This window comes from Humulus lupulus, chromosome 3, assembly GCF_963169125.1.
Source record: "Humulus lupulus chromosome 3, drHumLupu1.1, whole genome shotgun sequence".
Classification (NCBI taxonomy): Eukaryota; Viridiplantae; Streptophyta; class Magnoliopsida; order Rosales; family Cannabaceae; genus Humulus; species Humulus lupulus.
Window position 1 is genome coordinate 30,885,106 of NC_084795.1, and position 64,449 is coordinate 30,949,554.

At 38.8% G+C, this 64,449-nt stretch overlaps 1 long non-coding RNA gene across 1 annotated transcript; it reads right to left on the minus strand.

Annotated features, from left to right (window-relative positions):
• Positions 1-21,871: 21,871 nt before the first annotated feature.
• Positions 21,872-25,200, minus strand: LOC133821037 (uncharacterized). Its single transcript, XR_009887272.1, has 3 exons — positions 24,883-25,200; positions 24,722-24,800; positions 21,872-22,118 (listed from the first exon to the last, which is right to left on the minus strand). It is a non-coding gene; the product is annotated as an uncharacterized LOC133821037 (long non-coding RNA).
• Between the last annotated feature and the right edge of the window lie 39,249 nt (positions 25,201-64,449).

Genomic DNA, 64,449 nt, shown 5'->3' on the forward strand with positions numbered 1-64,449 from the left:
TTTTTTTTTAAAATACAATTTTGGTAATGGTATGTGTGTTTTAGCTAAAAAAAACACAGGAGAAAATAGTATTTCCATTCATTTATCAAAAATTCATGTAAATTTAATAATACTTAACTAATTGTTACTGTAAGTCACTATGTTATTTGTACATTTTGTTAATACTAAATCCCTTGTAATAATGAATGAAAAAAAAAACTAGTGTGTGTGAGACGACTAGATTCCATCATTATCGTTGTTTTGTTACAAAATTTTCAGTTATTAATCCTATGTCGTTTTAAGAATGAGACGACATTCTTCTAATTTATTTATTTTATTAGTATCATGACTCCTCTTAATCGCACTCTTTTTTTACATTTTAGCATAACTTGTCTGTAAAATTAATTAAAACAAAGTACAATCTTCATTTTTTTTAATGAGAAATAATGGCTTTAATAATTGATACAGGGAGCAGTAAGGAAACGTGGTAAGCAATTTTTGTGTTTGCAATGTTTTTAATGGGAAAATAATTTATTGTGTTTATATATTTTTATTATTTTGATTTTGTATTTTATCTTATTATTTATTTAGATTATGTATTTTCACATATTATTTTTTGGATTTTGTATTTTGTAAAATAGTTCAAATAGATCATAAATCTAACTTTGATGAAGAAAAAATTAAATAAGACAACACAATTATTATGTGGAATTATAATATTTTTGTATTGAATTATTAGTTTGATGAATTATTTGTGATTTTAGTTCAAAAATTTTTGACTAAAATTGAACTTAGGATTCTGTTGAAACTAAATTATTAAAACAGAGCCAAAAAATTATTTGTACACATAGTCCAATTAAATAATGTGATAAAACATAATTCAAAAAATATAAATCCTAATTTATTTTCAAAAGAAAAGAAAAGAATTTGGTCACGGAATTGCTTACTTGATTGAAATCTACGACAGCTACCCTTGAAGTTGCGCTTGAATACCTACAAATATTGGGCCTATGTTTGGTCTCGAGTAAGTTTGGGCTTTTGGGCTTTCCGCTCGGCAGATAGGGTTTTATTCACACGCTTGTACTAATTATTAAGGAAAATTTAGATGTGGTACTGTTTTTTCTATTTTATTTACAATTATCACTTTACTTATTTTATTTACAATTTTACCATTTTTATACCCTATTTTATTATATTATTTTTTATTTATTCACAAATTTATCATCTATTAACACACTATCTCTTCCCTACCGACTTTTCTTTTTATTTTTTTTTTCTATTTTGCATTCTTTTTTTCTTTTAATTTATGGATTTTTGGTAAAGTTTTTTAATATATATATAATATGGATAACTATATATATACAATATTATATTATTTTTTTCTCTATCTATTTTCTATCTTTTCTCCATAACTTTAAACGAAAATTCCGACCACACCATCGATCGTTTGGACTCAAGAGTGATACCATCGCGACCTACTCTTCAAAATAGTCATTTTGATATATGGAAAGCAATAAGTTTTTTCGCTGTTGTTGGAGAAGATGACCACAATTAAAATTAACATTTTAATTTTTTTTATATTTGGTTAACCAAAAAGTTTTTTTTGTACTTTGTTTAAAAAAAATAGAATGATGCATTCAATAATTGTAATAAGTAGTAAATATGTTATATTTAAAAAGTAACTATGTAGTTGATTTTTAATTTGGTTAAACAAAAATTCATAATAAAAAACCAAAATATATATTTTTATTATAATTTGAAAGTAACTTGTAAGTTTCTTTTTTGTTTAATTAATAAAAGAAACAATATTATTTACATGTAAATTACATTGGTAACTAAAAAGTGAATTAAAACTTTTTATTAAAAAAAGTTTTTACATAGTATACTAAAAGTAACTTTTGATGATAAATTATATAGTAACTTCTTATACTTTATTATATAACTCATTAGTTCCTATTGGAGGTAACGTAAAAGTATCTAAATAATAAGATAATATAATACAATCTAAAAAAAGACTAATCAATATTTTAAAATAAAAAAAATCAACAAATAATATGCTCTAAAAATGCTTTTGGTAACTAATTGTAACTTATCTCCATTATAAGTAACCAAAAAGTTACTTTTGAAAACCCAAAAAAAATGGGATATTTGGGATTTCGGGAATGTTTACAATTCATGTATATTATTTTTTAAATCTAGTATTTTTTTGATGATGTAGTAAGGTATTTTTGTAAATAAAATTTTGTAGGTGATTTTTATAATTATTTTATGTTATATGTATATAATTGTAAAGATCGTTTAATAGATAAATATGAGAATAAATCAGATTTTTTTGATATCAAACTTAATATTATATTAAACATATAATATATAATAATTTGTTATCACTGCTAAATTCAAAAACTAGAACAAACATAAACTTAAACAAAAATAAATAAATAAATAAATGAATTAAAATAAGATATTTTTAAGATATTTTATGATAATTTAAATAATTAAATCATATTTATTTAAAAATAATAAAAATGATTGGAGCTTTTTTTCTTCATCAAATTCACCAAAGGACATTGCGAGATATATTAGAATATAAAAATAGTTAATGCATATATACTATCTATGACTTTTTCTATTATTATTTTATTTCTATTATCAATTTATTTTTAAATATTATTATATTTTATATATATGTTATGTAATCATATAAATATATATATGTCAACGTTATCTTTAGATGTCATATATGTAAAAATTATTAATATAAATATTTGTATATAATATAGAACTACAATTCATTCGATTATAAAAATATATATTTTTTAAAAAAGATAGTGAACCAGATTTTATTAAAATTATATACAATGTTTACAACTTTAAAACTAAGCAAGCGTGCATTTGCACGTTACTTTTACCTAGTATTATAATAAATGGTCTAAAAATATAGCACTAGGAAGCCTAGGGTCTGATTGGTTCGCGATTGGAAAACTGTATTTTTGAAAAGTGAGATTCTGAAATGAAAATCTGAATTTAGTGACTAAAAACATGTTTATGAAAATGTGATTGATTCAATATCTGTAAACTGTTTTTGAGTTTTAAAAAATTGAATCTGTGATTGGTATTAAATTTGAATGTGTAATTGATTCAACTGAATCTGAATATTATTTTAATTTTATATATTATATATACAGAGGTTGTATAATATTAAATTTTGATTTATCAATAAATTTAATTAAGTAAAATTTAATAATATTGATAAATTAAAATTTAATAATACTGCATTGATTAAATTCTCCTATAGGGGCTTCACTTTAAGCCCTATCGGTGGGGCTCTCAATGTTCTCGACCCGTTAACAGTTTTCGGCGCGATTTTTTTATGACTGTGTATATTGTAGCTATTTAGGGCATCCTGCAAATTTTCAGAAAATTCCGAATAGTTTATAGTACCGAAAACTAGGTTCAAACATATTGTTGCATGCGTGATTAATTTTTTTTAAGCGCGTGGAAAACAACATGTTTGAACCTAATTTTCGGTACTGTAAACTATTCGGAAATTTCTGAAAATTTGCAGGATGCTCTAAATAGCTACAATATACATGGTCATAAAAAAGAATCGCGCCAAAAACTGTTCAAGGGTCGAGAAACAGTGAGAGCCCTACCGGTAAGGCTTAAAGTAAAGCCCCTATAGAAGAATTGTCCTATATATATATATTTATATATATGGAAGACTTCTCAATGCTTACTACTCATAGATGTGTACTAACAATTATGATGATGTGGCAACATAGTGACTTGGTATAGTAAGTCACTAACAAATAAATATTTTTTTTTCTACAATAATTTCGAATTTAATTTTTTTTTTGTCATAATTAATGTTGTTTCCAACTAATAAGAGACACTAACTATATTTAGAAATTGACATACATTTGAGAAATGAAAAGTTTACAATATTATATTTTTATAATAAATACATGTTTTTCGTTAGGTAACCCTTCTAAAAATTTGAAGAAATCAAAATTTATGTTTAGAAATATTAATTAACAATTATAAATATGAATCATTGATTTTAATCCAATAATATTAAAGTAATCATCCATATATAGTAATCATTAAAAATACACTCATATATATATAAATATATATTATATATACTAAAACACACTAGTAAGTCACAGTGAAAAAAATTGAAAAATAAAGAAAATAATGTTTTGGTGTTTTCAATTATATAGGCAAAAATTTAAAATCACATTCAGATTTTGTTTTAGGAAATAACTAACCAATCATGAATTATTGTAGGTCCACTTATTTTTAGATTTTGGAAACATAAAATTGAATCCTAATCACATACCAATCACACCCTAATGTTCCCATTTTAAAACTTATAGGAAGATGGCCTTTTAAACTTTTCATTACCTAAATTGTCCTTATACATAAAAGTCTCTTATTATTCAATTTCCTCATAATAACGTGATACACAAGCTGAGAAAAAAAAAAACACAATGGCAGAAAGCTGACGTTGATTTCCACCATTTTTTCCGGCAAAAACAAGGCTTAGTTAAGCTTAACTTCTTCCGAATTCCCCCCTTCCTCATCATTGATTTATTTGTTTTTCCTTTTTTGTTTTGAAACAAAAATTCACCCATATTTTTTGTCTTTAGGCCATCCTCCATTTTTTTCAGCCATTCTTTCAATTTTTCGGTCATTCTTCCTTGGGGTTATGTAAAATTCTATTTTATTATTATTTACATTGGTATATCTGTTTAGTGTGGTGTTATATATTGGTTTGCTAAAATTATTCTAATTTTTTTCCCTTTCTATGTTGTATATGGTTTTCTAATTGGGGATGGGTTTAGGTCTATGTATATTAATATATTGTATTACTTTTATAGTTAAGTTGCCTAAAAATGACTCGTGCTTATTTTTCTTGGATGGTTAATGTTTGTATAAAGACCTGAACAAAAAAAATTATGTTTATGCATATTATTTCCTTTATTTTTTTATAAATTTTTTAACACAACTTTTTAGATGAAATCTCAAGCTAGATGAGATGAGTTCTATGTAATTCTTTTTGTGTATTGTTTATTTTAGTTTTGATAATTAACGTGTTTTTTTTTCATGGTTGTTCTTTGGCTGGCCATTATTTCTAGTGCAAATGATGCTTCTTTTATAATTCTAGGTACTTTAGTTAGTGGATAGTTATTGAGACATCATCAGTTTATAATGGTGTTAATTGTTCATTTGGGTTTATATTTGAATTCTCATTTTTAATTGTGTTAAAGCTAATTTTGCATCCTTGTGTCTAGTCTACATTGTAAATTTGTTGCTCTTTTGGTTCATTGGAGGGAGTTTGTCTCCCTTAGTTCTCTTTTTAAAACTCTAGAAAGCCTACAAGTTTTGAGATTTTATTGTCTTCTTGAGGAGCTTCAAAAGGTAGTCAACTTGCAAGAACACCATCTCTGGCGCTGTTGTACCGTGGAAATCCCTAAATGGATAGGAGAGCTCCAAAATCTAGGCAAACTTGTGAATTCTCTAAGCCCTGATTTGATCGTTATCAAAAGCAATGCGTAATCTTATAGAAGAGACACTAGAGATTAAAGAGTGTGACATGTTATTAAGGAGATGTGAAAAAGATATCGGTAAAGATTGTAAGAAGATTCGTTTCATTAAAAATCTGCATTTGGATCAAATTTTATGAGAGATGATTCAATCACTCCCTTGCTCATTAGGAACAAAAAGTTACTTATATATGTGTACGTCCTGAAATTCAGCACGAGCCTTTTTGACAGCTTAGGTACAGTGGGCTAGCCAAGGACTGTAGTGGATGAGCCACAAGTTCATATTTTCTCTGTAAGGGCAGCGCAGTTCCCTAGGTCAATAGGCACGATCTGGAAACACTTATGAAGCAAAGCATCCGAGACGCGAGCTGATACTACGCTCAGCCCAAATACGCTAAAGATCTGCCATGTCCATGGATCTTTATAAACCTGGATACGTTATATAAACGTGCGTGATCAGACACCACATGTCCGTTCATCCCTGAATTCCCAGACACGTAATATAATCGTGCATGATCAGACATCACATGTCCGATATTGCTAGATGACCCATGATCAGTTTTACCTAATGATTAGACCATACATTAATATAAATTGTTATATTCATCATTAGTGTGAGACATGTCACATGAGGAATTTGTATTCACGTGACGACCCCAACGTCTACCCAGGGATTGATTTATCTATAAATACCAAGACCTTGGATAGGGGAGGGGGTTGGTTGTTTTCTGTAATGCAAATACTCTGTAAAAATATAGAGAGATATACAGTAATAATACAGACTTGTGGACTAGGGGGATTTTAACCTCCGAACCACGTAAAAAGGAACGAGTGTTATTGATATTTCGTTTCTAGTATTTTTAAGTATCATTTTCTTATTACGGTTTGTCATTAAGCACTAATCCATCCCATCTATATTTTCATAATTCACTGTTGGCGAAAAACCGCGTCAATAGTTTGGTGCTTATATTGAGAGCTGCAGATTAGTGCTATTGTGAAAGATTCAAATCAAAGTTCATCATGGTGGTTACTCGCTCGAGACATGGTAATGAGACGGATCAACCTGGTGGGCAGGAGGCTCACCATACTGCTGTTTTCGATTAACAAAGCTCTGAAGTCTAGCAGCAGTCGGGAAAGCAACCGATGGGCCACGGAGACACCGGGAGTTCAGCATCATTGCCGCCGAATCCGAACCCGGATTATTTGACTGTGGTAGAGTTGGAAAACATGCAGTTAAGGAGCCATTTAGCCAAAGCTAACAAACAAATCAAGGAGGTTTTTGCTCGACTACCCCCTCTTACAACCAACGTTAACGTCGGAAAGAGGCAAGGTGGGACCCATAAGTCCCGCTGGGATAGTCGACCTTGGCCAAGTCGGTCGGTTAGGACCTCGACCCCGAGTTCTAGGCCCATGGCACAAGATAATCAAGAAATCTCGTTTGATGGCTTTCCCAGGGGTCATCGGCGAATCAATCGGTCGGTTAGAACCTTGACCTCGAGTTCAGTAACACCGTCAAATGCACCTGGAAATGCCCACAGCAACCCACGAAGAAGGTCTAGGGCAACTCGCAAAGACGACATGTTCCAGGCACAGAGAGTCAGAAATGGCGGAGCAGAGCGACCGCGTGCTAATTTGGTCTGACCTGACGGGACAAGAATTGCCTCGCCAATTAGACACCCCCCGTCGCCCATAAGGCATCCAACACCACCTCGTTCCGCTCGAAACTTTCCTACCTATGGGGAAAACAGGAGGTATCCTCCCCCCGCTGCCCCTACCTATGCTCCACGAGCGCGCAAAAATGCCCCAGGTCCTCATCCTCAACCGCAAGCTCTAAGTTTCTCTAATGGGAGTTATTGGACGGAGGGCCGTCGAAGTGGTAGAACCGATGCAGATTTGAGAAATCAGCTGAGTTCGGCTTAGAGCCCTCAAGTTGATCCACATGCCGATCTACGAGATCACCTGAATCCACAAAGGAGAAATTTAGCTCGCGATGGAGTTGGTGGCACTCACCACGAGGGAAGTCCTTGCGAAGTACGCGATAACGAGAACATCCCACTAAACCAAGCTCGAGCTTGGAGTGACAATAACCCGCCAAACGCGTACGACCGAATGGGAGCTGTTGAGCAGCCCCAGGGAACCAAGGACCAAACCCTCGACAGGTTAGCCCAGATGGAGGAGCTGATGAAAAGACTCCTATCAGAGAAGGAAAAAGACGAATATGACTCAGGGGTTGAGCTCGAGCTTTTTGCCCCTAACATCGCAGTAACAACATACCCGCTGGGTTTCAGGATGCCCCATTTGTCAAAGTTCGATGGAGATGGAGATCCGTCTGACCACTTGGGAATGTTCAACACCCTGATGATGGCCCACAATATTGGACCTGAGCTGAGGTGTCTGGTATTCCCCTCGACTCTGGTCAGGCCGGCTAGGCAATGGTTCAAGCAATACAAAAAGCATTCTATCAGCTCATGGATGAGTTTCTCTGCTGACTTCAAGAGGGCATTCCGAGCTGCTCAGGCAGCTCGCATTAAAGCGAACTCCCTTGCGAATGTAAAGCAGCAGCCCGGAGAGCCCTTGAAAGCATACCTGAGTAGATTCGCTAATATTACTGCGTGAGCTAGAGACGTGAACAAAAGTTCTAGGCTCATGGCGATGAGAACATGAATTCTTGTTGGGGGCGACCTATGGAAGGAAATCAAAAAAAGGGGTTCAACACTGTGGATGAGTTCCTGAACAGGGCTCAAAGGTTGATCAACTTGGAAGAGGCACGAGCTTTGGTTGCAGGAACCAGCCAAGTCCCTGCCCAGCCCGTTGGAGCGGTAACAGATGTTGCAGCTAGGGCTCAAACTGTTACCCAGAATAACCAAGGGGGAGGTAGCAAGAGGAAGGGAAATAGTGAGGGCAGCTAGAGCGGTTCGAAGAAAAACAAGCCCGTGGAGAAGTTCAAGCTGATCTATACGACTTATGCCGACCTCACGAATACTAGAGAGCGCATTTTCTTGGCGAATTCTGCCCGCCTCCTGTGGAAAAAGCCGGAGCCTTTAAAAAATAAAAGGGCGAAGATGGATCCTTCAAAATTTTATCGATTCCACAACGACACTGGTCACAACACCGATGATTGCAGACACTTGAAGGATTAGATTGAAACACTCATTAGGGCTAGACCTTTGGCTCAGTATGCCCGGAATCGAATAACTCCCAATAAGCTCGCTGGGCAAAACATTCCATCAGCTCCGGAGGCCCTGGCAAATCAGACCGGAGCTCAGGTGAATCAAGACACCCCTCCTCCGATAACAGGGGGGGAGGGGGGAGATAACAACCATCTTCGGAGGCCTTCATCTGGTAGGTATGAGCAGAGGTGCCCAGAAGAAGTATATCAATGAGTTGAGGTCTCACAACGGAGTTGAGTTTGTCCTGGAGCAGCGTTTATCTAAGCAACAGCGATTGGAGAAACAACCAATCAGTTTTACTGAAGAAGACGCTAGTCATGTCCAATTCGCGCATAACGATCCTCTAGTCATAACTGTCCAGCTCGCCAATCGGAGAGTTAGGAGGACACTAGTGGATAATGGAAGTTCTGTGAACCTACTATTCAGGTCCACATTGGAAAAAAATGGGATTTTCTGTGACCGAACTGAAGGCAACCTCCATGATGCTGTATGGGTTTTCCGGCGAGGGATCAGCATCTATCAAAACAATCGAGTTAATGATAACCCTGGGTGAAGGACCGCAAACTATTTCCAAGCTTCTCGAGTTTGTGGTCGTTTATTGTCCAACTGCGTACAATGCAATCTTGGGTCGACCTATGTTAATGGTGTTCGAAGCCATAACATCTGTCTGCCACCTTGTGATCAAATTCCCCTCATCTACGGGAATATGTACTGTCTGAGGTGATCAACTTGCTGCCAGGGAACGCTACAACATTTCCATGAAGGGAAAATCACAACCCGGGCAGCAAACGATGGCCATACAGGACGAAGGCGAGGAATCCCAGGAAGTAAGGTCTGCTCCTGGAATGGAAGAACCTTTACAAGCTAGTGGCGTGGATACTACCCCGACTGATGATATCAATTCGCGAGTAGGCGAAGATAGATCTGACCTCTGAGCTATCGAAGAGCTCGAAGAAGTAAACATCAATCCCAAAGATGCTTCAAGAATAGTTAAACTCGGGAAAAATATGGACGATGAGAGGAAGGCAGTGCTGACAACATTTTTACAAGAAAATCTTGATATATTCGCCTGGTCTCATGAAGACATGGTAGGGATAAGTCCGAGTGTGATCATGCATACCCTGAACTTGGATAAAAGTGTGCTTGCAAAGTCCTAGAAGCAGAGACGTCTGGGTACAACCCGAGCTGAGGCCCTAGAGGAAGAAGTAGCTCAGCTATTAAAATGCGGGTTTATTCGTGGGCTAAATATCTGATCTGGGTCGCGAATCCTGTCCTAGTCCCAAAGCCAAATGGAAAGTGGCAGACCTACATCGACTTCTCCGACTTAAACAAATCTTGTCCTAAGGACTTCTTCCCATTGCCAAGGATTGATCAGTTGGTGGATGCCACTGCGGGGCACGAGCTCATGTCCTTCATGGATGCATATTCTGGATATAACCAGATCGCAATGAACCCCACGGACCAGGAGCATACTAGCTTTATGACTCCAACATATGTTTACTGTTATAAAGTTATGCCCTTCGGGCTGAAAAACGCAGGGGCTACCTACTAGCGATTAGTCAACAGAATGTTCGCTGATCAGATCAGGAAAAACATGGAAGTGTATGTTGATGATATGCTGGTTAAATCTAAGACTGTCGATAACCATGTTCCCGATAAAGGGAATGTTTTGAGATCTTAAGGAGATATAACATGAGGTTGAACCCCCAAAAGTTTACTTTCAAAGTGGCATCAGGAAAGTTTATGGGATTCATAGTCATCACGAGGGGGATAGGGGAGAACCCAGACAAAATCAGGTCGCTATTAGAAATGCCTTCGCCCAGGTCGTGTAAAGATGTCCAGAGTCTGACTGGAAGAGTAGCAGCCCTTAATCGGTTTATTTCTAAATCCACTGACAAGTGCCTGCTATTCTATAACCTACTTCGAGGAAATAAAAAGTTTGAATGGACCGAGGAGTGCGAACAGGCATTTCTTGATCTAAAAACACATTTGGCTCAGCCGCCAGTGTTGTCTAAACCAGCGGCGGGGGAGCCTCTTTTTCTTTATTTGGCTGTTACGGAAAATGCAGCCAGTGCTATACTGGTCCGGGAAGAGGACCGGGTTCAAAAACCGGTATATTATATAAGCAAAAGACTTATTGGAGCTGAATTAAGGCAAGTATTGTAGAAACCTGAAGCATCAGGACGTTTCTTAAAATGGGCAATCGAACTCAGCCAGTTCGAAATACTATACGTACCACGGACTACAATGAAGAGTCAAGCCCTAGCTGATTTCATGGCTGAATGCACTGGGTTTCAGGAGGATCTTTTGAGAGAACTAGTACAGGCATTGTGGAGGATATTCGTGGACGATTCGTCTAACGAGAACGGGTCCGAAGCTGGGATCATAATGATCTCTCTAGAAGGGCATCGATTCCACTCTGCGCTACGATTCGGGTTCGAGGCATCCAACAACGAAGCCAAGTACGAAGCTTTATTGGCCAGGCTCAGAATGGAAAATGAGTTGAAGGCCAGGGCTGTCTAGTGCTATAGAGATTCCAAGCTTATGGTAAACCAAGTGACAGGGGAATACCAAGCACGGGGGGCCAAGATGGCGACTTATCTAGCCAAAGTGAAGAAAGAGCTATCAGAATTTGAATATGGCCTAGCCGAGCAGATCCCTCGCGAGCAGAACGCTAACGCTGATGCTTTGGCGAGACTCGCTACCTCCAAGGAAGTTAAGACTCTGAGCATAGTACCAGTGGAGTTCTTGGAGAGCCCAAGCGTGGCTGGAAGCACGATCGAGGTTGAGATGATCGACATTAGGCCGACCTGGATGACTCCCATAATAGAGTATCTTACAACAGGGAAGTTTCATGATGAACGAAAAGACACGAGAAGGATACTCTATCAGGCTCCAAGATATGTGATCGTGGATGGAGCGTTATACCGACGTGGCCATTCCTTGCCTCTTCTATGATGTGTTCTACCAGAGGAGGCCAGAGCTATTTCACAGGAGGTGCATGAAGGTTTCTGTGGGGATTATGCTGGGGGGCAAAACTTAGCCTTAAAAATATTAAGGCAGGGATATTATTGGCCCGCTTTATCAAAGGATTCCATCTCCTACGTCCGAAAGTGTGACAAATGCCAGCGGTTTGCCACAGTTGCCCGAGCTCCGCCAGTCGAGTTGAGAATGATCTCATCCGTATGGCCATTCGCGATATGGGGGATCGATTTAATAGGAGCCATGCCCACGGGAAAAGGAGGGGTTCGCTATGCGCTGGTAGCCATTGATTATTTCACGAAGTGGGCAGAAGCCGAGCCCCTGGCAACAATCATCTCAAAAAGAGTCCTCGACTTTGTAGTCAAGAATATTGTTTGCCGATTCGGGCTGCCCAAGAAGATTGTATCGGATAATGGAACTCAGTTCGATAGTGATCTCTTCATCGAGTTCTGTGAGAGGCACCTCATAATTAAAAGTTTCTCTTCGGTTGCCTACCCGCAAGCCAATGGGCAGGTCAAGGCCGTGAATAAGACCCTCAAAGAAAGCCTTAAGAAAAGGCTAGACGAGGCCAAGGGAGTCTGCCTTGAGCAGCTCCCGCAGGTACTATGGGAGTACCGGACCTCCCACCGAACTTCTACGGGGCACACCCCTTTCTCCCTGACTTTCGGAAGTGAGGCCGTCCTTCCCGTTGAAATGAAAATAGTCATGCATAGACTCCAGACCTTCAGCCAGGAGCGGAATGATGATTTTCTCAGCGCGTCTCTCGACCTAATTGAAGAAAAACGAGAGGATTCACAGCTACAGCTCGCACATTACCAGCAAGAAATCACTTGTTATTTTAATTCGAAGGTTAGGAGGCGTATCTTTGGTTTGGGCGACCTAGTGCTCCGAAGGGTATTTTTGGCAAGCAATGACCCCAAAGACGGTGCATTGGGTCCAAGATGGGAAGAGCCCTATCAAATAGTGGAGGTCGTACATGAGGGAACCTTCAAATTAGCTCGACTTAATGGAGAAACAGTCCCACGGACCTGGAATGCTATGCACTTAAAGAAGTACTTTCAATGATGATACCACTTGACTATGTAAGGATTAGTTATAAAAGCCGTTTCATTTGAGAAATAAAAGAATCACCCATGTGTACTTCTTGTCTTTCATATAGTTTCATCAATGTATTAGTTCGTGTGATAACCTTTACCTAAGCAACCAAGGAAGTTCACTTTTTGATTGATTGGGGGGCATATAACCCGAGAAGGATTAAAACTTGGAAGTTAGTAAAATTGATTAACAAGTGTTTTTTCTAAAAAACACGAGGTGTCAATAAATCTAACGCGAACTAAGTTTTAATTAAAAATACTGGATATGACCAGGTCCAAAACTTGGGAGTTAGTAAAATTGATTTACCAGTGTTTTTTCTAAAAAACACAAGGTGTCAATAAGCATAACGTGAACTAAGTTTTAATTAAAAATACTGGATACAACCAGGTTTGGAACTTAGAAGTTAACAAAATTGAAGATCCAATGGCTTCCTCAGAAGCTCGAGATAACAATAAAACCTAACAAGAACTAAGTTTGGAACATTCCAAATCCTGGATATAACCGGGTCCAAGGCCCAATACTTAACAGGTAGGATATAAATCAACATAAAGTTTGGTTATAACCAAAATTAAAATATCTATCCTGATCTAAAAATCATTCCCTAAGATTTTTAATGTACAAGTTATAAGCATAAAAAAAAATCAAGGAATGGATAAAAAAAAAGGATAGATATTGCAATTATAAATAAATTGTCTTGAGGAGAATAACCTCGTACCGAGCCAAAACGACAAATGTTTACAGAAAAAAAAAATATATATAGGGTAAACAAAGGCAAAAGAAAATTAAGCCCCTCCAGGGATGTTGTTGCAAGAGCCCTCTTGAGATGTTGCAAAAGCAGCCTTGGCATCCAGCTCACCTTGTTGAGCAGTTGTTAGGGCAGTTTGGGTGGCAGTCAAGGCCGTCTGAGCAGCCTGGAGCTCGACCTGAAGCTCGTCATTCCTGGCTCTGGCTCGAGCTATGCTTCGGTGCTGAGCCAAGACCGCCTGCAAAAAGTAAAGAAGCAAGTTAGACACGCGCTGGGATAAAATCAAAATAGTATATTTAGCTAAGGAAAGTTGGCTTACTGTAAGGTTCATCCCTAGCGCAGGCTCCATAACGTTCTCCAGGCTCTTCTCCTTAATCACCCTCAGGTCCTTTGGATTGGCCTTATAAAAGTGCTCCACCGTATGGTTGGCCGTCTCATAGAGAGTCTCCCGAAAGGTGTCCGAGATCTTCTCCAGGTCCTGGGCGTTGACTGGAATGCATACGGAGGTGGTGGGGACGAGGGGCGCAGGGGGATCAGCTTGTGCTGCCTGATCCCAAGCAGAGGTGGATGGAAATTGGGGAGGAGGTGGAGGCGGACCTCTTTTCTCCTGAGCAGCCGCGACTGGAGCTGTCTTCCCCTTAGCCGGGGATTTGGAGGTCGTCTCTGCTACAGGTGGCATTTTCTTAGCTGTAAACTGGGGCTTCTTTACTAGTGGCCCCGAGCTGGACTTTCCCTCCTGGAAAATCGCACGGATGTCAGGAACCCCTTGTTGTGCCATCTCCTCACCTGAAAAAAAGTGAGAAAGGATGTTAATATACAGACAAGGTCATCAGTTTACATAAAATGTATATACGATGTAACAAAAAGTCCTACTCTCCGAGCTAGAGGAGGAGTCTATTGCCACGACTTCCGGCCTCAGAACTGCTATAGGAGAGGGAGAGCCTAAGTCTATAACTTCTTAGATTAGGGGAGGTTCCGAATCAGGTTCTATCTCTGGACTGGACTCCTCTACGTATTGCCTAAGTCCAGGGGCAAGGATACCCTGGAGCAGGGAGAGCCACGACCTAAGGTTGGTTCCATACTCTTCAAAGAAGGCCGACCTAAAGGATAGGGTGTTGTCTACTACTATGGTGCCTCTAGGATGGCCCATGTCATGACGTAACACTAAATGATCCACACACTAAAGCATGGTTATGTTACAGTCAGGTTCATTAGGGTGATGGTGTACGAGTTGGTTTGGGTTAAACCTAACTAGCCTAAGGTCAGCAACAACCCTATCTAAGTCCCTAAAGGGGTACGGGTTACCTTGGCCGGAGGGGCTGACTGCTGCCCCCGATGAAGCTCGCTCTACATCAAGGTCCTGAGTAGCCTTGGGAGCTCGCCTTTTCCGAACGAGGGGCACCTCGTCTTCTTCTTCCTCTTCGCCTTCGCCAGCTTCAGCACCCCCTTCGGGGATAGGCGCTATCTCACGGACAACCGGGAGGTTAGCTTGAATTCTTCTCAAGGCCAGAGTCTGGCCTTCTGTAATTAGCTTACACGCCAAGATCGTGTCATCAGACACGAGCTGGCGGTAATCCTTCTTGATAGGCGGGAGCCTCGAGAGAGTATCGTATTGACCCTCGAGGGTCACAGACTTGGCCGTCCTCGCAAAGATGGCTGCACGAAGATACTACTCAGTTAATATACACGCGGAAAGACTCTAGGTAAGAAGAAAATAATTTCATGAGCTAAGAAAGAAAAGAAGACTTACGAGGATGGTTGAAGTAGTGATGTTCGTATTTGCGAAAACCATTCGACATAAAGAATTGATCTTTATAGTTGTTGGGATGGATGGGCAGCTCGATGACTGTGGGCGAGTTTGGGAATCGGGTCAAGTAGTAAAACCCGTCACCTCGCCCTCGTTGATCCGGGCTAGCCTTAAGGCAGAAGAAATAGAGAATTTCTGCGAGGGTGGGGACCTCCCACTCATGCTTCAAGAAAAGGTACTTCAACCCCGCCAGCAGCCGATACGAGTTCGGGGGGAGCTGAAACGGTGCCAACTTCACGTAGGGGGGAGTTTGAGGAAGTCAGCAAGTATTGATTGAGGGTAAGGAAGGCCCCTGCCTTTAGATGCTCATCACTCCAGGCCACAAAGTCGTCCTGGAGTGGTGCACAGCTCTGTTCCCCTTCAAATGGAGGTCGAGCAATTAGAACGCCAGTCCCGACCTCGATGTTGTGGGATAGCATAATCTTGTTGACCCTTCCTTGGGTCGTGATCTTGGAGGCTATCCTCTCTGCCTCGAAGAAGGCATCAGGTCCAACCACGACCTCCTCCTCCACCACAGGGCCGAATTGAGGGATAAGGGATTCGGAGGCGACCTCTTTTCCCTTATTGGCTTGTTGAGACGATGAGCCAGCTACGTTCTTCTTGGATGCGCCTTTCTTGGGTGCCATTAGATCGCCTATCGAACAAGAACAATGGAAGTCTTAGTAGGCGACCTAGAATTTTTGTAAAGGCAAAAAATAACAAAGAAAGGCTGAGGGTTCTAACGCGCGAGTTGAGGCAATCTCAGCCCGTGGTGTGAGGCCACGTGCTACCTATGCTACGCACCTAGGTTTCCCAATAAACCCCTGATGTTTAGGGATCCGTGTGTCAGAAAATCAGGCCACTACCCTCCTTGGGGGGCGGTTTAGAGAAAAACCACCCAAGAAGCGTAACCCTTATGCAACCTAGTTTCGAACCCTAAAAACTATTCATCTTCTATATCCTGAATGGGTATTTCCTAAAATCTGTCGTAAATTACCTAGAAATTACCTAGAAATTACCCAGTTTTATGGATACCACAGTTCTAGAGGTATTTTTAAGACCTACTCAGTAAAAACTAAGCCGAAGCCTGTGTGCCAAAAACATTTGGGGAATAATCTAATATGGACTACGGAGAAGTGCGGATAGGCATTGTATATATATACAAAAAAACAGAAACCAGTAAAAGAAGATTTTCTAAAAAACCAAAAGACTTACAGTATGTTCTTCAGTTAAGGGAAGTAGACTTTGCAAGGGAGAGTTCCTAGAAGACTCCTGAGCGATTGGGTTTCTAAGGTTTTTTGCAACAGACGATTTTTGGATTCTTCTGAGAAAGAAGAAGGTTTGGAAACATAGAAGAGAGAAAATGTGGAAAGATTTCGAATGATAGGTGGTGAATCCTTGAATTTTCCAACCTTATTTATACGTAAAAGGCCTAAAGCAATGTGGACCGTTCGATCAAACTAGTGCAAGATCCGAGGATAGTGTTTAATGGGGTGAGTCAAGGGGTATTTTGGGTCACTAGTACATTACTGGGTTATCAGGTAATGGGAATAGATATTTGAGGATATACTTGGAGTCAGTGAGAATAGAAGGGGATACCAGGGATTTTGACCATTTTACCCTCGGGGACTTTTTTGGTACCCCGAGCCTCGGGATTAGTTTAAGTTGCTTGTGGGGTTCAACTCACTTAAAACTCACCCATGTTTTATTTTTGGCAGTTAAAATAGTTACACTCAAGTTGGTCCTAGTCAGCTTCGCTTGGTTATAAAAGGAAGGCTTCAATCTCATTTTGATGATGATCAAAATTTCAGTGAGAGGGATTAGAAGAGAAGAGAGTTAAGAGGAGAGAACTTACGTTTTAAACCTTTCTTCAACATTGTTTCTGTTTTATGTAATCGGTGCAAGACACCATTGTTGTTCTAAGGCTGAATTTGTAATCATTTGTTGTAATATGTACTTGAGCTTCATCAATAAAGATCAAAGTCTAGTGGTTGTTCACTCTCATGGATGTAGGCACATACATTGTGCTGAACCACGTAATTGTGTTGTTGTTACTTTGTTCTTTGTTTTGGCTACTGATTTTATTGTTGTTCTTGTTAAGTTTCTGGTTTCTTGTTTTGTGTTTTCAGGCACCACATTACTTGAACCTTAAGGAAATGAAACAAAACACTCAAACACTTTTATCAGCTCACATACTCTCCCAACCGACTCTCTCCCTCTCCCTCATTCTCTCTCAATTCTAAGGGGATAACTTGAGAACTAAGGGGATTATTGACTGAAAAGCTCGGGAATTGAAGGCCTGAACTTGGGATTAGATTAGCTACAACTAGGAGGACTTGAAACATAATTTAGGTAAGCTTTAGACTCTGTCTTCACTTGAATTTCTGTTAAGGTTTCTAATATTCTTGAGGTATTCTTGAGCTTAGTGGCTCAAGTGTTGAATAGTTAGTTTTTGTAATGCCCCAAAATCCCTAATGCGGTTTAATGGTTGGATTAGTAGGCCGGGAGGGCCATAACTGTTTTATTATGCCATTAAACTATTATATGCTTGTTTATGTGAATTATATTATAATATGATGTTAAATGCATGCATGTGGGTCCACATTTCATCGCAGGGGTATTTTGGTAATTTGGCCCGTTGAGGGCATGATTGTGTATTTTGGTGCATGTTTGTAGCGACCCAAAATCACTAATATGGCTTAAGGGCCTTGATTAGTGTGCTGGGAGGGTATAATTGGTTTATGTGTGAATTTATTGATTTAATGCATGGTTGTATGATAAGCATGCTAGTATGTTTATATGAATATAAATGTGAATATATGCTATAATTGTGAGAACCACATTATTATGTGGGTAAATCTGCAGCATGCGACTTAAGGCGATCCTAGGGAGCTAGCTAGCAGGAAAGTCACAACGGGGCTTAGTACTTGACTTCGGGCAAGTCAAGTGGTATTTTAAGTATTGGATGGTTATTTAGGTATCGGGTTATGGAAATAAATAATTGGAGATATATTTGAGGTTAGGAAGTCTAGGTGGGAATACTGGGGGATTTTACCATTTTTCCCTCGGGGATGTTTCCGGCACCCCGAGCCTTGGGATTAACCTAATTACCTAAGGATAGACTAAGTAAAAAGACTTAGAATACAATAGAACATAAGGAACCGACCCTCCCTCTTTCTCTCTCAAAGAAAAACTACTAGAACTTGAGGATTTTAGCTGGGAAATTCAATGGATTGGGCTGGAGATTGGAAGGATTAGTCCAGTCTTCAGCTAGGGACTTAATCAAGAACTAAGGTAAGATATAAGCTTGAAGCATGGTGATTAAAATTCTATGTTATAGCTGAGTTTTGAAGTGCTTATGAATTTTGGTGTTGAAGGGCAGAATTGAGGCTTGAAAGCTTGGGTTTTAGCTCAGAAATTGTTAAGGAAGTTGGTTCATCAAAGAAGGTAAGCTTCAATTCGTAATTTACATTTTAAATTCTGAGTTTGCATGACTGGTTTTGATGTTTTTGAGTATGTGAGTTTTAGAGATTGGAGTGAGTTTTTTTAATGAGTTTCTAGACTAGGTTTCAACTGGGTTGTGTTGCTGGAATCAAGTGAGAAGTTTTGGGATAATTGAGTTGTGGAATTGGGGTGGTTTTGGATGGTTTTGAGTTAGGTTTAGGAGTAAAAAATGGTGGTTTTTTTGGGTTCGAAGGGGTTGGGCCGCGTCATAGTTTTTGGTGAGCCGTGACCCTCTGAAGCTGAAGTGTGCTGAGGAAGGAGGGCGGGCCGCGACATGGGGCTTGTAGGGGCGCGACCCGTGTCTGGTTTTGAGCCTAGATGGGCTTTGTTTGGGGGCTATGCCGCGGCATGGGTGGCTTGAGTCGCGACCGTTAAAGGAATTTGGGATTTTGAGATTTTGGGCATGGGAATTTAACCTAGGGTGCTCGGGATCAAATCTTCTACCATGCTTAGTGGAATTCGATGTTCTGGAGATTAGAACTTCGTCTAGAAACCCTTCCTTACAATTATTGATGGTATTCCTTATCTTGGTTGTGACTAGGTACTAAGCTAGGGCTCGGGAATCGGATCGTGCTCAAGAGGCATCACTCGTGACCAGTTTATTTGGAAATTAAAGGTAAGAAAACTGCACCCGGTTGTGGATTTATAATGGGACTAAGGGTTCCCTATTTTGTATGCTTTGTAAAGGATGGTATTATGCAATGTGAACAGTAAACCAACGGCCTAAGAGTGCTGAAGTTTACGCTAGCGCACAGGGCGCGACTTGGCCACTGGTAGCTGAGGATAGCTGAGCTCGGTTTAAGCGGGCCGGAGTCAGTGGGGGTAAACAGAGGGTGCGACCTAAGGTGTCGACCCTGATTATTATGTGATTTTTTTGTTATTATTGATTGGTGGATTGTTATGCTGTATAGCTGGGTGATGATTAGCTAATTCTTTGGTTGAATCTTCATGCTTTGTGATATCTATGGTATGTTAAGTGTATGAACATGCTTAAAGGGTTATCCAAATGTTATTATTGCTTGTTATGTAGTATGATATGTTTTCTTGCTAGGCCTTGGCTCACAGGTGCTTTGTGGTGCAGGTAAAGGCAAGGGCAAGCTTGATCAGCCCTGATTCGGAGAGCTATGAGAACATAATGTACATGATCAACTGCTCAACCGCCACGGTTGAGAGGGAGACAAGAACAGGAGAACCAGAAATGTTTATTTTGCCTTAGAGTGGCTAATGGTTGTTTAAACTTTGGAAATTTTGTAAACTGACTTTTGAACGCTGTTTCTTTTTGGGATCCCATGTGTAAAAATGTTTAGTTATATGAAATGTACCTTTTTGAGACCAAAACCCCTTTTAACCCTAGTTCATTAGTGGTTTCTGTATCACGTTTTTCACTAAATGACTTGATTAGCAAGTCCTGCACCTTTATAAGTACACAGTGTAGCGGTCTTGGCTATCCAGGGCGTTACAATGTTTGTGATTAATTGTTAAGGCCACTTCATAATGTGGATTTGTTTGAGTCATTCGGCATGAGATGATCTTGAGTGCAAATTAGCGGTTTAGTCGTAACGGGATTAAGTTCGGGGCTCGGGGTGAGTCTCGAGGTGATTTTAATGATTAGAACGTTGCCGAAAATTAAAGGGTAACAGGATATGAATTATTGGTGTTTGAGAATTTTGAGAATAGCGGGAATTGGAGGGTGTTAGTTATGATTAACAAAATAGGTGGAAAATGACGGTTTTACCCTTGGGAGCCTTTAGAAAACTTTATTCGACCTAGGGGCATTTTAGTCTTTTCACCCTTAAGATTGATTTAAACCATTGAAGGCTGTGGAAGCTTGAAGAAAACAGAGCATAGAAAATACCTTTCCCGTACACCATTTCTCTTCATTTTTTCTTTGGATTTTTTAGCTTAATTTGAGGAACCAAGCAAGGGAAGTAAGTCTTGAGGGCTTAGGGTTGTGTTCCACCATTGAAGAGGGTTCGAATATGAGCTTGAGGTAAGATTCTAGCCATTAAATCTCTGGTTTGCTCTGTTTTTGCTTTGAATTTAAGCTTGGTTTTCTAGGTTAGTTGAATGGAATTGTTGGGAGTTTTTGGCTAGGGTTCTTGGGGTTGTGATGCCTAAGACATGTGGGGATGGTTTTTGGGTTCATTTGGGACTTAAAATGAGGTTTGGAAGCATTTGAATCAAGTTGGAAATGGAGGAGTCAAAGGAGAAAGGTTCAGGGGCATTTCAGGCTGGGTGTAGTGCTATAGCGCCCACAAGGGGGTGCTACAGCGCTACCTAGGGAGGTTTTGGGCAGTTTTGGGTCTGAGTAGAGCGCTGGGGCACTAGTGGGGTAGCGCCCTAGCGCTACCCTATTCCATCAGATTCCCGTTTTAGGCATTTTTAAGGGTTTTTGGCTCGGGGTTTCAATCCTTAAGGCTTGGGATCGAATCTACTCACCATTTGGGTACAATTCGGGGTCCCGAGAGTGAGGTTTAGGTTAAGATCCTATTATTGTTTATTTTCATTAATGATGGTTATAATTGGTTATGGCTAGGCAACTGCTAAGGAATCAAAAGGTCAATCGTTCTCAAGGGTCGTTCTGTTACTATCTCTTGCTCGAACCAGAGGTAAGAAAACTGCACCCCATATGTGACTTGCATGGTTGTTCATGAGGCATGTTGAATGTTTAAATTTGGACATTGATTTCATATCAAATGCTTAGCAATTCTTGCTCACTTGTGCATGGCACTGACTAAATAGTCAAAATTGGCAATGGTGTCAATATTAACTGTGAAGCTGTGACCTACTTGTCAAGTTCGGCAGTAATATTGAGCACTAGTCACATGATATTGACTAAAAAGTTAATAATGGTCTTAGCTTGTTTAACGCAAGCCAATAAAGATTAGATCTAATCGACATTTGCATTGAATGACTCAAATGAGCATTAATCCCGGATCGACCTCAAGTTCAATGAATATTAAAAGTGCTTATCTAGCCTAAGGCTAGTCACTTAGAGCCAGGGCCAGAGATCCCCAGTGACAGTTTTGTAACGACCCGGATTTTCAAGACTCGATAATGCGGAAATATAAATGTTTTCATTTAACAAAATGTCTCAAAAACCCATAGAAAAAAAAACTTTTTAAAAAGTCGTATGGCCATACTTAACATTTAGTTACAAACATGTTTTACAAAGATTAGAGTGAGCCTAGTTTAGGAAAATTACACAACATTTCCAAAAATAAAAAGGCTTCCCAAAAGGTCGGTCCACATGTACATTTGCAAGGAAGACTCCAGCGCTCACTGCTCTGCCTTGCCCTTGCTCTTACCTACAACATGAAACAACTAGGTAAGCGAAAACGCTTAGTAAGATCAACTTTCAAACAAAGCATGTAGAGAATTAGGGTTCCGGACCCATCCGGACCCTAAACAATCAATTTCAAGAACGCTAAAGCGTCCTGGCAAACTTATGGTCATGCCTGATAACCAATGATAAATTAATTCGTAACTAGATAAAAATCCTGCACTCAGAAAAATCCCAGAACAAGCAGATATATTATATCACAACTATATCTTATCAACAATTATATCCCTGCACTCAGAAAATCCCAGAGCAAGCAGATATATTATATCACCAAATAATTCGAGACCAACGCTCGACAATTTCCAACAATTCATGCGTAATGCGCCCTCCAACATAATTGCTAATCTGTAAAAGAGAACTGAGTCCCCACACTAAGATCTAGCCAATAAATATTCTCATCAAGGGTAACTATCGTGTTACCTAGGGCATCGCTACATATTCAAGAGTGTAATCCAATTTACACGATTTTATGGAGACTTCTATGTTAATCAGTGGTGCTGGTGAGCAGCTGCCCCTAGGGTGTTCAACCTCACTCTATCTTGGCAACCCCTAGTATCTCTAGGCACTCTCACGGAATGGCCAATATTCATGGCTGCTATCCGGGAATAACTTATCAGAGCACTTGCTCGGATTCTAACCGTCCAATGATTAAGTAAGCATGAGGGCCCCTAGGTCCCATTTATCTTGGCGCCCCTAGGTTTAACCAGCTTATCCTCATCTCATGGCCACTCGTCTCGGTAATGAACCGGACATAAATAAAATCAAGCAGTGTGACGGGGATCAACCGTCTAGGATATGACGGACTTCTACCGTTCATATTTTCTAAATCAGCACTCACTAGACTAACGTCTCTAAGCAACTTTCTATGACAGCCTATGTATATGCATGTATCCCTATACTAACATACAAGACAATAATCATTTCATGTTGCAGCCATACAATATAAGTTGACTTACTTGGAGTCCTTAGCGCTCAGCAAGTTTTCACCCTCCAACGTTCAGTCCAGTTACGCTTAGCCAATACTGTAGTTATCCATACAGTATACTCGGATTAATTATGGCACTAATAATTCATTATTATTATTTTGGCAGTTTGGTCATTTTAATAAAAGTCATTTGTAAGGATTTACAATCCTTATTTGGTTTTAAACCTATTAAGGGAAGTTATACAAAATATTCGAGACTAAACCCTAAGTCTCGGGGAGACCTATCCTAAGGTCTCGATACCTAGGCTCGGGTATCACAATGGTATTTCCCACATTCCGCTAAAAATCTTATTCTTTCCAGGTATCGCTATTAACCCGCACTTTCGACTAGTCGGTTAAAATATGTAAGATTTTAGCCGGTATTATATCCAGAAAATACAAATAAATTCCTTAATTATTTTTAAAGAAAATAAACTCTTTAAATTTTCCTTTTATTTTTCTTAAGGTTTTAATATCTAAAAACCGTTTTAAGAAAATTGCCTAATTTGTCTTAATTAGGAAAACCGTTATAAATTTCTCATCTTGACTAATTAATTTTCCAAAAGCAATTAATCAATTTTACTTACTAGGAAAATAATTTATTTAATTATTTTTCTCAAAATATAGGGTTTTAAACCCTCTTTTAATTTATTAACTATTTATAAATTAAATCTCTTATTTTTAAAAAGAATAAAAACTCTTTAATAAAAATAATTCATTTAAACTCAAAGGGATAATTTTAGTGAAAATATGATTTCAAGACTTACCAATTTATATCTTGAAATAAGCAAAATTTTACTTTTTACCTTATGTTCCAAAATCTCATTTTTACACTAAGTGTGAAAAACCTAATTTTCACATTTTTAACTACATACTTCGTTAGTTCATAACTTGAAATTTACTTACCCAATTGTTACCAAAATTTCCCAATTCCATTTTTGTTATGCCATTTAGCCCTTTGTAAAATCTTAGGTCAAAATGAGCATTTTTGATTGGTGAAATCATTTTCCAACAATGAGGTAAAAATGACCTTATTTTCAAGTCCTTATTTTTTCCAAACTTTGACAGTTAATAACTTTCAAACCGTTGAATATTTTCTTACCAAATTTTACAGTGGAATAATAGGTTATGCCAGTAATATGTCCACAAAATTTTAGAAAAAACTGGGTTCATTTTCCCTATACAGTGGCTGTCCAAACTTGGTTCCGAAAATAAGAATACGAAAAAACAGTTTTTTACCTAATCTTTGAAATAGCATAACTTACTCATTTCTAAACATTTTTTTGTGTTTCAAAAGCTCAATTTTATGTACTCAATCTCAACAACATCACAGTACAATTTAATTTGACAAAAAAAATATACAGTGGCTGCTTGACCCCTTGGAAGTCACAGCTCAAAACATGTTTTGTTTTAGGGTATCCTACAAAACCCTTGGGGGTTTTGGTTCCCATTTTCAAAAATCAATACACATGCATCATAAAAATTATTAAACAACTACCATAACATTATTACATCATCAACAAGAAACTCTAAGCATTAGATATACAAAATAATGCTTAAAACTAAAAACCCTACAACAAAATCATCAAAAGTAAACTTTTTACCTCTTTGGTGTTCTTGCTTAAGGTTTGGACCTTCCTATAAGCTTTGACTCCTTCAAAACCTTTCAAAAACCCTAACAAACTTCCCCCAACAACATAGTCAATTAGCTATTTGAAACTCTATGCTTAAAACTTTACAAAAGCCTAGATTAGTGAAAGTTTACCTTAGGGAAAATACTTCCTAGACCAAGACTTAGCCTCAAAGTTTCCTTGGTGTTCTTGGGCTTGAAAAATGGAGAGAACACTTTGAGAGGTCTCCAAAAATCAGATGAGTGAATGAGAGAGGGAGAGTGATCGGTTCTTAGTGTGGGAATTGCTCACAAAACTCATCAAAATATCACAAAGCACTTAAGTGCTTTTCTACCCACTTGCCCACTTGACTTCTTCATTAAATGGGAGTTAAACTTTATAACATTTGGGTTCACACCACTCTAAAGTAGCACATGGCCGGCCAACCCTTGCTATATATATGATCATTTCAATTTTTTTTTTTAATTTTTTTTTTATATAAAGGTTATTAATGTTTCATAAGAAGAAAAGTCCAAATTGGCTTTTGACACCTTTTTCACTCTTATTAAGTTTTAATCACCAAACTTAACATTAATTAATTAAATTAAATGTCTCTCACATTTAATTTAATTAATCACATAATAAAATTTAACCTAAGGTCCATTCATGGAATAAAATTCCCCATTTCGGTAAAAGTAGGCATTTAACACAAAATGCCCTAAAATTTCCATTTTCTTTTAGGTTTATTATTTTTGACCAAACTTTAACTTTTATGAATGTATTTTATGCCCAAAATATAATTGCCATGATTTTTCGTTTTATTTTCCGAGATTTTTACCCGATCAGGGTTTTTGTGTCGGTCCAGGAGCGAAAGTCTTATCTTGACTTTTAAAATCACAAAATTCATATTTTGGCTAGCAATAACTCATGGAATACTTACAAACAAAATATAATATTATTTAAAATAATATTCTTAACCCGGGGGAAAAATCCCGACCCGAGTCGTTTAAAGGTACCCGAAAATGCAGGACGTTACAAGTTTAGTCACATGGCTATGGATGCTGAGCCCTATAATGACTTACTCTGTAACGCCCTGGATAGCCAAGACCGTTACACTGTGTGTTTACAAAAGTGCAAGACTTGCTAATCAAGTCATTTAGTTAGAAACGTGTTACTGAAACTATAGTTGAACTAGGGTTAAAAGATTTTGTTCACAAAAGTTTCATTTCTTATAATCAAGCATTTTTACATGGGATCCCAAAAGTAATAACGTTAAAAGACAATTTACAAAATTTCAGGATAAAAGTACAGCTACTAGCCACTCTAAGGGCAAAACAAACAATTTGCTTTTCTCGTCTTGTACCACTCCTCAGCCGTGGTGGCCGATCAGCTGACTATGTACATTCAGCCCCAAAGATCTCCATCTTAGGACTGGTCCACTTTGCCCTTGCCTTTACCTGCACCACGTAGCACCCGTGAGCCAAGGTCCAGCAAGAAAACACAATAACAGAGCATAATCATCAAACAAACAATCAGATAACTCATACAATATAATCATATACTCAACAATCCAAATATTCACTATAATCAAGTATTTAGCATACCAAGTTCATCATTTCACATTAATAACCAATTCACATACGATAACCAGGGTCAACGCCCTTAGGTCGCACCGTTTATTTATCCTACTGACTCCGGCCCGCTTAAACTGAGCTCAGTGAATATCAAGCTGTCCTCAGCTACCAGTGGTCGAGTCGCACCCTGTGCGCAAATATTGGTTCCGGCACACTTAAGCCGTTTATCACATGTTCCATGGCATAATAACATCTATGACATTATACAAATATAGGGAGCTCTTAGTCCCAACATAGTCACATAACCGGGTGCAGTTTTCTTACCTTTGAATTCCGTTAGCTTTGATCAATGGTGACACCCCTCAAGCACGATCCCTTCCGAGCCCTAGCGTACACCTAGCCATGGTCATAAGCTAGAGCCATTACCAAACTTCAATTCCAAAACCTAGCCTCGGGACCAATCCCGAGCCCTCGGGAAGCCCTAATTCCACCAAACAGGGTGGTGGAATCGAACCCCGAGCCTCCAGGCAAAAACCCTAAGAAATATCCCAAAAACCCTCTCCTGGAAACAGGGTAGCGCTACAACGCCATAAATGGGGTGCTATAGCGCTACAAACAGAGACAAAAATGCCCCAAGCACCCAAGCCTAGCGCTGTAGCATCCTAAGGCTAGCGCTACAACGCTAGTCACAGCCAGACAACCCCCTGATTTTTCCCCTTCGAACTTCCTCGAGCCAAAACCCTCTAAAATCCTTCCAAACCTCAACCAAACACCAAAGCAATCCTACCATCATCTATAACTCACCCCATATGACCAACCCATATGAAACTTAAGCACATGCACCCCAAAATGAAGGAACCACCATGATTGAGCTTGAAGCTCAAAAACTCAACAGAAAACTATAGAAACTTCATAATTCAAGTGACCAAGTTCAGAGTTTCTTACCTTGAATAAAGAAAATAGACCTTAGGCTATCCTCCACACTTCCCTAGATTTCCCTCCTCAAAACCTCAGCCTTAATTCCCTAGAATTCCCATCAAAACTCAGTTCAGAAATCCAGTTCAACACCAAAACCAAAACTGAAGAAAACCTTGAGAACTTACCTTAATTGGATGAGTAACCTCTGCTATTCCTCAAGCTTAATCAAGGACCCAATTGCTAAGCTTTGACCTAGCCCTCCTCTGAACCACAGCTCAAACAGGTCCCAAGAAATGGAGAAGAAATCCCAAACCGAGAGAGAGAAGAGACTTCTACTTTTCCTTCTTTCCTTTTCCTTCTTCTTTTCTTTTCTTCAGACTTCTAAAGCTTTCTACATATTCCACTAAGGCATAAAGCAGTATAACTTATCTCTGATTTTAAACACCAAAAGACCAAACTGCCCTCCCAATTAAAGCTAAGCTTTTAAACATCCTAAGGGCATTTTAGTCATTACTCCCAATTCCTGCTAATTCCTCGAGTGTTCCTAACAATTACCGCTTAAATCCCGACACCTAACTAATCACCAATTATATTCCTCAATATCAAATAATCTCCAATATACTTCTCAAATTCCCATAAATACCCCCGGACTCCCACGAGCCGGGTATAGATCCCCGCCATGACTTTTCCGCTAAACCACTCACTAGGATCGCCTCGAGTCACAAGTTATAAATATATCCATATAATAATGTGGTCTAAAAAATTTATCACAAATATTTACATTTATGCCCTCAACGGGCCAAAATTACGAATATGCCCTTATAACCTAATCAAGGCCTACATGCATACTAATACACATAGTCATGCATCACATATATCTAAATAATCGCATAAGCATGCTTATCACATAATCATGCATTTAATCATTTAAATCACACATAATCCAATTTTGCCCTCCCGACACACTAATCAAGGCCCTTAAGCCTTATCAGTAATTTTGGGTCGTTACATACTCATCAGTCACTCATCTTTTTAAGCTAGTGACTTACTCATCAGTCACTCATCTGTTAAAGCTAGTGACTACCCATCAGTCACTCATATGGTTTACGTTAGTGACTTACTTATTAGTCACTCATTTGATTAGGGCTATAAGCCTCATTATGGTTAAATAGAACCTCAAAGTGATATTCACTCATCTGTTTAGGGTTATAAGCTCTGTATGATTATAATGATCATCATTTGATAATATTTACATGCAGCAATGAGTTTTCTTGTTGAGATTTGGCTCATGGGTGCTATGTGGTGCAGGTAAAGGGAAAGAAAAACTCACCCAGCCTTGAGTGGAGAGCTTAGGTGGCGATGTGTACATATGTGGCCGCTTGACCACCACGGCCAAGGAGTTTCTCAGAGGAACTAGCGGGTTTACCCTATTTTTGCCGCTTAGGTCGGTGGGTTGTAAATTTTAACTGTAATGACCATTTTGGATTGTAAATAACTTGTAAACGTTTAATGGGCCCATCAGCAGTTTTATGTTTTAAATAAAATATATCATTTCCTTTTCATTGGTTTTACACCTTAACCTATTAATGGCACCTAGATGCACGTTTATAACCAAAGAACTCGACTAGGGAGTTAAGCACGATTCAAAGATCACAGTAATGGTCTTGGAGTAACCAGGGTGTTACAGTTTTGGTGGGTTTTAATCAAGTTTTAGGTTGGGTTTGGCTGCTGGGAAAATGTTGAATCTGTTCTGGGGATTGAATTATGGTTCTAGGATTGATTTGGGGTGGTTTTTGGTTAAGTTTGGCTGAAGAAAAAACAGGGAATTTTGGGTTAGTAGGGTCGGGTTGCGACCTTGTTCTTGGGGTGTCCCGACCCTCTTGAACCCAGAGGTCAGGGGCAGTTCTTGACGCGAGGTCGCGTTGCAGTGCCTGTTAGGCTGCACCGCGGCACGTGTTCATTGAGAAGAGATGCTGGGGCCTCTGACTTGGGCTGGACGCTGCTCAGATGCTTGGGGTCACAGTGCTTAAGGGGTTTTGAGCCCTGAGAGGATTTTTGAGTGCGGGAACTCAACCCTAAGGGGTAGAGATTGATCTTACTACTCAGTTTAGTAGAATTCGATGTCTCAGAGGCTAGGACTTTGTTCAGGAGCCTTTATTTGCTCGTTATTGACGAGATCCTATATTATGGTTGTGACTAGGTTATCACTAGGGGCTCGGAACCGGGTTCATGCTCGAGGGTCGTTCTTATTATTACACTATACTCATACTTGAGGTAAGAAAACTGCACCCAATACATGATATATGTGATTAGGGCTTGGCCAGTTGTTGATTATAACTATGAATAGGGCTCGAGCCCCTTTGAATGAACGTGATTGAGTTATGTTTGTGCTTGTTGATTAAACATACTTGAATATTCCGTTTATGGCAAAGTGTTATATGATTGTTCGCATGGTTTGCGTAGCTAGGGCTTGACAGGGTTAAGGAGCATGGTTGTTACTATGTTTAAATTTAATTGATGGTATTATATGACTAATATGTATGAATACTTGTATTGTATGAAGTATGCTTATCTGTATATGACTCTGTATTTGAATGTTTGGCTCAGGGCTTGACTTATTAGTCAAGGGCGGCAATATCGCGCTGGTCGAAAGGCTTAGGCCCAATCAGAAACATACTATTACGTTGGCCGACCCTTTGGTCGTTGAAAAATTAAAGCTAGGTACGCTGGACTAGCTCTATGGATAGTTACTCAGAGTTAATGGCAAAGGCCCCAGATGACTCTATGGTCACATAGCTAGGGCAAGGGCCCGGAGTTTGACTCTATGGTCAACTATTCAGGGTAGTGGGCCCTAGAATGATCCAATGATCATTTATTTGTAATTGTATGGATGCATAAGTAGGTTTTAACTGCTGGGCATGCTAGATATGTATTTAGAACCTGTATTTACTGTTCATGCACATGTTTAAGTTTCCTTGTTGAGCCTTGGCTCATGGGTGCTATGTTGTGCAGGTAAAAGGAAAGGAAAGCTTGACCAGCCATGAGTTGGAGAGCTTCAGTGGAGGCGTGCTCATATGTGGTTGCTCGTCCACCACAGTCGAGGGTATCTCAGAGGAGCTAGGGTTGTATCCCTTATTTTGCCGCTTAGGTCGGTCGGTTGTAACTTTTGATGTATATACACCCTTTTAACGGTTGTTTGTAATATTTTCAGATCCCATGTATGTATGAAACTTTTAAATGAAAAATCGACAGTTCCTTTGACCAAAAATTATAACCCTAATCCTTGACGTTAACCTTAGTTACATGTTTATAACCAAATGACTTGATTAGCAAGTCTGACACTATTTAAAGTACACAGTGTAACGGTCCCTAATTAGGAGGTTACAACTTGGTATCATAGCTGCCAAGGTTTAAGGGATCTTGAAGACTGGCTTGGCATGAACACTTGCCACTAAAGACAAGCTCGACTCAGGGTTCGGTAACTATTTATATGGTTAGGTGTTTAAATGCTTAAATAGGATATAAATGCCTTATCTACATGCCTGTTTAGGGAGCATGAGATAATGACCAGGGCCTTATCTATATTGTAACATCCTCCTAATCTAGGACCGTTACACTATGTACTTTAAATAGTGTCAAACTTGCTAATCAAGTCATTTGGTTATAAATGTGTAACTAAGGTTAATGTCAAGGGTTAGGGTTAAAATTTTTTGGTCAAAGGGAACATTGAATTTTCATTTGAAAGTTTCATACATACATGGGATCCCAAAATATTACAAACAAACATTTAAAAGGGTGTATACACATCAAAAGTTACAACCAGCCAGCCTAAGTGGAAAAATAAGGGATACAACCCTAGTTCCATTGAAATACCCTCGACTGTGGTGAACGTGCAACCGCATATGTACATGCCGCCACTGAAGCTCTCCAACTCATGACTGGTCTAGCTTTCCTTTCCCTTTACCTACACCACATAGCACCCGTGAGTCAAGGCTCAGCAAGAAAACGTAAACATGTGCATGAATAGTAAATACAGATTCCAAATACATATCTAGCATGCCCAGCAGTAATAACCTGTTCATGCATGTATAAAATTACACATAAATTATCATTGGATCATTATGTGGGCCACTGCCCTGAATAGTTGACCATAGAGTCAACCCGAGGACCTATGCCCTAGTTATGTGACCATAGAGTCACCTAGGGCCCTTGTCCTTAACTCTGATTACCTAGCCATAGAGCTAGCCAAGCACTTTGTTTTTCCAACGACCATAGGGTCGACCAACGTAATAGTACGTCTTTGATTGGGCTTGAGCCTCTCGACCAGCACGCAGCGCATTATTGCCGCCCTTGACTAATAAGCAAGGCTTTAATCAGACATTCAGAAGACCAGAAAATCAGATACAGATATAGATAAGCATACTTCCGAAAAGACAAGCATGCATACATATAAATCATGGTATCTTAACCAATAAAACACAAACACAATAATAACCATGTGCCTTAATGGGGCCGAGCCCTACCTATGCACACAAGGCAAGTATTCATTAAGTAATTATCTATACATGAAGCATTTGATCATAACCTAAAACACGTTCATTCTCAGGGTCAAGCCCTTATCATAGTTATATTCAATAACCGGGTCAAGCCCAAATCACGTATTGGGTGCAGTTTTCGTACCTTAGGTCTGACAAATTGTATGAAGAATGACCCTCGAGCACGATCCTGGTTCCGAGCCCCTAGCAATAACCTAGTCACAACCAATAGAGAATCTCATCAAAACAAGCGATTAAAGGCTTCCGGACCAAGTCCTAGCCTCCAGGACATCAAATTCTACTAAATCAGGTAGTAGGATCAATCCCGAGCCCTTAGGTTTAAGTTCCCGCACTCAAAAACCCTCCCGGGTTTCAAAACCCTTTAAGCGTTGCAGCTCAAAACAAAGGAGCCGCGACCCACTCATGTCAGAGAATCGAAGCTCTCCTCTGCTTCAACCCGCACTGAGGCGCTCCCTAGCAGGCGCCGCGACTCAAATGGCCCGAAGGCACTTCCTTCTCCCAACATTCAAGAGAGCTGCGGCGCCCCAAGAACAAGGTCGCGGCTCGACATGAAAGCCCTATTTTTTCTTTGTTTTCATAAAGACAAATCCCTCCAAAAACCTATCCCAACATAGCTAAAACTTAAAAGTCAATCCCCCAATCAATTCAATAGCTCAAACACAACAAAACCCAAGCAAAAGCTTGGCCGAAACCCCTTCAATTCCCAAAATCAGAGTTGAGTTTTCTAAACTCCAAAAACTCAATTGAAAATCAGAAAATAGAAAGATTTAGGACTGGAAATAATTACCTCTGTTGCCCCAATCAATGATGAGTCTTTCCCCAAGCAATCCCGAGCCTAAACTAGCCTCGATTCTCCTTAAACCGCAATAATTCTCAAGAAAATTGAGAGAGGAAGTATGTAGCCGAGAGAGAAAGAAAAGGGAATGTATTTTTCATCTGTTTTTGGTGCTCTATGTAATTGTGAGGTTACTTAGGCTTTAAGTAACTCTAAGGGAATCCCGAGGCTCAGGGTACCAAAAACGTCCTCAAGGAAAAAATGGTCAAAACTCCTGGAATTCCCTCATAATCTCGCTAATACCAAATATATCATCGAATATTCATTCCTGTTACCTGATAACCCATTAATGAATTAGATACCCAAAATACCCCGAGTCAGGTATTAGGTCTCGTTGTGACTTTCCTGCTAACTTGCTCCCTAGGATCATCTCATGCCGAGTAACCCAAATATATCCACATAATAATGTGGTCTCACATATATATCATATATATGCCAAATATACTGATAACGAGCCAAATTACAAAAATTGCCCTTCTAATAAGAAACGAGCCCACATGCATATTTAATACACCTAAACATGCATATCTAGTCATATTATCATATAACTCACATAATTACATGCATACACATCACATACACATATAATTCTCATAAATTTCCATCTTGGCCCCCTAATCAACGCCCTAAGCCTTATTAGGTAATTTGGGGCATTACATATATATTCTGCCTCAGCAATGGACAAGGAAATAGAATTTTGTTTCTTACTTAATTAGGAGACAAGATTGTTCCCAAGATAAAAACACCCACCAAAAGTGCTTTTCCTATCATCTAAACTCCAGCCTAATCAGAATCACTATAACCTACCAAATACATGTTAGTAGCACACGTATAACACAAACCAAACTCTAATGTACCAGCAACATATTTCATGATTCGTTTGACAGCAGTAAGATGGGACTCAGTGGGATTAGACTGATATCGAGCACATAGACCAACACTAAAGCATATTTCTAGTATGATAGCAGTAAGATAGAGAAGAATACCTATCATACTATGGAATAAAGTTGCATCAAAAGGTTTCCCAAATACATCTCGTGTGAGAGAGTGCTCTGTGCCACATACATATTTTGGGAGGATGCCCAAATCTGGTGGGAGGTGGTGTCCCAGACTAGGGTTGTATATACAATGAATTGGGAAGAGTTTAGAACCCTCTTTAATGAGAAGTATTATAATGAGACCATTAAAGCTGCAAAGGTCGAGGAATTTAGTAGATTGTTACAAGGGAATATGTCGGTGACCGAATACGCCCTGAAATTCGATAGATTAGCCAAGTTCGTTGCAGATTTGGTGCCCATTGATGGGACAAGGAAGGAAAGATTCCTTCAGGGGCTACAACCTATGATAGCTCGGGATGTCAAAATTACAGCAGTACCTGGAGTGATGACATATGCTCAAATAGTAGAGAAAGCCTTTACTACAAAGAGCGCAGAGAACAAAATCTGGCGTGAGAACGCAGCCAGAAGGGATATGATGAGGACAGGACCTCCCTTTACAGGATCAGGTAGTGGCGGAGGCCCCGATGACCAGAAAATGAAGACCCCGGATAATGTTTTGGCTCCTGAACCTAATAGGAGGTCACAGGGTGTACAGATTGGCCGCCAAGGTGGCAATGAGAACTGGAAGACATATCCAGAGTGTGCCAGATGTAGAAGATGTCATCTGGGGGAGTGTCGGGTGAAGGCCTGCTTTTTAGGTGGGATTGTGGGGCATCTCAAGAAGGACTTCCCAAGAATGAAGAAAGAGGAACCGAAGAAGGCAGACAACTCGACTCCAGCTCAAGTGTTTGCATTGACGCATGCTGAGGCTGAGGCTGAGGCTGAGGCTGAGGCTAGGCCCTCAGTGGTCACAGGTCAACTTTCTAGTGATGGCATTTCTTATACTGTGCTGATTGATTCTGGTGCTACAAATCTTATGTTTCTAGTAGGATTATTGATAAACTGTGTAGGCCATGTGATAATTATGCTATGGGTATTGGGACGTTATTACTCACTGGGGAGTTAGTGGTTTCCAGAAGATGGGTCATATCATTGCCAGTGATGGTGGACGACATGGACTTAATAGAATTGGTTATGACTGACTTTGATATGATTTTAGGGATGGACTGGTTGACTAGATATGGGGCACCCATTGATTGTAAGAAGAAAATGGTAACCTTTAAACCTGAGGGTGAGGAACCCTTCGTATTTATTGGCACTGTGCATGAGGGCTAGAGATCTATTGCAAGGAGGTTACATAGGATTCCTAGCCAGTGTGGTGGATACCACTCAGGTCGTCCCAGTGGGACCAAAAGAGACTATGTTGGTCTGTGAGTTCCTAGACGTGTTTCCAGAGGAGTTTCCAGGGTTTCCGCCACATAGGGAGATATAGTTTGTTATTGAGCTGGCACTAGGGACAGAGCCAGTGTCTAAGGCACCTTACAGAATGGCCCCAACAGAGTTGAGGGAACTCAAAATACAGTTACAGGAGTTGTTGGATCTGGGTTTTATCAGACCCAGTTTCTCGCCGTGGGGTGCGCCAGTTTTATTTGGGAAGAAGAAGGACAGTTCTTTGAGGATGTGTATAGACTACAAGGAACTGAATAAGCTGACCATTAAGAACAGGTATCCTCTGCCAAGGAAAGGTGACTTATTTGACCAATTGCAAGGTAAAATGGTGTTCTCAAAGATAGATCTTTGGTCTAGTTATCACCAGTTGAGGATTAAGGAGGAAGACATAAAGACAGCCTTCTGTACTAGATATGGGCACTACGAATTCCTCGTTATTTCGGTTGGTTTGACTAATGCCCCGATAGCTTTCATGGACTTAATGAATAGAGTTTTCAAGGACAATCTGGACTGATTCGTGATCGTCTTCATCAACGATATCTTGGCATATTCACAGTCAGATGAAGAGCACAAGCAACACCTCAGGTTGGTAATGCAGAGACTAAGAGAGCACAAATTCTTTGCGAAGTTCAAGAAGTGTGAGTTTTGGTTACCTTAGACAACTTTCTTGGGTCATATTGTTAGTAGAGACGGGATTAAGGTAGACCTAGTTAAGATTAAGGCTGTCAGGAATTGGCCAAGGCCAAGGAATTCCTTTGAGATTAGAAGCTTCCTTGGATTGACAGGCTATTATAAGAAGTTTGTGGAAGGATTCTCAAGAATAGCTACCCCACTGACAGAACTAACACGTAAGAATCATAAGTTTACGTGGTTGGACAGATGCAAGAACAACTTTTAAGAGTTAAAGCGGCATCTGATTGCCACCCCAATCCTGAGTCTTTCGACAAATCATGAGAAGTTCATGGTTTATTGTGATGCTTTGAGACAAGGGTTAGGTTGTATCCTTATGTAGGCAGAGAAGGTAATTTCTTATGCATCACGCTAGTTGAAAGATTATGAGCAAGGTATCCTACCGATGATCTGGAGTTAGCAGCGGTGATATTTGCATTAAAGGTATGGAGGCATTTCCTTTATGGAGAGAAGTGTGAGATATATACAGACCACAAGAGCCTCAAGTACTTCTTTACACAGAAGGATTTGAATATGAGGCAGAGGCGTTGGTTGGAACTGGTGAAAGATTATGATTGTGATATCTTTTATCATCCAGGGAAAGCCATCGTGGTGGTAGATGACCTAAGTCGGAGAGGTCCGGGGCAATTGTATAGTTCGAGGCAGATATCCAAGGAATTGGCAGAGGACCAGAGCAAGGATTGAGTTAATAGTGGGCTAGTTAGCCAACATTACCCTACAATCTACTCTTCTAGAAAGGATAAAGGAGAGTCAGTTACAAGAGCCACAGTTGGTGAAGATTAGAGGGGTCTTGGAGTAAGTATTTACCTCTAATATAGTTTTCCTACAACAACAGCTACCAGGCGACCATAGGAGTGGATCCTTATGAAATGTTGTATGGTAGAAAATGCAAATCAACTATTCACTGGGATGAGATGGGTGAACACAGATACTTGGGTTCTGAAGCAGTTCAGAGGACCAATGAAGCTATTGCAAAGATTAGAGCTCGGATGCTCACATCACAGAGTAGACAGAGAAGTTATGCAAATCCGATGCGCAGGAATGTGGAGTTCCAGGAGGGAGACTATGTCTTCCTTAAAGTCTTGCCACTTAAGGGGGTGAGGAGGTTTTGGAAAAGGGGCAAGCTGAGCCTTAGGTTCGTAGAACCTTTTGAGATCCTAGAAATGATCGATCAGGTGGCCTATAGGTTGGCGTTACCTCCGGCACTGTCGGCTGTGCAAAATGTGTTCCATATTTTGATGCTGTGGAAGTATGTATCTGATGAGACTCAAGTACTGAGCTATGAAGATCTGGAACTGCAGACAGACTTATCCTTTAAGGAGCAGCCAGTCCAGATATTAGACAGAAAGGACAAGGTCCTGAGGAAAAAAATCATACCTTTAGTTAAAGTATTATGGAGGAACAACAAGGTCAAGAAGGTTACCTGGGAGTTGGAATCAACCATCTAGGACTAGTATCCCGAACTGTTCAGGTAAAATTTTGAGAACGAAATTCCTGTAAGGAGGGGATAGTTGTGACATCCCAAATTCCCTAATATGGTTTAGTGCCTGGATTAGGGGGCCGGGAGGCAATAATTGTTTTAATTGTGTGCTAATGTATTATGAGCATGTCATTATGTGAATTATATTATAATATAATTATGCTTGCATGATTAGAAATATTAAATATGTCTGGGCCCGTTTCTTATAAGAAGGGAATTTTAGTAATTTTGACTCATTGAGGGTATAATTATAAATATGTGTGTGTATGATTGAGACCACATTATTATGTGGATATATTTGGGTTACTCGACGCAAGGCGATCCTGGTGAGCAAGTTAGCAGAAAAGTCACAACGGGGTTAAATACTCGGCTCGGGGTGAGCCTAGGGTTATTTTGGTACCTTAGCTCATTAACGGGGTTTATCGGGTAATGAGAGATTAGACGCTTATTATTTGGAGATAATTGGAGAATTTAGAGGAACACTCGAGGATTTGACGGGAAGTGGCTATTGGCGGAATTGCCCTTGATGTCACTAGAGGATTTAAGTTAGTCATAAGGGCATTTTGGACTTTTTGGCAAAAAAGTTGAGTTGGATCTTAGGCAGCTAGAACCTTAGAAACATTCAAAAAGAAAGAAAGAAGAAAAGCTCTCTCTCTCCCGTAGCTGTCTCTCTCTCCTTGGTGACTTGGGAACTTTGAGAAATTGAAGGAACAAAGCTTAGGAAATTGAAGGTTAGGTGTCTAGGATTAAGCTAGGGGCAGCTTGGGATTATAAGACAGCCATTGGAGGTAAGAAGTCACTCTATTTTTTTAAGTTTAAATTCATTTGGTTGAAGCTTTCTAGGCCTTAGGTTTGGATTGAATTTTGGGTTTTTGATGAGTTTTTCATCAAGTTTTGAGTTGGGTATTGTTGCTGGAAAAGTGTTGTATCTTCTACGATAATTGAATTGAGGTTTTAGGTTTGTTTTGGAGTGTTTTGGGTTGGGTTTGGCTAAAGAAAAACCCAAGAATTCTGGGTTTGAAGGGGTCGGGTCGCGACCTTCTTGAACCCAGGGAGCCAGGTGAGGGCTCTGTCGTGAGGGTGCGCCGCGGCGCCTGTTAGGCAGCACCGCGACACATGTTTAGTTAAAAGGGAGACTGAGCCTCTGTCTAGGGGAGGGCCGCGACACAGGGGGTAGGGCCGCAGCGCTTAAGGGGTTTTGAACCCCGAGAAGGATTTTGATTGTGGGAACTCAACCCTAAAGGCTCGGGATCGATCCTACTACCCGGTTTAGTGGAATTTGATGTCCCAGAGGCTAGGACTCGGTCGGAAAGCCTTTATTCACTCGTTATTGAAGAGATCCTTTATCGTGGTTATGACTAGGTCATCATTAGGGGCTCGGAACAGGGATCGTACTCAAGGGACGTTAATTGGTAGCTTGTACTTGGACCAAAGATCAGAATACTGCACCCAGAATATGATATACATGATTAGGGCTTGGACTAAATGCTAGACATAGTCTTGATTTGGGTGTTGGCCCTGTAAATGCGCATGATTATGATTATGCATGTGTATATCTATTTTAATGTATTGTAATGCATTGTATCTATATGTATGATAAATGTATTATGTGATTCTATCTGGTTAAAGATCAACTTACTAGTCGAGGGCATACTAGATTTAAGGGGCTCGACTTATAAGTCGAGGATCTTCAAGGCTTGACTTATAAGTCGAGGGTCTTTAAGGATCGACTTATAATTTGGGGGTCTATGAGGCTCGACTTATAAGTCGAGGATCTGTAAGATTCGACTTATGAGCCGAGACCGACATCATGCGCGTTGAGCGCAGACCGCTATGGTTGGGCCACCTCGGGAGTGCACCAAGCACTTGACTGGATCGGATGCCATATGAATAAAAAGGAATGCAACACACACTTGTGCAACCCTATGGTTGCAGATCTGTATAGTGTTCATGCTTAGTTCCAGTTATTACTGCTACGCCTACTGTATTATTCCGTGAATTGTTTGAATATGTTTTATTGCTTAGTCTTTTGGCTCACGGGATCTTTGTGGTGCAGGTAAGGGTAAGGACCAGCCATGAGTTGGAGAGCGATAGTAGTGACATGTACATATGCAATCCGCTCAAGCGATAGTAGTTACAAACCTAGTTCTAAATATTTCACAAGGTTTGCATAGTTTTTCTATCATTCCTAATGAGATATACGAATGAGTGGCTCCCGAATCAAATAATACAAAACATATATTATTGAGGATAGAAACCTGACCTGTAACCACCTTATTGCTAGCATCAGCCTCTCCTTGGGTTAAGGCAAAAACCCTGGCCGGAACCATCTTATACTCCTTCTTCCCTTATGACTTGAGCTGATGACATTCTTTCTTTCGGTGTCCCTCTTGACCACAGTTATAACATCCTTTGGTGTTTTCTCGACATTCCCCAGGATGTTTCCTTTGGCACTTAGCACATGGTGGGTACTCTACATAACCTGACCTACTTCCTCCATTATATGTCCGTGCCCTTTTATCGCTGTTGGATTGCTTGTTGTCAGGATGCCTTCTTTTCTGACCGTTGTTGTTGTTGTTGTTGTTGCTAGACTGATTGTGGTTGTTGTGGCTGGACTGATTGTTGCTTTTGTGGTTGTTGTTCCGACTTGTCTGAGATTGACCCTGCTGTCTAGGCTCAGGCTTACTGGCTTCTTCCTTACTAACGTTAGCCTGCAACCTTTCTACTTCTATTGCCGTCTCTAGAACGTTGGCATAAATAGTGTTCCCTGGGTTTGCTAGCTTAACCATTAGCTCGATCTTCGGTTGAAGTCCTCTAACGAACTTAGACACCCTCAGATAGTCGGTTGGAATCATTTCCGTTGCGAACTTAGCCAAACGGTCAAACTGCCGAGCATACTCTGCCACTGATAAACTTCCTTGCTTCAGGCCAGCGAACTCCTCAACTCCTGAAGCGAGTACAGCCGAATTATAGTACTTTTTATGGAATAGCTCCACAAATCAAGTCCAAGTCATTGTGGCAACATCATGCGTTTGCTGGACTAAGTCCCACCATATCCTGGCATCTTTCTTAAGCAAGGACGAAACGTAGGATATGCGGTCCGCGTTGCTGAGGTTCATGTGCGTCAGGATTGGCTCCACATTTCTTAGCCACTATTCTGCCTCGAAGGGTTCTGTAGTCCCTTCTTCAAATTTCAGAGCGTGTTGTTTTCGGAACCGCTCATAAACTGGCTCCATGTGCTGAACTGGATACGGCGCATAATTTTCCACTGGCCATCCCCCATATGGACCAACTTGTTGGGGGTATTGAGGCCATTTGCGGTAGCTGAAGCTGCGGCGGAGGTGGAGGCTGAGTCTGGGGCTGAGCCTGTTGTCGTTGTTGCTGCAATAGTTCCTCGACTTGTTGTCGCAGTTTGGCAATCTCCGTAGTGTTGTCAGCTGGTGGCGGCGGCGCGTTGCGACTAGCAGTAGCATGCACTCCCCTTCTGCGAACTAGAGGGGCTTCATTGTTCACCGGAGCAGCGTTGGAGGTGTTTCTGTTGGTGCGAGCAGATCTTCGGAGCGACATCACAGCAGAGTTCTAACAGTTGAGAGAAACATGTCAGAACTTTACCTAATAGGCTCAAAGGCAAAAACTTAATCTAATCAAACATAACTCGGACCTATTTTTTATAACTTCTTATGAAAATTATATAAGTCTTCTTTATTATTAGAGTGGGTTTCTATACTTAGAAAAACAAGCCAACTTTATTATTTCTAAGTTTATTTCTAATCATCATATATGACTTAATTCTCAGGCTTGAAACTCATCTTTGTTCCAAAGTTAACCATATTGAGGGAGGTCTGGGATCAGTAAAATCGTTCCCACTACTATGGCCCCCTAACTCTCAATATAGAAACTTGGTTCATTGATTTGTATCCACCATCACCGAACTTAGTTATTATTTATTTTATTTATTATTTATTATGATTGCAAAAGAAAATCAAAGTCATACATGATAACAAAATAACCATGATATTAATTTGAAAAAGAAAGTTTTCACTATTTACAACCATAAAAGAAAACAAATAATAAATTAAAACAAACAATGAAACTAATCTTATTCTAAAAATCGGGATCTTCTATATCTGATCCTTCATCTAGCATATCATCATTTAACTCCTCATAGTCCTCATTATCATGTGCCTCAAAATGCCCTCCAGGAAGGTTCGTAAAAATTCTATGCTTTTGCTCATTTGTAAACTGAAATTCTATTTTTTAAGTGAACCTAATCAAGAGAAAATAATATCTCATTGCTACCGGCAATTCATCTTCATCATCCATTGTTTCCCATATTTCTTCTAAGGCTGTTGTTACAGTATGATAATCTCTAAATAATCTAATTACTAAAACATATTGCTCCGTTGCTCTCATCATGATCTGCTTAGATTCTTGGAGGTGACCTATTTCTCTGTGGAGCAAAACCAGCCTCCGAGTGATTCTTTCTAGCACTCCTACGGTGTTTCTCGGTTCTCTAATTCTCTTTAAAGCCTTAATGGCTCGGATATCCTCATATGTTAATGCTTCGTTCATTCTTAACTGAAACATAAAGGCTAAAATCATTAGCTATACATATAAACATAATAACTATAACTTAAATACTTACTTGGTGTTCAGGTTCGGAGCTTTGAGTGTGTGTATCGAGGAGAACTTCATGCGAATGAACTGTTGCTCTGATACCAATTGTAACGACCCAACTATTCTAGACCTTGGACCATTAAAAACTACTAAACTAATCTTAAGAAAGCATCATACGAAATAACTATAACTTTATTATAAACGGTAAGCAAAGGTTTGAAATACATAAAAATTCATAAGTAGGATATGGGATCCCATTGTTTTGAAAATAAAATAGATCATGACTTAAATCATAAAATTTGTTACAACTCAGATGCGGAAAAATACATATAAAGCAAAATTTTAAAAGACTAGAAAACACTTCATCCTCGAATGGTTTGCGCAGTCCACCGATTACATTCTGCCTCAATACACATTCCCAAGCTGCCAAGAACCTTTCCGCCGCCATACTATTTTCCTGCACATATAAAACATAAATGAATGAGCCTAATGCCCAGCAAGGAAAATCTACTACAAACATGAACATAATCATACACATTATGAACATATATCATATACTATAACACATATCATAATTCTAACCCATGTACATGGTGACTATTGGGGTTTGCTAACTAAGCAACTATAAGCCTCGTACTATAATGAGGTTTGCTAGTTAAGCAACTATAAGCCCCAAAAACATATAACTATTGGGGTTTGCTATATAGCAACTATAAGCCCCAAAACATAAATGTGATAGGGTTTGCTATATAACAACTATAAGCCCCAAGCACACATATATCATAACACATAGAAACATACTATAGCATAATCATAACACTTTTTATATAAACATGTATCACATAAGAACTACCCTATTTTCCTTACCAAATATACCGGGATGAAGAGAACAAGGTCGGGATTTTGGAACATTCCTAAAACCATAATTGAGAAAGGTGAGTATTCTAAAAGAAAAAAATGAAAAGAATGAACTACACCATCGAAAAGATACTTACCAACAAGAAATCTCAGGTTCGAAGAACTTAGATGCCTAACCAAGAATAGAGAAGATGAGTTAGGAATTGAGTAGAGAAAAACTATAAGAACTTAAGGAAACAATACAGAAAGGAACTAAGAATAGAAATACCTTTAATGCTTCTATGACCGAACTATACCTCGAAACCGAAATATACTATAAACCTTACTTCCCAAGTGTTTAGTAAGCTTATAATGATAAAGCTTATAACCCCAACCCAAGTGTTTAACACTATAAAGTAATCCTATCATCTTGTAGGCTCTGAACTCAGCTTGATGAATGAATAATTTGCTGGGTACTAGGTCCTATTTATAGAGTTCAAGAATGAAAATATTTTCATTTAGCTTGAATAAAATAATGGCTTTTTAATTGAATAACATTTAAATAATCATTCAGCAGAGGCTGAAGACTCGGCCAAAAAGATTATGGACTTATCAAGAGGTTAAGGATTAAAATGAGCTCGGTTTCAAAATCATTCAAAAACCATGCACCACAGCCGATATATTGCCCATGCTAGGTGATATATCGCCTGGACTGATGCTCCCGAGGCTCGTCGAGGTTGTCGTGCGAAGCTACGTGTTTTTCGTATCCTTGTATGGCAATATATCGCCCCCTAGAGCTGCGATATATCGGCATACGCTGAAATATTATACACGTAATTACACTTTTTCAGCCTAATTTGAATTGAGTAAACAGCCTTGACTAAGTCCTTTAACGATTTCAAAGCTGCTGGCAGACCCTAGGATTTTCAAATATTGCTCTCAATAATCTTATTCCTAAAAAATACTTAATTTCTCATTAAACATACACAAGACAAGTGTTAATATCTTATTGGGTCTATCTAAACCTTATAGTATAATAATTATCATCTTCATACTCAGTCATATTAATCAAACCTTAGGTTATAATTAATATTCTTAAACTATAGGTTAAACTTATAAAATCTACAAGTGTTGCTACGAGTGTCCAACTAAGTCCCGGCTTGAACCAAAATCCACAGTGATAAACCTACTATAACTACTACTAGCTATTACTATTACTACTACTACTACTACTATTTAACTAGCTAACTAAAGTTCTTGGACTCTACAATTCTCCCCTACTAAAAAGAATTTCGTCCTCGAAATTTACTTAATAAATAATTCTGGATACCGGCCTTGCATGTCTTCCTCCATCTCCCACATTGCCTCTCGTTTAGAACTATTACTCCATAGGACTTTGACTATTGGAATACTCTTGGACCGTAACTACTTCATCCCTCTATCTAGGATGCTAACCGGTCGTTCCTCGTAACTTAAGTCTTTCTGGAGTGCTATCGTATCGTACTTGAGGACGTGAGATGGGTCTGATACATACTTGCGGAGCATTGAGATGTGGAACACGTTGTGACTATCTGCTAGGGCTGGTGGTAGGGCTAATCTATACGCAACTGCTCCCACTTTGTCCAATATCTCAAAAGGACCTATAAAACAGGGACTAAGCTTGCCTTTCTTCCCAAACCGCTTCACACCTTTCATAGGAGATATCTTCAGGAAGACTTGATCTCCGACCTTGAATTCCACATCGCGTCGCTTGGCATCCGCATAGCTTTTCTGACGGCTTTTAGCAGCAAGCATACGCTGTCTAATTAGCGCTACTGCTTCTTGAGCTTTTCTAATAGCTTCGGGACCGAGAAGCTGCCTTTCTCCCACAGCCATGTGACTAAATAGTCACTGTGGCTCTAAGTAACTAGCCTTTGGCTAGACAAGCACTTATAGTATTCATCAAACTTGAGGTCGGTCCGGCATTAACGCTATTCTGAGTCATTTAATGCAGATGTCAATTAGATCTAATATTTGTTGGCTTACGATGAATACGCTGAAGCTGTTTCTAACTTATGAGTCAGCACTGTGTGACCAGTGCCCAGTACCACTGCCGAACTTGACTAATGAGTCACAACTTCACAGGTTATACTGACACCTTTGCCAATTCTGACTATTCAGTCAGTACCATGCACAAGTGAGCAAGAATTGCTAAGCATTCAATAGTCAATCCATGTCAACATTTAAACATTCAACATGCCTCATGAATAACCATGCATGTCACATATGGGGTGCAGTTTTCTTACCTCTGATGCGAGCGAGAATTAATATAAGAACGACCCTTGAGAACGATCACCCTTTAAGTTCCTTAGCGATCACCTAGTCATAACCAAATATGGAATACCATAAATAAAATGAATGACAAAGGTTCCCGAACCAAGATCTAGTCTCTGGGACATCGAATCCCACTAATCCGGGTAGTAGAAACGATCCCGAGGCCTAAAATTGAGTTCCCCATGATCAAAACACCCAATTGGCCTCAAAACCCTTAATGAGCCAAAGCCCTAGAATCTTGAGCCGCAGCCCCCAGCCACACCAGGATCAAGCACCGCAGTGCCCAATACCTAGTGCAACGGCCCCTAGTACACACAAACTTCACCACCTGCTTCTTCGAGCTTGGGCTGCGGTGCCCAAGAACAGGGCCGCGGCCCCACCTGGGAAACCTACCATAACTCCGATTTTCTCCACTTCAAACCTGCCAAAAACATACCTAACATCTCCAAATCCAAAAATCAAAGTTCTCAAACATCCCATTGATCCAAAATCATCAAATCTCAAGGCTCAAGCAGATCAAAAACTCATCGATACACAAAATCCAATTCAGAGCTTAGAAACTCTAAATACTCAAAACTTAAAACTTAGATTACCTTTTATTGGGTTGTTTCTCATTAAATCCTTCGGTCAAGAAGCTTCTAATCTTTCCTAGGATCGCTATGCCTCGATCCTCGCTTGATTCCGGCTCCTAGAACTCAAGATTTCTTCGAAATTGCCACGAACGTCACAAAGGATTACGGGAGTGAGAGAAAGTGTTTTTTTAACGTACGGTTCTATCTGTGAGACTACTTTAGGCTTAAGTAACCTCAAATAAAACCTAATGCTTGGGGTCCCAAAAACACCCCCGGGGACAAAATAGTCAAAACTCTGAGAATTTCCTCCTGGTCTCAATAACTCCTAATTTATCATCAAATAAACATTCTCATTACCCAATATCCCAATAATTGACCCCGTTATGAAAAAATCGCTAATTTGCAATATAGGACCATCTCATGTCGAGTAGCTCGAATATATCCCCATAATAATGGGATCTCATCCATAAATCACAACATGCACCAAAATACACAAATATGCCCTCGATGGGCCAAATTACCAAAATGTCCTAATAATCAAATGTGGACCCACATGCATGCATTTAACATCATATTATTATATAATTCACATAAACATGCATATAATCATTTAATGGCATAATTAAACAATTATGGCCCTCCCGGCCTACTAATCCAACCATTAAACCGCATTATGGATTTTAGGGCATTACAACTATCCCTTCCTAACAGAAATTTCATCCTCGAAATTTACCTGAACAACTCGGGATACTGACTCTGCATATCTGACTCCAGCTCCCAGGTCGCTTCCTCGACCTTACTATTCCTCCACAATACCTTAACCAAAGGTATCGTCTTATTCCTGAGGACCTTGTCCTTTCTGTCAACTATCTGTACTAGCTGCTTCTCAAAGGAGAGATATGCCTCGAGCTCCAGATCTTCATAACTCAAAATATGATTCACATTAGATACATACCTCCGAAGAGCTAAAACATGAAACACGTTATGCACGGCTGACAATGTCGATGGCAAGGCCAACCTGTAATCCACCTGACCAATCCTCTTAAGGATCTCAAATGGACCTACAAATCTAGGGCTCAGATTGCCCTTCTTCCCAAACCTTCTCACCCATTTCCATGGCGAGACTCTATGGAAGACATAGTCTCCCACTTGGAACTCCATGTTCCTGCGCTTGGGATCTGCATAACTTTTCTGTCTACTCTGAGAAGCGAGCATCTGAGCGCTAATCTTCTCAATGGCCTCACTAGTCTTCTGAACTGCCTCAGGACCTAAGTATCTCCTTTCACCTGTCTCATCCCAATGAATGGGAGATCTGCACTTCCTACCATATAGCATCTCATAAGGTGCAACTCCAATGGTAGACTGATAACTGTTGTTGTAGGAAAACTCTATCAAAGGTAGATACTTACTCCAAGATCCACCAAAGTCCAGCACACATGCTCCCAGCATGTGTTCCAATATCTGGATCATCCTCTCAGATTGCCCATCTATCTGAGGATGATAAGTGGTACTGAACTTTAACTGTGTTCCCATAGCCTTCTATATACTCCCCAAGAACTTGGAGGAAAAATTAAGGTCATGATTTGACACGATTGACCTCGGCGCTCCATGAAGGCGCACGATCTCTCTCACATAGAGATATGCATACTGCACAACTGTATATGTAGTCCTCACTGGCAAGAAATGAGCTGGCTTGGTATAGCGATCCACTATAACCCAAATAGAATCATGCTGGCCAATAGTCCTGGGTAAGCCCACCACGAAATCCATCGTGATGTGGGATATCTAGAGGCTGCAATAACCCTGCCGGCCTCTGATGCTCAGCCTTGACCTGTTGACATGTCAAGCACTTAGCCATATATTCCACTACATCCCTCTTCATCCCCGGCCACCAATACAACGATCTCACATCCTGATACATCTTCGTGGTGCCTAGATGCAAATAGTAAGGTGTAGTATGAGATTAATCCAGAATCTCTCATCTCAAAGCAGTGTCTAACGGAACACATATCCGACCCTTGTATCTCAATAAGCCTAACTCAGACACTGTATAATCTCTGGATGCTCTAGCCAAAACATCCTCTTTGATCTTGATAAGCTGTGGATCACCCAACTGACCCTCCTTGATTCTCTCCAATAGTGTAGACTGTAGCGTAATATTGGACAACTGGCCCACTAGCAACTCGATACTAGCTTTGGTCATGTCATCAGCTAACTCTCTGGCTATCAGCCTCGCACTATGAATTTACCCCGGACCCTTCTGGCTTAAAGCATCAGCTACCACGTAGGCTTTTCCAGGATGATACAAAATCTCACAGTCATAATCTTTTACTAACTCCAGCCAACGCCTCTAGCTCATGTTCAAGTCTTTTTGGGTGAAGAAGTATTTCAGGCTCTTGTGGTCTGTATAGATCTCACACTTCTCCCCATAAAAATAATGCCTCCATATCTTTAAAGCAAAGACCACAGCCGCTAATTCCAAATCATGAGTGGAATATCTCTTTTCATACTCCTTCAACTGATGTGAGGCATAAGCAATTACTTTCTCTGATTGCATCAGAACACAACCCAAACCCTGATGAGAAGGATCGCAATAAATCACAAACTCCTCCTGATCTGAACTGTAATCAATTTCTGCTTCAATTCATGGAAGTTGTTCTCAAATTTATCTGACCACACAAATTTCTTACTCTTGCGTGTCAGCTCAGTCAATGCAGTAGCAATCTTTGAGAACCCTTCCACGAAAGGCCTATAATAATCCGCCAATCCAAGGAAACTTCTAACCTCAGAAGCATTCTTTGGCCTTGGCCAATCTTTGACTGCTTCAATCTTCGCTGGATCTACCTTAATACCCTCCTTACTGACAATGTGCCCAAGAAATGATACCTAAGATAACCAGAACTCACATTTCTTGAATTTTGAAAACAACCCTCAGTCTGTGTAGAACCAACCTCAGATGCTACTCATGCTCTAACTCAGACTGATAATATACCAGGATATCATCAATGAAGATGATCACAAACTGGTCCATATAATCCTTGAACACTCTGTTCATCAGATCAATAAAAGCAGCAGGGGCATTAGTCAATCCAAATGACATAACTAAGAACTCACAATGCCCATACCTGGTACGAAAAGCAGTCTTTCGTATGTCTCCCTCCTTGAACCTCAACTGATGATAACCAGAATGAAGATCGATCTTTGAGAATACCTTCTTACCTTGCAACTGATCAAACAGATCATCTATCCTTGACAAAGGATACTTGTTCTTGATTGTTAGCTTATTCAGTTCTCTGTAATCAATTCACATTCTCAGAGAACCATCATTCTTCTTTACAAACAGAACTGGTGCTCCCCAAGGTGAGAAACTAGGTCTGATAAAACCCAAATCCAACAGTACTTGCAACTGTACTTTCAATTCTTTCAACTCAGCTGGGGCCATTCTGTAAGGTGCTCTAGACATTGGCTCTGTCTCTGGTGCCAGTTTTATCACAAAATCTATTTCTCTATGCGATGGCAACCCTGGCAAATCTTCTGGAAACACATCCAGGAATTCATAAACAAGTGTGATCTCTTCTGATCTCACTGGCATGACCTGAGTGGTGTCAACCGCACTAGCTAAGAATCCAATACAACCTCCTTGCAATATATCCCTAGCCCTCAATACAAAAATCAATGGTATGTGAGGTCCACGCACAGTACGAACAAACACAAAAGGATCCTCACCTTCAGGCTCAAAGGTGACCATCTTCCTTCTGCAGTCAATGGTTGCCCCATACTTTACAAACCAATCCATACCCAATATCATGTCGAAGTCAGTCATAACCAACTCTATCAAATCCACTTACAACTCTCTCCCCTCCACTGTCACTGGCAAAGATCTGACCCATCTCCTAGATACCACTATTTCCCCAGTGGGTAATAAGGTTCCAAACCCCACAGCATAAAAATCATAGGGTCTACACAGTCTATCAATAATACTACTAGCAACAAAAGAATGTGTAGCACCAGAATCAATCAAAACATTATAAGGGGTTCCAGCGCTAAGAATCTGACCTGTAACAACTGAGGGAGAAGCCTCAGCTTCTGCTTGTGTCAATAAGAACACTCGAGCTAGGGTCGAGCTGTCCGCTTTCTTAGGTTCTTCTTTTCTTGCCTTAGGGCAATCCTTCTTAAAATGACATACTACTCCACACAGGTAGCATGCCTTTGCCCCTACACTCTCCCAAGTGTCGCCTCTTACATCTAGGGCATTCAGGACGAGTCTTCCAGGCTTCACTACCACCTTGACGACCCATTGAAATACCATGGGGCCGCCTATCAGGACCTAGAACTGGGAAGGTATCAGGAACCTTCCTCTTCTGCTCACTGGGGCCTCCACCTCTACTTGAACCCACAAAAGGAGAAGTTGTCCTCCTAAATTCCTTTCTGGCTACATTATCTCGCCATATTTTATTTTCTGCACACTCAGTTGTGAGTGCCTTCTCAACCACCTGTGCATAGGTAGTAACCCCAGCCACTGTGGTAATACGAACATCATGGGCTAATCTGGGCTGTAGCCCCTGGAGAAATCTCTCCCTCCTGGTCCCATCGGTGGGCACCAGCTCCATGGCAAACTTTGCCAAACGATCAAACTTCAGGGCATATTCAGTCACTGACAAACCTCCCTGAAGCAATTTGATAAATTCCTTAGCTTTTGCCGCCCTGATGGCATCATTGTAATATTTCTCATTGAATAGAGTCTGAAACTCCTACCAACTGAGGGCATTAATGTTTCTGGTCTGGGTAATATCCTCCCACCAAATTCGGGCATCCTCCCAAAACATATAAGTGGAACAAGCCACCCTCTCATTACTAGTCACCCTCATGAAGTCTAGGATGGTGGTAATCATACTCATCCACTGCTCTGCCTTGGTAGGATCTGCACTGCCTTCAAAAATTGGAGGTTGCTGCTTCCTGAACCTTTCATAGAGAGGCTCCCATTTATTACCAACCTCAGGCAGCTGCTCAGCTCCTGGCACCGACACAGGAGGTGCCTCTGATACACTGGCCACTGCAGGAGCTTGCTATTATCTCAGGAGGCAGAGTTCTTCTCCCCGTCTCAACACTGTAGCGTGTATGTCGCTAATTAACTGGTGCCAGTTTGCAGGAACTGGTTGTGGAATCTGTCCCTGGTCATTCTCTTGACTCTGATTATTATTATTATTCTAGCCTTAATCACTCTGGCCAGCGGAAGTATCTGTCTGTCCTGGATTCATTCTTATTAGCTTATACCTTGTTGAAACAATAGTCAATATGGTCAGTCAAGCAGTGATAACTAAACCTCTTGCCGCCTTACAGTCCAAGAATAAGCAGACAACTATCATATTCCATAGTCATACAAATATACAAATAGACACATGTTTATAGCATTTAGCACTTAGCATGTATCACATAATAATTCACAATCAACAATACTAATGAGTATGTTCCAACAATTTCAGTACTATTTAGCACATGGTTGCTGAAGATGTAATATTTAGGGTACAGGTTTAACATGGTGTCTCATGTATACATGTAAAGTATTTATACTATATTTAAGCAGTTACACATATAACTACATAAATAGTTACCGAACCATGAGTCGAGCTTGTCTTCGGTGGTGAGTGTACATGCCCAGCCAGTCTACAGGAACCCTAACCTTGGCATGCTCTGATACCAAGTTGTAATGCCCTGGATACCACAAGACCGTTACGGTGAATGTTGAATCTTGAATTTAACTCGCTACCCGAGTTTCTTGGTTAAAAACGTGCTTCTAGGTGTTATTAATAGGTTATAGTGGAAAACCAATCAAAAGGAAATGATATATTTTATTTAAAACATAAAACTATTCATAGACCCATCAAAACATTTACAAGTTATTTACAACTCAAAATGGTTATTACAGTTTAAATTTACAACCCGCCGACCTAAGCGGCAAAAGTAGGGTAAACCCCCTAGTTCCTCTAAGAACTCCTTGGCCGTGGTGGTCAAGCGACTGCATATGTACACAGCACCACCTAAGCTCTCCATTCAAGGTTGGGTGAGCTTTTCTTTCCCTTTACCTGCACTACATAGCATCCATGAGCCAAAGTCCAGCAAGAAAACACAATAATGCAAGCATATAATATCAAATGATGATCATGATAATCATACAGAACTTATAGCTCTGAGCAGATGAGTGAATATCACTTTGTGTTTACAATAACCATGAAGGAGCTTATAGCTCTTAATCAAATGAGTGGTTTAACACTTGAGGTTCTGGTAAACCATAATGAGTGACTGACAAGCAAGTCACTAGCTTAAACAGATGAGTGACTGCTAGGTAAGTTACTAGCTTAAACAAATCAGTGACTGTTGGGTAAGTCACTAGCTTAAACAGATCAGTGACTGTTGGGTAAATCACTAGCTTAAACAGATGAGTGACTGATGGGTAAGTCACTAGCTTAAACAGATGAGTGACTGCTGGGTAAGTCACTAGCTTAAACAGATGAGTGACTGCTAGGTAAGTCACTAGCTTAAACAGATGAGTGATTACTGGGTAAGTCACACGGGGCTCGGCACCCACAGCCATGTGACTAAATAGTCACTGTGGCTCTAAATAACTAGCCTTTGGCTAGACAAGCGCTTATAGTATTCATTGAAGTTTACGTCGGTCCGACATTAACGCTATTCTGAGTCATTTAATGCAGATGTCGACTAGATCTAATCTTTGTTGGCATGCATTGAACACGTTGAAGCCGTTTCTGACTTATGAGTCAGCACTGTGTGACCAGTGCCCAGTACCACTGCCAAACTTGACTAATGAGTCACAGCTTCACAGTTGATACTGACACCTTTGCCAATTCTGACTATTCAGTCAGTACCATGCACAAGTGAGAAAGATTTTCTAAGCATTCAATAGTCAATCCATGTCCCCATTTAAACATTCAACATGCCTCATGAATAACCATGCATGTCACATATAGGGTGCAGTTTTCTTACCTCTGATTCGAGCGAGAATTAATATAAGAACAACCCTTGAGAACGATCAACCTTTAAGTTCCTTAGCGGTCACCTAGTCATAACCAAATATGGGATACCATCAATAAAATGAATAACAAAGGTTCCCAAACCAAGATCTAGTCTCCGGGACATCGAATCCCACTAATCCGGGTAGTAGGAACGATCCCGAGGCCTAAAACTGAGTTCCCCATGATCAAAACACCCAATTAGCCTCAAAACCCTTCATGAGCTACGGCCCTAGAATCTTGAGCCGTGGCCCCCAGCCACACCAGGAGCAAGCGTCGCGGCCCCCAGCACACACAAACTTCACCACCTGCTTCTATCAGCTTGGGCCGCGGCGCCCAAGAATAGGGCCGTGGCCCCACCTGGGAAACCTGCTATAACTCCGACTTTGTCCATTTCAAACCTTCCAAAAACTAACCTTAACATCTCCAAATCCAAGAATCAAAGTTCCCAAACATCCCATTGATCAAAAATCATCAAATCCCGAGGCTCAAACAGATCAAAATCTCATCGATACACAAAATCCAATTCAGAGCTTAGAAACTCTAAATACTCAAAACTTAAAACTTAGATTACCTTTTATTGGGTTGTTTCTCATTAAATCCTTCGGTCAAGAAGCTTCTAATCTTTCCTAGGATCGCTATGCCTCGATCCTCGCTTGATTCCGGCTCCTAGAACTCAAGATTTCTTCGAAATTGCCACGAACGTCACAAAGGATTACGGGAGTGAGAGAAAGTGTTTTTTTAACGTACGGTTCTATCTGTGAGACTACTTTAGGCTTAAGTAACCTCAAATAAAACCTAATGCTTGGGGTCCCAAAAACACCCCCGGGGACAAAATAGTCAAAACTCTGAGAATTTCCTCCTGGTCTCAATAACTCCCAATTTATCATCAAATAAACATTCTCATTACCCAATATCCCAATAATTGACCCCGTTATGAAAAAATCGCTAATTTGCAATATAGGACCATCTCATGCCGAGTAGCTCGAATATATCCCCATAATAATGGGATCTCATCCATAAATCACAACATGCACCAAAATACACAAATATGCCCTCAACGGGCCAAATTACCAAAATGTCCTAATAATCAAATGTGGACCGACATGCATGCATTTAACATCATATTATAATATAATTCACATAAACATGCATATAATCATTTAATGGCATAATTAAACAATTATGGCCCTCCCAACCTACTAATCCAGCCATTAAACCACATTAGGAATTTCGGGGCATTACAATAAGCATCTTAATGGGTGGATGAGCATATCTTACTTGTTTACCTTGCTGACAGGGACCACAATCTCTTTCTCTACTAACTTTCAAATCAGGTACTCCTTTTACAACCTTGAGCTTAATCAACCTTTGTAAATATATGTAATTCAAATGACCCAGTCTATAATGCCACAAATCAGACTAGTCTAATGAAACTCTCGTGCACACTTCATTATTGTTTAGCATATAGCAGTTTTCACTAGACCTTATTCCGGACAAAATAGAACACCCATTAGCTGAATTAACCAGGCACTTTGACTTAGAGAAACTTACATTATAGTGATCATCACATAATTGACTTATGCTTAAGATATTTGCTTTTAGTCCCTTAACATAGAGAACTTCTTTGACCATAGGAAGATACTTAAACACAAGATCTCCTCTCCCAAGAATAGCTCCCTTGTTTCCATCTCCAAACGTGACCATCCCTTCAGTACTTTCTTTGTAGTTGTTCAATAATTGTTTGTTACCTGTCATATGTTTGGAACAGTCGTTGTTTAAGTACCGTTGATCATCCTTAAAGTCAGAGAGAGATGTATGAGCCACCAGAACAAAAAAACATTTTTCTTCTTGAGAGCTTCTAGTTAACTTCGGTCTCCAAACCTCCTTAGAGTCCTTACCTTCAAAGTGAGGTGGCCTAGATACATGTAGCACACCAAAATTTATTTATTTAATTTTGTGCTTTGCTTTATTTAATTGTTAAGTGTTGTGAATTACTTTATTTATTTGTTTAAATTGATTGTTAAAATTGTTTGAATTTAATTGTTAATTGTTTTGTTTATTTATTAATTTAATTTGTGAATAATTAAGTTTTGATTGAATGAACCAAGGTGCATGGTAGGTAGTGATGCACCCTAGTAATTAAGTGTGTACAGGTGCATGGTTGCATGATGCACTTGCATAGAATTTTCTACACACTTTTAATTTCTTTTATTAGGATAATTTTAGTTAATTAAAATGAAGAAAAAAAAATATAAAAGTTAAGAAAGGGGAAAGAGTGGACAACAAGGGTGAGAAAGGGGAAAGGATTTGTCTCATTTATTTTTCTTCAATCAAATAAAATCAAAATAAAAGAAAATAAGCAAGAATAGGAAACTTACCTTTTTTTTTCATTAGGCTAGTAATTGCCTTAGGTTAGATAAAGAGGGAAGGAAAGAAGAGAAGAGCCATTTTGGCTCCTTGGGACCGACGGCTAGAGAGAGAGAGAGAGGCTGCGTGAAAGAGAGAGAAGGAGAAGGAGAAGGAGGAGAAGAAGAGAGAAGGGATTCGAAATCCATAGGTATGGCCCTTTGTGTTTTGTTTTGATTCTTAAGATTAGGTTATCTCCTCAATACTAAGTGTCAATCTTCTTCTTCTCTTGTTCTTTTGGGATTTTGGCTTGTTTGGTCTAATGATTCAGTGATGATGATAAGATTTTGTAGGCTAGCAAACAAGAGGGTGACCATAGTTATTTTGAGTTCTTTGATTTCTATCAAAGGAGGTAATGGAACCTCTATCCTTGAAATGATTCTTATTGTTGTTGTAATCTTTTGATATATGTACTCATGGTATGCGTGTATTGGATTGATATTTGATGTATGGTGTTATGTCAATCTCTTGTTATGAATATTTGTTTTGATCTTAAAATCATGAGCATGGTGGTATTGATGTTATGATACCTAGGGTTTTCCCTATGATTTGATGCTATGTTTGGTTTGGCTTAAAAGTTCCATGTATAAGCATGCAAGGGTTTTGTTTGTTTTGGTTAGGAGAGTTTCGACCTAGGGGTGATTGCTCAAGCATGTTAGTTTCATGTTTATGTGTTCATATCAAATGTAATCTTAGAAACATAAAAGGTTGTTTGTAAGATTTTAAATGGTTTCCCTTAAAAGATGTTGATAGATACATGCTAGGTTTCATGTGAAAATAAATGAGGATTTTTGGATTTTATGTTTATGTTCAATAGGGTTTCGGCCTAGGGGAGATTATTGATGCATGTTGGTCGATTTTTTTGATGTCACCTCACTCATTAGAAACATGTTAGGTTAATTTGGAAAAATGAAAGGAATTGTCTTAAATCTTTTATAAATTGATGTATTGGTAATACATGAAAATTCATATTTGAGTTTTGAAAGCATGAGTTTGAAATGAATTTTATGATGAATATTGCTAGCTGATTTTGTGTATAAATTGTATGAAATATGATGAAAATAATGATTTGCATGCATAAATATTTTTGCAAGTGCTATGATGACTTTATGAAATTATAAGGGTATTTTAATTTACATTAAAATGATATTTTTACTCAAATAAATACCTATAGTTTTTTTTTATTATTTTATAAAGAAAATATGAGTTTTAATTCCAAGATGGTGATTTTTGAGGGTTTATTTTGTTGCTGGAAGTTTTTGTAAAAATTATGAATTGCCTTTTAAATGAAAGGAAGTTTGTGTGTTGTTAAAATAATATAATACCCTAAACTATGTATACATTAAAAATGATACTTTAAATGTAACCTTGAATGCTCACATTTTAATAAGTATGGTTTTCTTTATTTTAATTAAGAAAAATGTTGAGTTTAGATTCACTTGTAATTTTAAAACAAAATAAATGGTGGCTGAAAGTTTAGTTTAATAAATTAAAAATAATTATTTTGGTTATCACATATGAGTTACACTAAGCTTTGAATAATACAAGCAAAAATATATTTTTCTCACACTTAAAATTATATTTTCTCACATCAAATCTTGTAATTATATTAATTTAAATATAAGTATTATTTTTTAAAGGAAACATGATATTATAAGAACTTTAGATAATTTCAAGCTTTTGTTATTTTCTATGCAGTTTAAAAATAATAAATGGAATTATTATATTTTTGAAAAATGGAAAAATAAATTATTTTTATGAAATAAAAATAATGTCTTAAGAAGTTTAATCAACTTAGGGATTTAAAGGAAATGAATAATGGTGAGAAATTTTGACTTCTAAATCTTTATTATGGAAATGATAGAAATAAGCACGTAAAATTTATCATTTTTAACGTCACTTTTTAACAACGTTCCCACGTAGACATGTCGCATGCAAATGCATTTTTTCGTTAAAAAATATGTCTAATATTCAACCATATGATTTTTACTTGAGGACCATGCATGTATAATAGGTAGAAGTTGCATTATTCTTTTGTGATTTTATGTGAAGAATATGCATGTTTGGAAATTATGTGTAAAACATGCACACATGGGGTATATGAGTTGGGCGCAAGAAAGTCTTATGTGATGCTAAAGAATGCTATTTGATTATGGTTATAGGCTCATTGTGAAGTTTGTTCAATTTTTGCTTTGCTCGGACCTGAGGTAAGTAAGTTAGATAGAATTCTATTTATTTATGCTATGAACGGTAAGATGGGTTTGTTTGAGGTTAAATGTTATGTATGATGATGTACCATGTGATATGAAGTATGAAATGCTATTTTGAAATGATATGATAAATTTGATGAATCATGTATTTCCTTTGTGTTGATATGACTGGAATGCACGTATTTTGTCTGTTGTGTGAAAAGAAAATGGTTGTTAGCGTGTTGAATACGAACGACAAAGGAGTTACTAAGGATATATAGATGTAACCTGAGTAACCAAGGATATAAAGAGGAGGGCAGACGCGCCGATGTTATTCAAGGACCAGATCTTCCTGTTTACCTCAAGATGTGACATGGACAAGAGAGGGGGCCATGTTCACAAAGATATGATGATGGTGTTTATGATGATGATGTTTGAATATGTTAATGATATATGATGCATGATAATGATGTATGGTGTATGATGTATGATGATGACGTTAAGTATGATGTATATGATGTTGTAGGAATCTTACGATATGATTATGCATTGTTGTGTTAATCTTTGTTTGTTGTTTGTACTTTCTTACTGGGCTTTTAGCTCACCCCCTTACTTTCCCCTTTCAGGTAATAAATAGGGTTTCTCTTTGGCACACGTGGTGATGTGGGGAGTTCCGGCGCCAGATTGTCACTACAAGAAATCTGATCATTACCTACCAATATATATTGGTGGTTAAAGGGAACCTTTACCAACCAATATTTATTCCTAAGATTTATTGGTAGGTAAATGTTGCCAATATTATAACATTTTGGAAGGATGATTATCTACTAATAATATGGGTAGGTAAAGAGTGTTACCCTACACATATACTGGAGGGAATTTTTTTTGCATTTGGCGCCAATGTTTCCCTCTTATTATTTTAACTTTTTATTAAAAATGATGCTGAGTTGTGTGATGATGTGTTAAAAATATCCTACATGTCATCTTACTTATTTTTAACAATTCATGTTATTTTTAACAAATGGTACAGATCTTAAAAACAAACATTACACAAACAAAAATTAAAATTAAATTAATTCTAACTATCCCGTAAAAACAAAATCATATTAATATAATTTTTCTCATTTAACCCTTTCACACAAAAAAAACCCTCTAGTGTCTCCCTCTTACAAAATCGGTCGAACACAATCCTAGTTCAGAACTCAAACCCATTTCAGTACACCAACAAGCAAAACTCAAAGTTGCAAATCATATTTAACAAAACAAACAAAAAATTCAGATTATTCTACGTCAAAGACCCATACACAATCACCCACCATGAGCAGATCTAAAAGAATAGCAAAAACAACTCAGCGAGTACCCCCAAGGCCCCGACGCTGACCATCGCCTGAGAAGAAGTGCCCATACTCGCCTGAGAGAAGAACCCATACTCGCCGACCATCACCTGAGAAGAAGAACCCAGATGTGCACGAGCAGGGTGCCCCTTCCGTCCTCCCCTGAAGCCCAGAAAACCGTAGAAGGAAGAGGAAGAAAGAGAGTAAACTAGTGCAGGTACTACATTAGTATGTGATTGTGCGATCTCATGTATGTATTTTATGGTTATTATCCCACTAAAACATACTGATATGTTTGAACACACTGATATGGTTATTAAAATTTATGGTCTGAACTTTAGTAATTAATTTTTTAATGTAGTAGTTTACATAATAGCTTGATTACTTAGGTTGGTGTTTCTATAAGAAATGAATATGATATAAAAAGAAAGAGCCATATTATTGGGTCTCCTGTGACATGGATTGATTTTGGGTCTGGAAGGATTACTAAATCCTCTCTACATATTCTTTACAACCCAAGAAGATAATGTTATAATAATAATGACTGAAAACGATTAGTGAATGCTACCAGATTTTAGTAATTGGATAGATTGGAGGGTGATAGAATCTGTGAAATAGAGGTAGTAGGAATTGCGTCTGGTATGAAAATCTCTTATTAAAAGTAATCTGGTAGCATAGAATGATATTGGGTCTCCAGTGACATGGAATTTGAAAGAAACTTAGTAATTATTAGATTTGATAAAGGTTTTGCTGAATGCTAGAAAGCAAACATTTTTTATAAGAAAATGAGACATCAAAATATGCTATCCTGCAGAGTTGCATCTAGTTATCATATTCTACTGTGAGTTTTTATTGAACTATTGATCTTTATTTATTTTGTTCCTTTGAGTTTACTGATTGTCCGGAATGATTTGTGGCACTTAGAATCAGGTCTTGCAGATCATGATAATTACCATGAGTATTGCCGTCTCCTTGGTCACTTCCGAGTGAATTACCAAGTACTATTATAAGGTCTTTGATATCATGTTTCCTTTTTTTGGCTATGCTAGTGCAATACGTCTTGTTATGGCTTATGTGTGTATATGATACTTCTGTGAGTAAACATGCAATGGTTGCACATTTTACATGCCTTTTGAAGCCACATCCTTATTTATCATTTTAACTTTGTTGCAGTTGTCAAAGCTCGTAAATGTTGAAAGTTATAGTGATTGGATTCGTTTAGTGACAGAATTCACTTTAAAGTCTTTGCAATCTTGGCAGGTTCGTATTATCAGTGTTGACTGTTTCACAAATTTCGTCAGCCAAAAGAGTACCACATAAAGATGGAAAAAACAGAGAGACAAGTATTGCACACACTCACATAATATTTCTAATGAAGCTCGGCATGAGATATTACTTTGATAGATTAAATTCTTCTTTCTTTTTGTTTATTTTTGTTAATATTTTTAGTTTCTTTATCTTTAAAATAAAATAAAATTGAACCTCATGTTACTAAATTGAACCTCCCCAAAAAATAAAATTGGTCCTATTTTGTACCAAATGATTTTTCTATCTTTTTTCTTTCTTTTCTTAATGTCTCCACTACTTGGGAGTTGGAATGGGAGTTGGGAGAGTGATGTCCATTTTAGGCCAAATTTAGTATTCTACTTTGCTTTGCCAAGCTCTCGTGTTGTAATTTCTTTTCAAATTGTATTCTCTTTTCTCTCTCACATCATACTAGAATAACACTAAGTATATATAAAAAGGGCAATAATGAGAGCAGCAACTAGAGCTTGGTGAAGTGAATCTTTGGCTTTGTGACTTTTGGTTTGATATAATAACAGTGTAAATAAATGAGTGTGTATGAATTAATGGTGGGGCTTTTATTTCACAATCAAGTGCAAGTTTTTTCATTCACCAAGAACCAGAGGAATGTCCCTAAAGCAGTCAAATTACTACCCTATATATTCATGAGTCGAAAAATGGTTCAGTCTCCACACCATGACATCAGATTCGACGTGGAATGGTGTTAACTTTTTCTACCGGTCAAATTGAGACATGGCGTCTAAAGCATTATGATGCTGAGAAAGGATGGACTGGAATAGAGCTCGGGCCATTATATGTAAGTAATTTAAATTTTTATTTATTATACTTATTATATTTCTTACTAATAATTAATTAAATATATTATTAGGATAAAATGATGGAATTAAGGGGTCAACACTCTCCAGAAGAATTGTTTGATAAAGAGATTATGGAGCGTGTACTTGGACGTGATTTGGTATACTTGCGAGAGTGGGGGCGGTCTTCTAGTGTCACAACTTCTACTTCACATCGTGAAAATATTGTGGGTAATCAACCAACTTATGAAGAGTTAGTTGAACGACTTAATGATACAACTTCCCACCTTAATGCTACTAACGACCAACTTAGTGTGGTTATGGATATACTTTGTCATAACAATTTGATGGCACCGCCTCCACTACCTCCAACAGACCAAGCTTCAGATGCAAATTTAAGAGAGTCGCCATCTTTTTCAGTTCGAGAGTCACAAGATGATTCTTAGTTTATTTACATTAATTTACTAAGGAATGAACTTTATGAAGTTTTTTTATTTTGGTAGGGGTAACCTTAAAAGGATAGCTTTATGACTTATTTTAGTATTGAACATTATAAAGAATTTTAGCATTAAACATTTTATTATTATATGGTTTTTTTCTAGTTTATTTCTAATATAGAACATTTAAAAATAATTGTTATTATCTTTTACCTACACATAACCATTAAATTTGACCAAAATATAAATTGTTTAAGAGACCAATAAAATCATGCTATGTGGGCTAATAAAATGACTCCATGTGGTCCAATAATATTGTGCCACGTAGACCAATTAAATGATGCCACGTGGTCAATATCAAATGATGACATATGTACTAATTATCAAATGACACGTGGACAAATTATTGTTTGACACGTGGAGCAACCACAAGATGCCAAGTGGCGGTATTGACGTATGCCACATGTATGCTATAGTGGAAACCATGTCAGCAGACATGTAGGATGACAAGTCATCAAACACGTCATCTGATGACTCATCAATTATTGATTTATAACTTAGTGGGGTCCATTGATTCTTTTACCTACCAATATTAATAAGTGTAGGTAAAGACTCTTTCCCCACTAACCTTTACCTACCAATCTCTATCAATTCAATATTGGTAGGTAAACTATATTACCCACCATTAGGCTAGTTTTACCTACCCTTACAATTGGTAGGTAAAGACCCCATTTTCTTGTAGTGTGTGTACGTAGGGGTATCTTATGGGCGAGCAAACGATCAGCTTAAACGCCAATTTTAAAGAATGATGTTATGTTTTATTTTGGTTTCAGAACTTATCAGTGGGACTTGAACTATATTTAATTTAAAAAAACATTGCATGAGAACTTTTATTTTATTTTAAGCTATTGGGCCCAACTTGCATGTTTTATCAAGGCCCCACTGAAATTTTCATATAATAATAGGTTTTCTTCTATAAGTTTATGAGCATGAAAATGTTTTACAAAATATTAGTCTAGGGCATTTTACATTACATCTGCTTGTCTTCCTACCAAGTTCCTGAGATAAGAGTAAAGTAGATAACATCTGGGTCTAATATGGCCACGTCGATTACAGAAATGAAAAATGGGAATAAACTTCTGCTTCTTTTCACTTCAAAGTTTTATGCTGTTAGATCCATCTCTCTTACTGTCAGATGCATCAGTGATAGTGTTTGTTTTTTATGTAACAAACAAAACCTGAGAAACACAATTCGATGACCCTGACCCATCAATGGTAAGATTTTCTCCCTTTTGTATAGAAGCTTGTAGCCTATAGATGTCCTGTCTCCATAAGGTTTCTGAACATGAAGTTGATGATTCAATGTTGCAGTTCCAGGCAGTATTGACTCCAAGGATTGTTTGGCACAAACTATATCAACTTGAACAACATAAATCTTGTCCTATTTCTTTTCTAACTCTTTAGTAAGGTGTTTTACTTCAGCTTCAAGCTTTTTCGTTAGCAACTTTAAGACAAGTATTTCGTTCTTCAAGAACTTTGACTTTTTGAACCATGGTCAGCCATTGTTGATATATTTACTCATAAGCAGACTGTTGAACAAGACTTTCATATTGAGAGCAACTGCTCTAATTGTCCCCTTCTTCATTTTCAACGGATTCTTCTTTGGCAAGAAAAGCAATAACATCCTTTTCTTGATCAGAATTCTCACTACAACTACCATCTTTTTGTTCTTCACTATCACTCCAAGTTGTTACAAAAGCCTTTTTCTTTTTCTGAGTGTTTGCACATTTAGCCTGAATATGTCCAGACCCATCACATTCTCTACACTGAATTCCCATGTTCTTTCAATCTTATGTCTGACTTGTTCTCTAATTAGTAGGAATATTCTTCTTGAAGAAATTTTCTTTGTTGTTAAAGTTGTTCTTTCTCATATTCTTCTTTAAAATATTAGCATAATTCCTGGTTAGGAGAACAACTTTCTCTTCTGTCAAAGCTTCAAACATTTCACCTTTTTTGTCAAGAGTTTCTTTTAGAACAAAAGCCAAACTTCCCCCATTCTTCTCGGGTTCCTTGTCTTTCACTTTCTTGCCTTTACTCCATCTCTTGAAGGTTAATTCATAATTCTGTAGATATCCAATCAATTCATCCAAGTCCATTTCCTCAATAGATGTGAGCTTGGCTTTGAATCTCCTCGAAAGAGACCCAAGAACCTTCCTGACTAACTTATTATTTGAGTAAGTCTCTCCCAGGGCATATGACTCATTAGAAATATCACACAACTTGGCATGAAAGTCTGCAATAGAATCCTCTTCTTCCATGGTCAAGTTTTTGAATTCTCTAGCTGAAGACATCAATCTTGATATCTGGACGGCCGAAGTACCCTCATTCTTGGTCTTCAACTTATCCCATGCTTCCTTAGCAATCTCACAGTTTGCAACCACTTTAATTTGATTAGTTGAAACAACATTGAAGATAGCATTAAGAGATTTTGAATTAAAATGTGCCTTTTCAATTTCATCAGTCGTCCATTTGCTCGCAACCTTAGCTTTTTCAACATCACCTACTTTGTCAGTTGGGGATTTCCATCCATTTGACACTGCCATCTAGACACTTTCATTTACAGATTTAAGATACGCCATCATCTTTGATTTCAAGTAGGTGTAGTTAGCCCCTTCAAGCATTGGAGGTCTAGTGGTTGATCCACCTTATTTGAACATATCCATGATTGTCAACACAACAAAAGTTAATTAGAACTCTCGTAGATGACACTAGAAGAGGGTAAGATGGGTAAGCGAAAAACAAATAGTTACCAAACGAATAATACAGAGGCAACTAAATCACATAAATAATAATCAAGAAGTACAGATAGCTCTGATACCAAAATGAAAGTGATTTACTACCTAAGTATTGTAAACTTAATGAATTGGTAAAACAAGATTCAATGAAAGCTTAAAGAACATGTAAAAAGAATCACACAAAGCAATTTTTACAAGGTTCACCACTACACAAAGTAATGGCTAATCCTTGGGACCTAGTCCAGAGAAAAAAATCCACTAAGATCAAGAATGCAATTTCTACAAAGTATCTCTGATTTTACATCAACAACATGAAATTCTTCTATACTTGTATCTCTTGAAAATTTCCTTAGATTGAATACTTCAAGTATTCTCACTTGAGCTTCACAGACCTGATTTTCTTTCAATACTTCATCTGAAGAACACTACTGTATGCCATGAATGAACATTCTTCAAAGCACATATTTCTTCAACCTGTCAAAACATCAAACCACCAAGAACCTAAAAAAAAACCCTAGCAGAGCTAAGTTTCTCACAAAAACATCAATAATAGTTCTCACCACCTCACCAGAATTAAGACAACAAATATATCTTTATACACCTCATTAAAATAGAAAATTGTTAGAAAATTAAAACAACACGCAACCCAAAAAATAAAGACAACTAAACATAATAGAAAGTTGAATACATGCCACATAAACAAAAAAGAAGA